This window comes from Ochotona princeps, chromosome 5 (genome assembly GCF_030435755.1).
Source record: "Ochotona princeps isolate mOchPri1 chromosome 5, mOchPri1.hap1, whole genome shotgun sequence".
Classification (NCBI taxonomy): Eukaryota; Metazoa; Chordata; class Mammalia; order Lagomorpha; family Ochotonidae; genus Ochotona; species Ochotona princeps.
The window spans coordinates 91840040-91905599 of record NC_080836.1 but is presented as its reverse complement, the minus strand read 5'-3'; the positions used below and the strand labels follow the sequence as shown (position 1 = coordinate 91905599).

The 65560-nt window shown below is 53.2% G+C and overlaps 7 protein-coding genes across 21 annotated transcripts; 4 read left to right on the top strand and 3 right to left on the bottom strand.

Annotated features, from left to right (window-relative positions):
- Positions 1-14121: 14121 nt before the first annotated feature.
- On the top strand, positions 14122-18447 carry TUBA4A (tubulin alpha 4a). 2 transcript variants are annotated; one of them, XM_058665041.1, is made up of 4 exons: positions 14122-14588; positions 16543-16765; positions 17062-17210; positions 17414-18447. In XM_058665041.1, exons 2-4 carry the CDS (start codon positions 16585-16587, stop codon positions 18383-18385), a joined length of 1302 nt encoding a protein of 433 aa, XP_058521024.1. In that variant the 5' UTR covers positions 14122-14588; positions 16543-16584; the 3' UTR covers positions 18386-18447. The 2 variants fall into 2 exon arrangements, with proteins under 2 accessions (XP_058521024.1, XP_004576865.1); XM_004576808.3 differs by lacking the exon at positions 14122-14588 and adding an exon at positions 14658-14806.
- A 1349-nt stretch (positions 18448-19796) lies between these two features.
- On the bottom strand, positions 19797-23033 carry STK16 (serine/threonine kinase 16). Of its 2 annotated transcripts, XM_004576810.4 has the most exons (7): positions 22474-23032; positions 21763-21982; positions 21367-21500; positions 21083-21203; positions 20865-20960; positions 20421-20542; positions 19797-20303 (listed from the first exon to the last, which is right to left on the bottom strand). In XM_004576810.4, the coding sequence occupies exons 1-7, from the start codon at positions 22557-22559 to the stop codon at positions 20165-20167; spliced, it is 918 nt and encodes a 305-aa protein (XP_004576867.2). In that variant the 5' UTR covers positions 22560-23032; the 3' UTR covers positions 19797-20164. The 2 variants fall into 2 exon arrangements, with proteins under 2 accessions (XP_004576867.2, XP_036348973.2); XM_036493080.2 differs by lacking the exon at positions 20865-20960 and having other exon boundaries at positions 22474-23033.
- Positions 23034-23162: 129 nt separating this feature from the next.
- GLB1L (galactosidase beta 1 like) lies at positions 23163-33328 on the top strand. Of its 4 annotated transcripts, XM_004576811.3 has the most exons (17): positions 23163-23204; positions 25474-25599; positions 25750-25916; positions 26162-26312; positions 26466-26526; positions 29735-29829; positions 29929-30103; positions 30190-30248; positions 30344-30465; positions 30578-30618; positions 30755-30873; positions 31120-31194; positions 31297-31386; positions 31535-31648; positions 32175-32306; positions 32532-32747; positions 32898-33328. In XM_004576811.3, the coding sequence occupies exons 2-17, from the start codon at positions 25531-25533 to the stop codon at positions 33165-33167; spliced, it is 1956 nt and encodes a 651-aa protein (XP_004576868.2). In that variant the 5' UTR covers positions 23163-23204; positions 25474-25530; the 3' UTR covers positions 33168-33328. The 4 variants fall into 4 exon arrangements, with proteins under 4 accessions (XP_004576868.2, XP_058521021.1, XP_058521020.1 ...); XM_058665038.1 differs by lacking the exon at positions 25474-25599 and having other exon boundaries at positions 23169-23309; positions 31126-31194; XM_058665037.1 differs by lacking the exon at positions 25474-25599 and having other exon boundaries at positions 23169-23309.
- ANKZF1 (ankyrin repeat and zinc finger peptidyl tRNA hydrolase 1) lies at positions 33281-38899 on the bottom strand. Of its 4 annotated transcripts, none has more exons than XM_058665034.1 (14): positions 38798-38895; positions 38397-38560; positions 37539-37654; positions 37264-37366; positions 36935-37128; positions 36504-36616; positions 36260-36407; positions 35855-36083; positions 35564-35677; positions 34624-35092; positions 34352-34463; positions 34053-34220; positions 33833-33918; positions 33281-33612 (listed from the first exon to the last, which is right to left on the bottom strand). In XM_058665034.1, the coding sequence occupies exons 1-14, from the start codon at positions 38830-38832 to the stop codon at positions 33489-33491; spliced, it is 2175 nt and encodes a 724-aa protein (XP_058521017.1). In that variant the 5' UTR covers positions 38833-38895; the 3' UTR covers positions 33281-33488. The 4 variants fall into 4 exon arrangements, 3 of the variants coding, with proteins under 3 accessions (XP_058521017.1, XP_058521018.1, XP_058521019.1); XR_009245502.1 differs by having other exon boundaries at positions 33561-33612; positions 34363-34463; positions 38798-38899; XM_058665035.1 differs by lacking the exon at positions 33833-33918 and having other exon boundaries at positions 33477-33612; positions 34363-34463; positions 38798-38899.
- Positions 38900-39136: 237 nt separating this feature from the next.
- On the top strand, positions 39137-48014 carry ATG9A (autophagy related 9A). 6 transcript variants are annotated; one of them, XM_058665031.1, is made up of 16 exons: positions 39137-39287; positions 40226-40281; positions 40650-40781; positions 40891-40934; positions 41493-41557; positions 42439-42600; positions 42702-42843; positions 42993-43741; positions 43829-43982; positions 44132-44311; positions 44649-44897; positions 45043-45221; positions 45350-45467; positions 46255-46477; positions 46595-46740; positions 47022-48014. In XM_058665031.1, exons 3-16 carry the CDS (start codon positions 40679-40681, stop codon positions 47025-47027), a joined length of 2520 nt encoding a protein of 839 aa, XP_058521014.1. In that variant the 5' UTR covers positions 39137-39287; positions 40226-40281; positions 40650-40678; the 3' UTR covers positions 47028-48014. The 6 variants fall into 6 exon arrangements, with proteins under 6 accessions (XP_058521014.1, XP_058521013.1, XP_004576870.1 ...); XM_058665030.1 differs by having other exon boundaries at positions 40223-40281; XM_004576813.2 differs by lacking the exon at positions 39137-39287 and adding an exon at positions 39391-39624.
- A 397-nt stretch (positions 48015-48411) lies between these two features.
- ABCB6 (ATP binding cassette subfamily B member 6 (Langereis blood group)) lies at positions 48412-55447 on the top strand. Its single transcript, XM_004577223.3, has 19 exons — positions 48412-49242; positions 49598-49735; positions 50003-50183; positions 50315-50416; positions 50552-50735; positions 51291-51412; positions 51832-51941; positions 52126-52191; positions 52307-52432; positions 52578-52654; positions 52742-52805; positions 52910-52995; positions 53154-53211; positions 53418-53522; positions 54176-54350; positions 54444-54556; positions 54791-54885; positions 54968-55036; positions 55169-55447. The coding sequence occupies exons 1-19, from the start codon at positions 48688-48690 to the stop codon at positions 55278-55280; spliced, it is 2538 nt and encodes an 845-aa protein (XP_004577280.2). The 5' UTR covers positions 48412-48687; the 3' UTR covers positions 55281-55447.
- A 102-nt stretch (positions 55448-55549) lies between these two features.
- ZFAND2B (zinc finger AN1-type containing 2B) lies at positions 55550-58273 on the bottom strand. 2 transcript variants are annotated; one of them, XM_012925910.2, is made up of 9 exons: positions 58035-58273; positions 57689-57783; positions 57308-57439; positions 57037-57188; positions 56679-56774; positions 56531-56597; positions 56376-56443; positions 56167-56239; positions 55550-55965 (listed from the first exon to the last, which is right to left on the bottom strand). In XM_012925910.2, the coding sequence occupies exons 1-9, from the start codon at positions 58087-58089 to the stop codon at positions 55921-55923; spliced, it is 783 nt and encodes a 260-aa protein (XP_012781364.1). In that variant the 5' UTR covers positions 58090-58273; the 3' UTR covers positions 55550-55920. The 2 variants fall into 2 exon arrangements, with proteins under 2 accessions (XP_012781364.1, XP_058521010.1); XM_058665027.1 differs by having other exon boundaries at positions 55550-55861.
- Positions 58274-65560: the final 7287 nt, after the last annotated feature.

Here is a 65560-nt window from a genome sequence, read left to right as displayed (position 1 = left end):
GTGAGCCTGCCCATGTCCATTGGTAAGGGGAGCAAAGAAAAGATTGCAAAGATAAAGCAAACCTGAGAAATGGACGCAAAAACAGAACGCTGTTCTAGGACATCATGAGGATTGGATGGAATGAAGCATGCGCAGCACCCATTGCCTGACTTGTATACTACATTGGGTCTCCTGCCAATTCCTTATTGCCCAATCCCTGGTGTCAGGCGAAGGGAGGTACTGAGTGGGTCCGGGAGGGATTTAGAGATTCAAGAACACCCCCACAGCCAGGGTAGGGAAGTGTGGAGTGGGGCACAGTGGGCAGGCTGACTGAGCCCACCAATCACTTGACAGGGCCAGCAACAGCTGTGACACCTGAGAGCCAGCCCAGCTCCTGGCCAGGAGAGCAGCCCCCGCCCCCTCCCCCATCCCTGGAACTGCTGACCCCTACAGGTGCTTCTGATCTTGCAGGGACTGTTGCCTCTTTCCTGTGGGGCAGCGGCTTTGGAGCAAAGACGTAGGCCTCTAGAGACATGGCACCTGGCCCTCTGTTCCTGTATAACCTCAGACAAGTCCTTAACTCCTCTGGATCCTCTTACTATAACCTCACACCCTGAGGCTGTTGTGTTGTTCAGTTCCCATTGAGTAACAAGTACTAATTAAGGACCTGACGTGGGTCACCACCACAACACTCTCCTTAGGGAGGAACTTCTGATTCCCATTTTACAGATGAACAAACCGACCCTCAGAAAGGTTAAGCAACTTGTTCAGGGTCAGGAGTGAAAGCAGACATACCCAGAGCATGGACAGCACTGTTCCAACCAGACCCTTCACTACCCTCCTCCCCTGCCTGCAGAGGAGACGATTAAAGATATCAAGTGCACCCCCCACATACAGCTGGCTGTCACAGATGACAGCACTTCCCTCCCCACAGCTCTGTAACGGAAATGAAGGGTTATTCACAGGTGTACTAGGAAGCCAGGCCTAGCGGAGAAACCCAAGGGCAGCCTCTCATGTTCCCACAGCTGCTGCTGCAAGGTGGGCACAGGCCCCAGGCCTGGAGCTTCTATCTGGGGAGCCAAGTGCTCACATGTTTTGCTCAAATCCTGGTTATCTCTCACTTACCACCCCTAAATTCAGAGCCCCTTGACAGCCGTGCTCCTGAGTCTAGGCTCAAACCCAGCCTGGGCCACTGAGCCCTTTCCTTCCCCAATCCTTTGGCCTGTCACCTGCTCCCCAATACAAGCACACTTGGGGTCACTCACATCTGAAAGTCTCTATTCGCTTCCTCACCTCACCATACACTATAAGCCCCTAACATCTGGACACCTGCCATCTGGCCGCGTCCCCATCGCTCCCCGACACACACACTTGGGAGCACAGGCCCCTTGCCCTGCTCACCATGCTGCCTGGCTGGGGCCCTCTGTCTGTCTGCAGCTTGAAGGAAGTGGGGACGAGTCCGTGAGAGACCATCTCTGCTGGCTTCCTCCCTGTGTGCTCTGGCCAACTCTCAGGGGAGAGGTTATTAGTGACAGCCCCAGGAGGAGGACAGGCCTGTTGACTTGGTTACAGGGTAGCAGGTAAGCATCACCTGGCCCCAACAGGTAAGCCAGGTTGGGGAATGGGGCTGGTGACCCACACAGGTGTGTAGGCACCTGGGGACACGGTGTCTGCTGCTCACATGGTCCCCTTTCTTGGTGACACTGCTGGGCTAGAAATCAAACCTCTGGGCTCCAACACGACTCTCACTCGTGAGGGCTACAGTGGAAGGATGGGAGCGTGGGGTCTTCAGTAAGCCAGAAATAATGAGTCCTTGGGCAGATGAACATGCTTCAGGGCATTCTGGGTGGAAACCAGAATATCACAGCATACAGGAAGCTGGAATCTGAGTTTAACCCCTCCTCTAATAGGTACCTTAGCACTACTGCTTCCATTTTCTCATCTGTAGAATGGGGAGAGATAGCACAGTGAGGCTCAAACAAGATAAGCTTGCTTTCTTTTCTTAAGATTATTTCTGGGGCAAGCACAATGGCAGACTAACCCCCTGTCTGTGGTGCTGGCATCCTATATGGGCACTGGTTCATGTCCCAGCTTCTCTACTTCCAATTCAGCTCCCTGCTTATGACCTGGGAAAGTATGATGGCTCAAAGCCTTGGGACACTGCACCCATGTGGGAGACTCAGAAGAAGCTCTTGGTTCCAAGCTTCAGATCAATTCAGCTCCAGCTGTTGTGGCCATTTGGGGAGTAATACAGTGGTTGGAAGATCTTTTCTCTCTATTGATCCTGTCTCTGTAAAATATGCCTTACAAATAAAAATAAACTTTTTTTAAAAGATAATTTATTTCTATTTGGTTGAGAAGCAGAGAGACATACACATATAGACATTGGGAGGATGAGAGAGAGCGAGGGGATGAGAGAGAGAGAGAGCAAGAGAAGGATTCATTTCCCAAGTGCCTGTAACAGCCGGGGTTGCATCAGGCAGAACTCGGAGCTGGACCCTCTCTTAGGATCGTCCACGTGGGTGGCAGCCTCTTGATCCATCCCTGCTCCCTCCCTGGGTATGCATTAGCAGAAAGTTGGAACTGAAAGTGGAGCCAAGACTTGAACCTAGGCCCCTTGATAGGGGATGCAGGCATCTCAAGAGGAATCTTGATCACTGTACCAAATGGCCACCCCTGAGATGAACTTTTGGTAGTTAGGCAAGATTGCGGTCAATCTGTCTGGGCTACCAAGATGGTGAGCAAGGGCTCTGGGCTATTCTTCAATGGCTCCCCTTTGTCCACTGCAAGTCCTGGTCCCCTGTGATCTTGGCCAAAATTCCAAATTCAGAACGTGCATTTCTAGCACTTGTACCCTGTTTTGCAGTGGTGTCATTACTATTTATTTTTGTTTTGTGGTTATTTCTTTGTGCTTTTATTCTCTTTTGACTTCTTATTATTTATTTGTTTGTTTATTTTTTTACTTTTATTGCAAAGTCAGATTTACAGAGAGAAGGAGAGACAGAGTTTTGTATCTTCCATCTGCTGCTTCACTCCTAAGTGACCACAATGGCCAGAATTAAGCTGATCTGAAGTAAGGAGCCAGGAGCTTCTTCTAGGTCTCCCACACATGGGTACAGGGTCCCAAGGATTTGGACCATCCTCTGGTGCTTTCCCAGGCCACAAGCAGGCAGCTGGATGGGAAGTGAAGCAGCCAGGACACAAACCAGCTCCTGGCTTGTGCAAGGCAAGGACTTTAGCCACTAGGCTACTGCATCAGGCCCTCTTTAAACTTGCTTTGACAGCTTGTGTTTACTTGTGCATTACAGTTCTTAAGGCAGCTTTACCTCTTATCTTTGAGTCCCTCAGCAATGTGGCAAGGTAGACAAGATGGTCCTCCCTCTCCCATGACGAAAACATGGAAATTGAGGTCTCTAGTGTTTTGTTCAGGATCACATGGGGGATCATTAGTGGTGGAATTAAGATTCGTCAGGGATCGGGCTCTGCTTCATGACTTCCCTCGTGGCAGAGTGCTCACAGCCCACAACCTCTTCCTTTGTCTTCACCTGCACCTTCCAGTGTCATGACCAGCTAACAACACTCCTTGCAGACCCCTCATCTACCCTGCCTCCTCCTAGTTTCATTCTCTTGTTTAACTAATACATTCCTAGTCACACCAGGCTCCTCACCAATTCTGAAATAGTGGCTGTAGAAATACCTGGGTGGGGCTCAGCACCATGGCTCAATTGGCTAATCTTCCCCCTTGAAAGGACCAGCACGATATGGGCACCAGTTCATGTCCCCAGCTACTCTACTTCCTATCCAACTCCCTGCCTGTGGCCTGGGAAAACAGCAGAGAATGGCCCAAAGCCTGGGGACCTTGCACCCATGTGGAAGGCCCAGAAGAGGATCCTGGCTTCAGAATGGCTCAGCTCTGGCCACTGCAGCCCTTTGGGTTGTGACATCTTTCTCTGTCTCTTCTTCTCCCTGTAAATTTTTCTTTTACAAAAAGAAATACCCAGAGGGCCTGTGTTGTTGCATACTGTTTGGAGCAATTGGCTGCAACACCAGCATCCCATCTGGGTACCGGGATTCAAGTCCTGGCTGTTCCACTTCCATTCCAGCTCCCTGATAACGTACCTGGGAAAGTGCTTGAGCCTCTGCACATAAGCGGGAGACCCAGAAGAAGCTCCAGGCTCCTGATTTTGGCCTGGACCAGCCGCAGCCTTTTTAGCCATTGGGAAGTGCATCAAGGAATAGAAGATCTCTCTGTCTTCTCTCATCATATAACTTTACCTTTATAATCTTAGAAAGAAAGAAAGGAAAGAGAGGGGGAGAGAGAGAGAGAAAGAAAGAAAAGAAAAGAAATCAAAGCTCCATCAGGAAACTGTATTTCTGCTACTCCTGCTAATAGCAATTTGAGCCTTAAAGTGTTGCCAGAATTGGCACACAGACCTGTCTTATCTAGTAACCACATCCAGGAAGTAGTTGCTAATTTAGAATCTCAGTCACTTTGGCAAATGATGGAAGTACTATTTGGAGGGTTTTTCTGGGGCCCATCTCATCCTGGTATGCTCAAGAACACCCTAGAATCTCGAGTTGGCTAACTCTCACTTTGGCTGTGAATTGGGATTAGCAAAGCCAGAACACTTTTTCTCTACCACATGGAACCAACCAGAAAACCCAGGGAAGACTCAGTTCACCAGCCACGTGCTGGCTTGGCCGAATTGCCTAAAGTTCAGCAAATATCATTCACATGGAGGAATTTGGGGCGCACTGGGAAGCACTTAAATATTTGCTAGCACTTAAATATGGCCTGGTCATCAGCAATGCTGGGAATTCTTCTCATGGCAGGTGAGTATCTTGTGTTAACGGTAAAAAAAAAAAAAAAAAGGTATTTTAAATGCATTTTAGTACATGAAAAAAATCAGTTGACGTATAGAGGAACAATAATGGGACTCACAGCTGACCTCTCAGAGGAAACGACAGGCCAGAAGATAATGAAGCAATATATTCCAGATTATAAAAGGAGAAAAACTATCAACCCAGAATAATGTACCTAGCAAAGCTTTCCTTTGTCTTTGGAAATGAAATAAATTTTTTTTTATTATTATTATTGGAAAGCCGGATATACAGAGAGGAAGAAAGACAGAGAGGAAGATCTTCCATCCGATGATTCACTTCCCAAGTGAGCCGCAATGGGCCGGTGCGCGCCAATCCAAAGCCGGGAACCTGGAACCTCTTCCGGGTCTCCCACGCGGGTGCAGAGTCCCAATGCATTGGGCCGTCCTCGACTGCTTTCCCAGGCCACAAGCAGGGAGCTGGATGAGAAGTGGAGCTGCCGGGATCAGAACCGGCGCCCATATGGGAACTTGGGGCATTCAAGGCGAGGACTTTAGCTGCTAGGCCACGCCGCCGGGCCCTAAAATTCTTTTTTTAAAAGATTTATTTATTTTTATTATGAAGTCAGATATATAGAGAGGAGGAGAGACAGAGAGAAAGATCTTCCATCCGATGATTCACTCCCCAAGTGATCGCAACGGCCGGTGCTGTGCTGATTCGAAGCCCGGGAACCAGAAACCTCTTTTGGGTCTCCCACGCTGGTGCAGGGTCCCAAAGCTTTGGGCCGTCCTCAACTGCCTTCCCAGGCCACAAGCAGGGAGCTGGATAGGAAGTGGAGTTGCCAGGATTAGAACTGGTGCCCATATGGGATCCCGGGGCATTCAAGACGAGGACCTTAGCTGCTAGGCCATGCCGCCAGGCCCTGACTGTACTTTCAATCCCAGCTTCTAGTTGGTGCACACCTGAGTGGCAGCAGGGATGGCTAATGCAATTTGATTCCCGCACCTGTGTGAGAAAGTTCTGGGTAGAATTCTAGGGTCCTGACTTTGGCCTGGTGTAGCCCCGGAAATTGCAACTTTTGGGGAGTGAACCGTGGATGAAGGATCTATTTTTGCTTCTGTCTCCCTCTTTCAAATGATTAAAAACAATTTCTAAAGTATGTGTAGCAATATAAGAAGCATTCAACACTCTCTATTTTAAAAGATTTATTTATTTACTTCTTTGAAAGGCAGAGTTTAGACAGAGGGGAAGAAACAGAGAAAGATCTTCCATCTGTGAAATTACTCCCCAAATGGCTGTATCAGCTGGAGTTGAGTTGATTCAAAGCCAGGAGCCAGGAGCTTATTCTGGGTCTCCCACATGAGTTGCAGGGGTCCAAGGACTTAAACCATCCTCTGCTCAGGCACATTTTTTTCCCAGGCACATTAGTGGGGAGCCAATTGGAAGTGGGACAGCCAAGCAGCACCTATATGGGATGCCAGTCCTGCAGGCAGCTGCTTTCTCTGCCATGCCACAGTGCTGTCCCCCAGTCCACGCTCTTAGCTCCTTCAGTACTAGTGAGGGCCTGCTCTGTGCCCAGCACCATTGCAAATTTCAGGGGTGCCATGGTGGACTGAAAACCTATGATCCTGCGGAGCACACGCTTTTGTGGGGTAGACAGCCTGCCAACAGCCAAGAACGTTTGAGAGGGCAACTAGCATGAGAAGAAAACAAAGCAGGATATTAGGGTAGAGAGAGCTGGGAGGGCTGCCCTTTCATGCTGAACATGGAGTGTGCCAAGAAGGTGACATTTTCATGGGCTAATGATGTGTCAGCCCAGCCATGATGTGGAAAGCAGTGCTCTGGGCAGAGGGAAGGGCAAGTGTAAAAATTCACAGGGAGGGGCAAATCCTGCTCATTCAAGTAAAGAGATGTATCAGAGCCAATGGTCCTTGGAAGGGCAATGGTGTGATTAGGTGCAGTGGAGGCACTTCAACAAGTGTTGTTGCTCAGTTTGTGTGTTAGAGCAACTACTGCAGCTGCTGTCTGGAGGACGCGCTGTAGAGGTTCCAAGCTAGAAACAGTAAGCTGGCTGAGAGGCTGTAACTGGGGGCCGGCATTGTGGGACAGCAGCTTAAGCCACCACTTAAGACCCTGGCATTCTAGACCTGAGTGCCTGCTTCAAGTCCTGGTTGCTCCACATGCAATTGAGTTTCCTGCTAATATGCATAGGAAGGCAGCAGAAGCTATACTCGGTACTTGCAACCCTGCCACTCATGTGGGAGACCAGGATAAAGTTGCTGGCTCCTGGGCTTTGGCCTGGCCCATCTGAGAAGGGAACCAGTAGCTAGAAGATTCATCTTTCTCTCCACAACCCAGTCTTTTGCCTTTCATGTAAATAAATAGATACATCTTTTAAAAAGAATAACTGGATGGGGCAGTCTGTGTCATTTTAACTTGTGTGTGGTGGGTGCCAGGTCTGTGAGCACCAAGGGCTAGGAGTCTGGTGGGGACAGGTCAGACAGCTCTGGGCAGTAATGGCTCAGTGGCATGCTTGTGGGGGCTCAGTAGGTGGACTTGCAGGAGGGTCTGAGGTATGGCAAGGTGAGAGCATGTGGGGAATGAGGGCTCACATGCAGGATTGGTGGTCTGACTGTATAGTGCAAGTGTCAGAACTGGGCTTTCTCAGTGGAAAGGACAGAACAGTGGATGGCAGTCCCAGATGCCCGTGGAGGATATTGAAGCCCATTGGGGTCTACAGAGGACATCTGGTACCATAGGAGAGGAAGAAGGGCAGAAAAATTGGACAACTACCCCAATCAAGAGATGATAGCAAATATCTGGGCAAACGGAGACTCTAAGATCTACAGTGTCAGCCAATGGATGTTAGAAGGATTTCTTCATCATTGGATCAACAAGACTGACAGCATTTCAGTGGTCAGAAGCAGCCAGGGTGAGAGATAGAAGCAAAGAAGGGAAAATTGTAAGGAAGAAGGGATCAGCTGTGTTAAAACATGCCATGAGAGGGCGAGGAAGATGAAAACAGAGATTTGGCCTTGAGTTGCAAGATGGACCTCAACACTGGCATCCCATATGGGCTCTAGTTTGAGTTCCACCTGATCCATTTCTATTTTTTTACACCTTTTTTTTAAAAAAAAGGATTTATTTATTTTTATTGGAAAGTCAAATATACAGAGAGAAGGAGAGAGAGAGGAAGATCTTCCGTCTGGTAGTTTACTTCCCAAGTGGTCACAATCAGTAGAGCTGTACCGATCCGAAGCCAGGAGCCTGGAGCCTCTTCCAGGTCTCCCATGCAGGTGCAGGGTTCCAAGGCTTTGGGCCATCCTCCACTGCTTTTCCAGGCCACAAGCAGGGAACTGGATGGGAAGTGGGGTGGCCATGATTAGGACTGATGCACATATGGGATCCCAGTGCATGTAAGGTGAGGACTTCAGCCGCTAGGCTGCTGTGCCGGGCTTAGTGCTCCATTTCTGATTCAGCTCCCTGCTAATGCACCTGGGCAAGTTGCAAAAGATGGTCCAATGGTCAGTGTGATGGCTCAACTGCCTAATCCTTCACCTACAAGCACCAGCATCCCATATGGGTGCCCCTTTGTATCCTGGCTGCTCCACTTCTCATCCAGCTCCCTCCTTGCAGCCTGGGAAAGCAGTAGAGGATGGCTCAAATCCTTGGTCACTTGCACTACATGGATACCTGGAAGAAGCTCCTGGCTTCTGGCTTCAAATCAGCTCGACTTTGGCCACTGTGGCCACTTGGGAGGTGAACCAGCAGACGGAAGATCTTTTTCTTTGTCTCTCTGTAAATCTGCCTTTCTAAGAAATAAATAAATCTTAAAAAAAAGAAAAAAGAAGGATGACTTAAGTGCTTAGCCCGCCATTGCATTTGTGGAGTGAATCATTTATGGAGTGAATTAGAGCACAGATGAAAGCTCTCTTTCTCTAACTCTGCATTTCAAAAGACACATATATCCCTTTTTTTTTTTTTTTAAAGAACATCTCAATGAGCATGCTCCATCTCAACAGAACCCAGCTTGCCAAATGGCATGGAGTGCAGACCCAGAGACAATGACAACAGGGCCAGCCCTGTGTAAAGGCTGTGCTCTGAGGACAGCTGCCCCGTGCTCTAGTCTAGGAAAGCTAGACTGGACCACAGCTCTGCTTTACCCATATGGGGACATTTTTTAAAAGATTTATTCATTTTTATTGGAAAGGCAGATATACAGAGAGGAGGAGAGACAGAGAGGAAGATCTTCTGTCCATTGATTCACTCCTCAAGTGGCCACAATGGCTGGAGCTGCGCCGATCTGAAGCCAGAAGCCAGGAGCTTGTTCCAGGTCTCCCACGCGGGTGCAGGGTCCCAAGGCTTTGGGCCGTCCTCAATTGCTTTCCCAGGCCACAGCAAGGAGCTGGATGGGAAAGAAAGCTGCCGGGATTAAAACTGGCACCCATAGAGGATTCCAGCATGATCAAGGTGAGGACTCTAGCCACTAGGCTATTGTACCAGGCCATCACACCAGGTCCACATGGGGACTCTAAATCTTGAGGACTTTGCTTTCCTGCCCCAAAAGGAAGGTGAGTCTCTGAAACAGGCTGGGAAAGATGGGATAACAATGAATAAAGAGGGTCAGAGAATAATCCAAACAGAGGGCAGCCCAGCAGACAGCCACATACTACAGGGTGGGCAGCCCGGAGGGCGATGCTGTCGGCTGGAGTAAGGAAGGCTGACATCATTTTTTTAAGTCTACAGTTAGATGAATGTCTAAGAGCTTTTGATCTGAAATTGTAGATCATTATTGATACACTCATCCAGAACTTATGGCTGTAATTTGTAGGATCTCTGTATATTCTGAAGTGCTGCCTAAACACACACACACACACACACACACACACACAGGCAGATGCACAAACTCTATTTCACTAAAAACATACCTGGCACATCTCTCCCAGCACGCTTGTCTTCTCCACTCTCTTTCTCATTCATTCTTTTTTTTTTTAAGATTTATTTATTTTATTGGAAAGTCAGATATACAGAGAAGAGGAGAGACAGAGAGGAAGATCTTCCGTCTGATGATTCACTTTCCAAGTGACCACATCAGCCAGTGTTGTGCCGATCCAAAGCCAGGAGCCAGGAATTTCTTCCAGGTCTCCCATGTGTGTGTAAGTTCCCAAGGCTTTGGGCTGTCCTTGACTGCTTTCCCAGGCCACAAGCAGGGAGCTGGTTGGGAAGTGGAGCTGCCGGGATTAGAACCGGCACCCATATGGGATCCCAGCATGTTCAAGGCGAGGACTTTTAGCCATTAAGCCACTGTGCCAGGCTTGCTTTCTTTCTTTTCCTTCCTTCCTTCCTTCCTTCCTTCCTTCCTTCCTTCCTTCCTTCCATCCTTCCACATTTTATTCATTTTACTTGACACAGTTACACAGCCAGGGAGAGATAGAGAAAAGCAATCTTCCGTCTTCTGGTTCCACTGGTTTATTCCCCAGATGGCTGCAAGGACCAGAGCTAGGCCAGCCTAAAGCTGGGAGCCAGGAGCTTTTCCCAAATCTCTCACATGGGTAGAAGAACCCAAGTACTTGGGCCATCTTCTGCTGCTTATCCATGCACACAGGAGGCTGGATCAGAAGTGAAACAGCCAGAACACGAGCCAGTGCCCATATGTGATGCCAACACCACAGACTGAAGCTTAACTTGCTATGCCACCTCACTATCCCCTGTCTTCTCCAGTCTTCCCAGCAAGGGAGCCTTCCCAGGGTTAACAACCTCTGAGCACCCAGGGTACCACGAATGGGTGACAAGGGCTGAGCATAGGAGGTCAAAGGGTCATGAGCAGGACTGTGATGAATCAGAGGAAGCCAGTTGCCCATCTGAAGGAGGAGCTTCCTGCCAGCTCCATCTGAAGCTGCTGTGTGAGTTTCCTGTTATTGCCCTAACAACCTGCTGCAACCTAAGCCCAAACAGGGGGCATTCTCTTGTTAGGAGCTGAATGTTGCAGGCAGGCTACCAACTTCCTGGAGAACCTGGGGCAGCATGCGTTCCTTACAGTCTTCCTCTTCCTCCTCCTTTTTCTTCTAAGATTTATTTGTATTTTAAAGGTAGATTTACAAGGAGAAAGGTCTTCTATCCACTGGTTCACTCCCCAAATGGCCACAATAGCTAGAGCTGAGCCGATCTAAAGACAGGAACCAAGAGGTTCCTCTAGGCCTCCCATGCAGGTGCAGGGCCCCAAGGCTTTGAGCCATCCTCCACTGCTTTCAAAACCACAAGCAGGGAGCTGGATGGGAAGCTGAGCATCCAGACAATGAACCATATGTTCATACGGGATGCTGGCTATTGGAGGTGGAAAATTAGCCCATTGAGCCATTGCACTGGCCCAGTCTGTTCTGATCAGACCCTCTTGCCCATATGTACACTTGTTACATGGAAATGTGAGTCTGATAGGGCCAGTTTTTCAAGGTAGGTAGGTAAGAAACCTGGAATGACACCTGACTATGTGGAAGAGGATTAAATGCCACAGGCCAACCAGAGCGTGCCATCGCCGTGAAAGCGGCTCCCAAGGCTGGCTCTGGGCTGCAATCCAGGAATTTGATGTTCAATCACCAGCTGGAAAGGATGCCTCATTTTGCCTAGACTGTGTAAACCAGATGGCTTATGTGCAACACCTGCTTCTCTCCCAGGCAGTTAACCTTTAGCTTTGTGCTCAGCAGGGTTGCCCACAGGTCAGCCCCAGTAAAAGTCCAGAGGAGTTGCTAAGGGGCCTCTTCTGGCAGCAGCTTCCTTGCAAGAACTTGTTGTCTCATCTGAGAATGCTGGAGAAGCAACACCCTCAGGGGGAGCCCTATGGGAAGGTGAGGGCATGGGCACCTCCAGATGCCTCATGGGGTGACCCACTGTGCCTCGTTACTACCTCTGGGTAACCAGTTGAAGCTGTGAGTGCATGGCATGCCAGGTCCCAGGAATCCTCCTGGTCAATCTTCCAACGTGGGCGTGGTTTCGGGAATACTCTGATATGAAGACAAATCCTGACATTTTCACAGTCGATATATTATGAGGATCAAAACGAAACAGGGGGCTTCTGAAGAGGACATGTGGCCTCCAGTCTGCCAAGTTGCAACTTTACTCTTCTTACTATTCTCCCCTAAACGCAGGCAGTGAAACCATCCCTCTGACATGCACCTGCATGCCATGCGTGCCAAGCACCATGCGACCAATTAGATGGATAAGGTTCAGTCCTTACTGTCAACAGCTTGCCATGTAGGCAGATGGCCATACAAAAAAATCTAACTGCAGAGCCTAGCGCAATGGCTCAATGGCTAATTCCTCACTTTGCAAATGCTGGTATCCCATATGGGTGTCAGCTCATGTTGTGGCTGCTCCACTTTCCTTCCAGTTCCCTGCCTATGGCCTGGGAAAGCAAACAGAAGATGACCCAAAAGCCTTGGGACCCTGCACCCATGTGGGAAGCCTGGAATAAGTTCCTGGCTCCTGTTTTTAGATTGGCTCAGTTCTGGTCGTTGCAGCCCCTTAGGGAGTGAACCAGTGGATGGAAGCTCTTTATCTCTGTACAATCTTTTTTTTTTTTTTAAAGATTTATTTATTTTATTACAGTCAGATATACAGAGAGAAGGAGAGACAGAGAGGAAGATCTTCCATCCGATAATTCACTCCCCAAGTGAGCCGCAACGGGCCGGTGCTGTGCCGATCCGAAGCCGGAAACCAGGAACCTCTTCCAGGTCTCCCACACGGGTGCAGGGTCCCAAAGCATTGGGCCGTCCTCGACTGCTTTCCCAGGCCACAAGCAGGGAGCTGGATGGGAAGTGGAGCAGCCGGGATTAGAACCGGCGCCCATCTGGGATCCCGGGGCTTTCAAGGCGATGACTTTAGCCGCTAGGCCACGCTGTCGGGCCCGATCTCTGTACAATCTTACCTTGATCTGCCTTTCCAATAAAAATAAATAAATCACTTTTTTAAAATCTAACTTTAGCACAGAGTGAACCAAGTGCTCTAAGGACCCAGACAGCCACTTACACAGGGCTATTCAGGGCACACACATGTCCTTAAATTCCTGAGGTCTTCACACCAGAAGTTGTTATAGCAGTTTTACAACAAAGGGCCAAGAGGGATGGGCATTTACCTAAGCTAGCTCAGGCCTCTAACTATATCCATTCTACTCAGGGTTGGGGGAGCCCAAGAGAGAAATCAATGGGAAAGAAGGTGTGCCAGCCACCATGTGTCCTGAAATGACCATGGCTTCTGCCTACAGGTAGGCCCCAACCTCCTTTCCCCTCAAGAAGCCTCACTGGATGCCCCTGTCAGTTTTGATTTTATGAATGAATCATGTTTTCCCAACCAAATGGCAAGTTTCCCCCTGGGGGTGGAGAGACCTTATCAGATTTCACTGCATTCATCTCTTATGCCTTTCCTTTCTTAAATGCCAACTAGCTACTTTGTTGGTAGAAAACTGCCATGCACCAGTGCTGATATGGAATGGTGCCAAGTTGTCAGGTAGCCCTGGCCTGGGGCGGGCAGAGAGGCAGGCAAAGCCTTTCCAAGTGATGACTAGCCTGGGAGACAGGTTTCTCAAACACTCAGGGCACCGCCTGGTGGATTTCCCCAGCAGAGGGAGGTGGTTAGAAAGTGTTAAACAAGTTGGACTACACAGAAGCAGCCAGACTTGTAAAAAATAGGAATGAAAGCAGATAAAAAGAGTCGATGTGTGGCTTAGCAAGTTAAACCTCAGTATGCAGTGCCAGCACCTGATATGGGCATGAGCTGGGTCCTGGCTGTTCCACTTCCAATCCAGCTCCGTGCAAATGCACCTGGGAAAGCAGCAGAGGAAGACTCAAGCTCTTGGGCCCCTGCTCCAGCTGTTGCTGCCATTGGGAGAGTGAATCAGCAGCTGGAAGATCTCTCTCTGTGCCTCTCCTCTTCCTGAAACTCCACGTTTCAAAGAAAAACATTTTTTAATGAAAAGCAGAAAGGAGTTGCGATGTGGCTTGCACCTTCATACATCTCAGATAGAAAGAGAAAGGCCACGTTAGCCGTGATACTAACACATTTGACTTTCTTTTGAGTCAATAAACATCGTGTCAACTCACCAGTCTACTCCTAGGATTGAAAAACTCTCCTCTTAGTGGGTGAAAACGCCAAGGACTCAGTTACTAGTTACTTTCTCAAGGTCAAACAGGGCAGTCTGGATGAGAAGCCCGGTCCTGAGGGCTCTGGGGGCAGCGCGCCTCGCGGGCCAGGCGGCCGGAGGAGATGGCTGGTGGCCGGGCGAGGCTAATAGTGACGCCGGCGGTGACGGGCCCCCTGGCCGGTGGGCCGGCAAGGAGCAGCAGCTTCCCGGCCTCGGCCCTCGCAGACGGGTTGCGGAGCTTAGTCTGTGGGAAAATCCAAGAGGGACGGGCACCCTGGGGCTCAGGCTGTGCAGCGCCCGGTCCTCGGTCGCCCTCAGGTGGGGGCGAAGGCCTGTTGAGTCGACCGGGGACCCGCAGGCAGCGTGTGGCGGGCAGGGGCTCCCCGGAGGCCGGCCGGAGCCTCCAGGGAGCGAGGGCGGACAGAGCCCCGGCGAAAGCCAGCTGCCGCCGTCTCGAAAAGTCGACCTCAACCGCAGTCGGCCTAGATCAGAACACCTGGAAGATCGGCGTCCCCATGGATCAGGTGCCGGCGAGGTGCGCCCCTTCACCGCACCCTACGTGCCAGCTGCGGACCTCTGGGACCCGGAGTGTCGACCCAAAACGGGCAACAAAGGGTTAAAGTCCGGGTCGCAGCTCGGAACCCCAACACGACAGGTGAGGCCCCCCTACCCGGCGCGGCGGGGAGGAGGAGCCCCGGCCCAGCTTATTTAGGGAGAAGGCGCGGTTAACAGGATGCCAAGCCCCGGCAGGGGAGTGGCGCACATGGGCCCGCCCCTTGAGTATAAGAGCGGTGCGGCACTGCAGCTAGCGCAGTTCTCACCGAGATCCGTCACCCCGACTCTACGTGAGACACAAAGCTCGGACTCACCATGGTGAGTGCGGCCCAGTCGGCTTCCTGTCCGACCCCGGATTGCTCCAGTCCTTCGGGGGACTCTCTTCTGTGGGGATGCTCGGGGCCTGTACCTGGCGCTCCCGATCTGGAGGGGGTGCAAGGGTGTCTCACCTTGCCCCAACCCCCGCTCCTGGCGACTTTGGCTGCGCTAGGATGGTCGCCTTCACGGGGTAGGGGGCCGGGATGGTCACTAGCAAAGAGGGGTCCTCCTAGCCACCCCCTCCGGCTTCACCCAGCATGTGTGCCCCAATCGGGGTCACGCGGCCCCGTGCCCTGTCCTCTCTGTGGGCCATGATCTGCTTGGCTGCCCACCCCCGCTCCCTGGGACTGCCCGAACCTGTGCTTGGCGCCAGAAGACAGAAAGGGGTCAGGGTCCTTAGAGGCGGGGCGCATCCCCTTTTCCTCTGACTGTGGGAGCATCCCTCCTCCCCAGAGCGGGGCCCCCATACCCCTCGCGCGCTTGGTGACTCAGCACCCCGCTTCTGGGCCGGGAGGGATGGCGGGAATGGGGTTCGCCCTCGTGAGGCGCGCGGGCCCCTCTCCAGTGCTCCAGCCGGAGCGCAGAGTGCGCGGACAGACGGGCAGGGACAGTTGGCGCAGGAGCGACAGCCAGGTTGGGGGAAGGGAGGAGAGGTGTGTGTAGTGGGGGAGGGAGGTATTTATAGCTCGAGAGCGGGGGCTGAAACCCAATCCCTACTTTTGGCTGGGATTTAACTGGAATGGCTCCGGAGGGAGAGCGGATGTAGGGGCCCCCAGAGTGCAGGATGGCGCTCACTCTGCCCCGGGGCCAAGGCAGGTTACCTCTGGGGCCTTTCCGCAGGTTCCGCTTCCTTTTCTGGGCATTTAGAAACCGTCATCGGGGCCATTTCGTTGTGGGTTGGAGGAGCGAGGGAGGCTGGCGGGTCCTGCAGACTTGGTGCTTCGCGAGTGAACTGGGACACTAAGCAGGAGAGCCTAAGGCAGGAGCAGTGGCTCTGGGTGCCCACGCAACCCGCTGCTGCCCAACCCCTGCTTAACAGTAGGATGGTTGCTATTTCCGTGGGCGCTGCCTGTGCAGTGGATGAAGAGGGTGAAGCCACCCCGGGGGCGGAGGCGGAGGTGAGGAGAGCAGCCAGATGGGACTGATTCCTCCCATGAACCAGATGGGTTTTAAGGGGGGGAGCACCCTGGTGGCCAGTGTTGGGGGAGAGCAGTGCTGATGCCAGATGGAAAGACTGACACTTCAGCAGCCTGTGGGTAGAAAGGGTTGTAGGGAAACCTAGTTATTCACCTACAGAAGGATCCAGGAGAAGGGAGGCCATGAACTCCAAGCTCTGGAAGAGCTCCTGCCCCTCGCCAGGCTCCAGAGAAGCCCCGTGTCTTTGGACAGCTGTGTCATGCCTGCAGCGCCTGCTTGTCGTTGCACGTGCCCTCTCCGTCGTCCTCCCCTGTGTCCTGTGAATGCAGCAGGGGTCATGTGGAGCCATGGCTCTTACTTGATAAGGAGGCTAACGAAAGGATTGGCCAGGCCTACTGGCTGCCTGCCATTGGGGTGTTCTGTGTGTAGGCGATCATGGGTAGGTTGCCAACCTCTGGAAGGGCGTCAGCCAGCCTACCCTAAGATTCCATTCTTGCCAGCAGTCATTTTGGCTGGTAGGTAACCGGGTGAGAGAGGGGCCTGTGAGCTGAGAGCTTGTGAAAGTGGGAACTTATTACTGTCTCCTCTCTCTCCTTCAGCGCGAATGCATCTCAGTGCATGTGGGGCAGGCAGGTGTCCAGATGGGCAATGCCTGCTGGGAGCTCTACTGTCTGGAGCATGGGATTCAGCCTGATGGGCAGATGCCCAGTGACAAGACCATTGGTGGAGGGGATGACTCCTTTACCACCTTCTTCTGTGAAACCGGCGCTGGCAAGCATGTGCCCCGGGCAGTCTTTGTGGACCTGGAGCCCACTGTCATTGGTGAGAAGCAGCGGAGTAGAGGGGAGGGAATAGAACCAAGCTGGGGGTGAGGAGTCACTCAAAGCTTCTCTGGAAAGAATGTCTAGAGTCTCCTAGCCTCCCCCCAAACCCCTGTAAATTCCTAACCCTGTTGGAAGCTGACCTCCGGGTTACTCCCTCCCCCGCCCCACCCCCACTCTACTACCTCAGACTGGCAGGAGGATGAACCTTCCCATTCATCTGACCACAGCTGCCAGCCAGGGAAGGGAGGTCCTTGTGGGTTTTGACCCAACAGTGTGTGGTTTGTGCCCTGCCAGATGAGATCCGCAATGGCCCATACCGCCAGCTCTTCCACCCAGAGCAGCTCATCACTGGCAAAGAGGACGCAGCGAACAACTATGCCCGTGGGCACTACACCATCGGCAAGGAGATCATCGACCCTGTGCTGGATCGTATTCGCAAGCTGGTAAGAATTTGGCATGGGAGGGAGGGAGACAACACTAGAGGTCAAGAACATTTTCAGATCAACGACAGGGTATGATGCCCCTACAAGAGACTCCTCAGCTTTTGCTCTAATGTCTGAGATATCTTAGGCTTTATGGAGCCAGAGGGAGAGCTCAACAGCTACCCCACCCACAATCTCACATTGTTTTCCTTCTTGCCTTTCAGTCCGACCAGTGCACGGGACTTCAGGGCTTCCTGGTGTTCCACAGCTTTGGAGGCGGCACTGGCTCTGGCTTCACCTCACTGCTCATGGAGAGGCTTTCCGTTGACTACGGCAAGAAATCCAAGCTGGAGTTCTCCATCTATCCAGCCCCACAGGTGTCCACCGCAGTGGTTGAGCCCTACAACTCCATTCTGACCACGCATACCACCCTGGAACACTCAGACTGCGCCTTCATGGTGGACAACGAGGCCATCTATGACATCTGTCGCCGCAACCTGGACATAGAACGCCCTACATACACCAACCTCAACCGGCTCATCAGCCAAATCGTCTCCTCCATCACAGCTTCCCTGCGCTTCGACGGGGCCCTCAATGTGGACCTGACGGAGTTCCAGACCAACCTGGTGCCCTACCCCCGCATCCACTTCCCCTTGGCCACCTATGCGCCAGTCATCTCTGCTGAGAAGGCCTATCATGAGCAGCTGTCTGTGGCAGAGATCACCAACGCCTGCTTCGAGCCGGCCAATCAGATGGTGAAGTGTGACCCCCGGCACGGAAAGTACATGGCCTGCTGCCTACTGTACCGTGGAGATGTCGTGCCCAAGGATGTCAACGCCGCCATCGCCGCCATCAAGACCAAGCGCAGCATTCAGTTTGTAGACTGGTGCCCCACAGGCTTCAAGGTTGGCATCAATTACCAACCACCCACTGTGGTGCCTGGGGGTGACCTAGCTAAGGTGCAGCGTGCCGTGTGCATGCTGAGCAACACAACTGCCATCGCGGAGGCCTGGGCCCGCCTGGACCACAAGTTCGACCTGATGTATGCCAAGAGGGCATTTGTGCACTGGTATGTGGGTGAGGGCATGGAGGAGGGTGAGTTCTCTGAGGCCCGGGAGGATATGGCTGCCCTGGAGAAGGATTACGAGGAGGTGGGCATCGACTCCTATGAGGACGAGGATGAGGGTGAAGAATAGACAGCTGCCCGAAGCCTGTTCATTTATTACAAAATACTTTCAAAATAAAGTCTCCTTGCACGGTTTGGTGTCCGTGTGTGTGTGTTTAGCTTCTGCTGCTACTTTCTCCTGTTGTCCTTATCATTTGCTTCTCGTGACCCTTTTCCATCATACGGCTGAAGGTGAGACCTGCGGATGGGCCCTCACAGGGCCCTGTAAGTATGACCCTACGGACCTTGAGGTAAGGTCTTATGAGCACTCAAGACAGGGAAAAAAATTAGGCCCAAATCCTGCACCTGCCAGTGTTGCCAATCACTGAAAGACACCATCTTCACCCTAAGCAGGAGTTCTGTCTGAAAGTTGTATTGCTACTGTTTCCTGAGGCTTCTGCATTCACCAGCTCTGGAGGCAAAGGTTGGCTCAAGCTCCTCTGCCCATTAGAGGGATTTGGGATTGGGGCTGGGCAGGCCAGTGTTCCTGGGCATACCGCCAGTCATAAGCTTTGGGGGAAGGGGATGAGAAGGAACAAGGGCCACCTCCTGGAGTTGTTTGTGCAACTACAATTCACAGCAGCTCTGCAGAGCTCACTGGCTGGCCGGCTGCTTTGCTCAGGCTGTGCCATTAAGTCAGGCTGTGTGCCTCTGTGCTTTCCTTCAGGCTTCAGATTCCAGGCTAGCTGGTGGAAGCCTTCTGCCAGGGCCCCCCAGGGAAAATTTCAACCTAGCTAATAGGCACCCCAGGACCCACCTGACGTCAGTGTGTGGAGGGGGCTGGGAGGCATGGCTTAGGGGAGGAAGTCTCCCTCACTAGAATTAGATATATCAACCCTACCCTTGGCTCTCCCTCCCTGGTGACTTGGGGACAGGGACGCAGTGCCCTTCCCGGAGGAACAAGTTCCAAGCTCAGCTAAGACCAGGCCCCTGTTTACTTATCAGAGAAGGCAGGAAGTGGCTGCTGGATTCTGCCATGCCACACTGGCCTCATTAATCATTAACCATGTGTGAGCCAGAACCTGGGGGAGGGGGAGTGGAATGGGGCAACCGCTCCACACACACCCCTGCCCCCAGGCTGAGGATGGGAGACCTGTTGTGTAGCTCCAGAGCTTCCTCAGGTGTCCCCACCCAAATGCTCTTACCTGGCAAACCGGCTGGGCTGCTTTGACTAAGCTACCCATCCCGGGAGTAAAGGAAAGAAGGAACTGGCTGAGAACTTTCATGGCGCCCTGGCCCCAATTCTTGGCATAGATGACAGACAGCAAAAGCCACAGCAGCTTTCAGCTTTTGACTATGATGAGATAGAAAAAATGCCCATAGCCAACTAGTCAGATCTAAGGTAAGAACACCTGCCCCCTTACTAGGAATGTAAAGTCACACCAACTGCTGACTCTAAGGCTTCTCTTGGAACCTTCTCTCCAGGAACACAGAGACTAACAGCCACTCCGACCTGCTTCACTTTATTCTTCTGTTGATACATTCTCCTGCTCCCAGACTTGGAGGCAGAACATGATGTGAATTAAGCAGTCATGCTTAGACCCAAGTAGCACATTCTCTCGGCTTCCCTTCTCCTTCCTCCATGCCCACCCCTGAAGAAGTCAGGCCCCTTGATTGGGCTGGGGAATTAGGAACCCTGGGTGTTAAGAGAGCAGAGGAAAAGATGTGAGATTGAGATGACTGTCCCCACCCCAGCTCCTAACTATAGAAGAGTGATCCTGAATAGAACAGATGGAGATTCCATTGCAGGATAGGAGCCTCTTCCCAAGGCACGAGAGGGGCCACCTTCTCAATGCAGACACTGGGCTGTTCAGATCTGGGTAGTGTGCTGGCCAAGCGCTGTGGGCTGCAATGCCTCCAACTGACTGAGGAGGAGAGGGACATGAGGGCGCTGCTGTGGGTCCACAGTCATCATGGAAGCCAGCAGCTGCCGCAATGCTGATGAATGCCTGTGGGGGAAGAGGCTCAGGGTGAGTAGAAGACACCTATAATGTGGCTAAGGGTAGCTGAGTAGGCGAATGCCATGGAGGCCTCTGAAAGGCTCAGGCCCCTCTTCTTGTTTTCACCTGGGGCTCTGTGGAATGCTGAGTTGGTTCTGCACAGCAAGGGCCACGCTGTCACCCTTCTGGAACACCATGTCATACGGACCTTCCCCAAACATCATGGCATAAAGCACACAGCCTAGGGACTAAACATGAACTTGATTAGTCCCTGAGAGAGGATCAATGGAAATGATTTTCCCTTTTGTGGTGAGAGGAGCCTACACAAGCTAAAAAGAACACATGGCACTCCCAGGACTCGGGGAAGCTAGAGGCTTCTGCAGCCCTTACCGGATGGGAGTTGGACCACTTCCTGAATTGAGTACAGTGTCAGTAACAGTTCCCAGGAAGGAAGTTGAAAGGGATGGCAACACACTGGTTCCTGAGGCTTCTTGCAACAGAAACCAAAGACCTACTTACAGAGTCACACCCCTCCCCATGCAGATCACCCCACCCCCCCATGCTCCTCACCCAGACATCAGTGCGCTCATCAATAACACAGTGACTCTGCACGGAGAAGAGCTCTGGGGCCCGGTAGGAGATGGTGCACCGCTGGGCTGCCCAGTCCTACAATAGGAACCGAGCTCAAAAAATAGGGCACAGGCCACAATCAAGGGGCCAAATGTGGCTGTGTGACATTAGAGGCAGGGATGCAGAACAGGTGGGTACAGGGACTCAAAGGCTCTTACTTGCAGGGTCAGCGCCTGGCGGGATCCCTCCACATGGATGCACGCTTGGTTCATGGAACCCAAGTCCATTAAAACTGGCTGCCCTTCATCTCCAAGCAAGATGTTGGTGGGTTTCAGGTCTCTTGCAGGGAAGTAGAAAGGACACATAAGCCAGAATCCCAGGGAACCAAAGAATAAAACAAAAATTCCAGGGGCTGTCTCTTGGAAGAAACACAGAGACGCACCCTGTTTCTCGTGAGGCTCTTGCTCTTGGCCCCACAAGAACATGGGGCCCTGCCACTGACCTGTGGGCATAACCCTTGGCATGAATGGCCTCGAGGCCTCTGCAGATGCCCAGCAGTAGCTGAAGAATTTGATCCTCAGTCAGGAAGTTGCCTTTGTCCTTGAGCCTTTCAATCTCAGTCCACAGTGTACCCCTCTGCAATACAAGTTTTCCCACAGCAAGGGTGGGATGAGGTGGATGTTTCTGGAACTTCTCGTCTCTGGGTTCTGCTCCTTTCCCTCTGACCCTCCCCCTCCAAACACACACACTGACCCCAAACCCCAGTCACATGGACTTCCTCTAAAGCTCAAAGCCCAAGTGGCCAAATCAGGGCATGGCCCCTGCTTCCCAACTTGCTGGAGTGTTCACACAGGCCCCCTGGTAGGCAGCTCTCTCCATAGCCAGGAATATTTCTGACCTTAAAGAAGGGCAGCAGCAGCCAGGCCTCATGCTTGGCATCCCGCTCCCTCAGACAGTAGGCCACAAGGCGCAGGATGTTGGGGTGATGGAAGAGGCGATGCATGTCTGCTTCTCGCTGGGCGTCCTCTCGGTCTTGCTGCTCATGACACAGGATTCGCTTCAGGGCGTAGAAGTGTCCATCATGTAACCCCTCCACTAGGTCCACATAGCTGAACCCGCTGTGGGCCAAAGGGTCAGGGAAGGGCCATGGTCATCCCCCACCTGTCTCTGATGTGGGGGGTAGACGGCAAGGAGGTGGCTCTTCCATTCAGTCAAAACCCTCCCAAAGACGTGGCTGTAAAAGAAGCTTGAAGCTCCTCAAGAGGGGGCATAGGAATCCCTGAGGTCCCGTGGCCCTAAGGTAGGGCTGTGGACATGCACGCAGTGCTTAGGAACCAGGCACCACACAGGACATTCAAAATTCATTATCTCATCCACTCCTCCCAACTCCATCAGCTGGGTGTGATAAGCATCTCCATCAAGCAGACAGTTGAGGGCTCATCAAGATCACATCGCATGGTTCTAGGAGGTTCCAGAACCTGCTTTCTAAACTACCAAGCAGCTAGGAAGGGTCAGGTGAGCTAAATGACTGGGTGAAAAAAAAATCCTGAGCCCCCGAGTCTGTGCTGGACGTTGCTGTCTGGGGCTTCGGTGATTTCCAAAAACTCACCCTTCCCCCAGCTTCTGGATGAAGAGGTAGCGCTTATTGTCAATGAGGACAGTTCCCCGGGAGCAGATACAAAGCGCGTGGCCCATGATGTCTCCAACATCCTCCTCAAGGACGAGCTGAAGCTGCTAAGGGACGTGTCCAGGGTGAGAGAGCTCTTCTTCCAGGCCAGGCGCGGCGGGCCCAGAGGTTCATGCTGGAAGGAAAACAACGGCAGGGTCGCGGCTCCAGCTCGATCCTTCCAACCGCTGAAGGATCAAGGCGGAGCGTTCAGACCCAGGTCTCAGACCCTAGATTTCCGTCTAAAGAAAAAGGGTCCTGGCCACGCCAGCTCCGAAAAGCCTGGAGTCAGGTGCCTCAAAGCCTCACGCAGCTTCCTCCAATCCCAGCCCGCCTTTGGGCGGCCCCTTTTCCCGAGCCCGTGGGGCCGCGCACAGGAGGGAGGGAACAGGGTAGTTCCCGAGGACGCGCGGGCTTCCGGCCCACCGCTTGTAGAACCCAGTCCCAGCCTCGGAACACAGAGTCAGCAGTCCACTAGCCGGACCTCCTCACACTGACCTGGCTAGGGAAGGAACGCAGCCAGAAACCGGAAACAGTGATTACATCATCAATCCGCGCCAATGTAACGGCCCGTGGTATCCTAGCAACTGCTGGGCTTCGAGAGGATGTCGGGGTGTGGAACTAAGAGGCCGGAGGCGGGCTAGACCTGCCGGTGGACGGGTCGCAAGACCTGGGTGAGGGTTTCCTCTACCTGGGCTTCAGTGGGGGTCAAAACGCAGGCTCTTACAAATCCGGGCTCGGCCCGAGGCCCCCAGGATCTCCATCTCCCAATGTCGGAGGTAGGAGGACTCTCACTGCCCGTGCCCTGGAGCCAGAAAGTGCCTAACCACAGTCCAGCCCCTAACGGGGGATCCAGGGAGGCGGCAGGCTGGGGACAACCTAGTCCAATATCCCACCACCCTTGTCTCAATGGTTAAAAGCTCAGGAACCTGACAGTTTCTAAATGGGGTCTGTGTGTGCTGGGGCAGGCTGTTTAACTTCTTGGATCCTAGCTTTTTGTGGCTGCAAAGTACATGAAATAAATAGTACCTCAGACTAAGGGCATCCATCGTGAGGCCAGACTACTTACTGACTCTACTAAGCTAGTAGTGTGAGCTCAGATGGGCAGCTTAATATTTATGTCCTTCATGGTTGTTGCTTCGTGGCATCGCTTGAAGATTGGGATGTCATGTGTTTAGCACAGTGTCTGGTGCATAACCCTCAGTGTCACCACCGCCCTGATCCTCACAGTCCAGGTCTTGGACTCTGAGGGCGGCCTCATTGGGAATCCCCGGATTCTCCAGCCTTGGCATCAAGGAATTGCCTCAGACATCTCTTGCCTAAATGGGGGGCAGGGACGTAAGTGTAAAAGGGGTGCACTTCCAGAGAGGAGGGAGTGGTCAGGATTGGCTTTTGAAGCAGGGTTTTCTAGGGAAAGGGCTCATCTTGTGACTTTTGCTGCTAAGGTCCTGATCACCATGAGGGTTTGCTTTGGATTTTCCTGGACTGTGAACCCATATGTTCGTTTGTTCATCCTTCCTTCTTCCTTTTTCTTTTGTCATTGTTGTTAAGATTTATTTATTTTCACTGGAAAGGCTGATTTACAGAGAGGAGAGACATAGAAAGCTCTTCCATCTACTGGTTCACTCCCCAAATGGACACAATGGCCAGAGCTGAACCAATCTTAAGTCAGGAACTTCTGGGTTTCCCATATGGGTATAGGATCCCAAGGCTTTGGACCATCCTGTGCTGCTTTCCCAGGCCACAAACAGGGAGCTAGATGGGAAATGTTGCAGCCGGGACATGAATCAGTGCCCATGTAATATGCCAGTACTTGGAGGTGGAAGATTATCCAGTTGAGCCACTGTACCAGCCCTCCCCTGCCCCAACCATTTTCTTACAGATTTAACCTGCTATGTGGAGGGCCCTGTGCTTGATGCTGAGGGTCCCAGGTAGACAAGGCATTCCTGATCTTCAAGGAGTCTAGTTTAGTTAAGACCCTGCTTCTTTGTCTCCAGTGTCCCTGGGAAATCTTAAAAACACACATTCTGGGTCCAGTGAGGGTTCGATTGGCTAATCTTCCCCCTTCAAGCACCAGAACTCCATATATGTGCTGACTCTTGTCCTGGCTACTCTACTTCCCATCCAGCCTCCTGCTTGTAGCCTGGGAAAGCAGTAGAGGATGACTCAAAGCCTTGGGACCCTGCACCCATGTGGGAGACCTGGAAAAAGCCCCTAGCTCCTGGCTCCTGGCTTTGGATCGGCTCAGCACCAGCTGCTGTGGCCACTAGGGAGCGAACCAGTGGATAGAAGATCTTTCTCTCTGTGTCTCCTTCTCTATACGTCTGCCTTACCAATAAAAATAAATCTTTAAACACACACATACATACATTCTGCTTCTGTAAAGTGTGAGGTAGGACCTGAGAGTGCATTTCTTTTTTTTTAAGATTTATTTATTTTATTACAAAGTCAGATATACAGAAAGGAGGAGAGACAGAGAGAGAGGAAGATCTTCCGTCCGATGATTCACTCCCCAAGTGAGCCGCAACGGCCGGTGCGCGCCGATCCGAAGTCAGGAACCTGGAACCTCTTCCAGGTCTCCCACGCGGGTGCAGGGTCCCAAATCTTTGGGCCATCCTCTACTGCTTTCCCAGGCTACAAGCAGGAGGCTGGATGGGAAGTGGAGCTGCCGGGATTAGAACCGGCGCCCATATGGGATCCCGGGGCTTTCAAGGCGAGGACTTTAGCCGCTAGGCCACGCCGCTGGGCCCCTAAGAGTGCATTTCTAACCAGCTCCCAGTTAATGTTAAGGAAGCTGGCTCCAGGCTGCACTCAGAATGGCAAGATGTAGAGGATTTTTACAAGTTAGTGGGGTCTTGGGCGGGCTGCAGGCTGCAGTCCTGGCAGACTGCCTGGCAGCCAGAGGTGGTCTCCGCCCCCTTGCTCGCTGAGGTTCCCTCCCAGGAATCTGACACGTGACCGTCAGACCTCTGACTAGGAGAGAGGAGCCTTGAAAGCGCCATGGCTCGGAAGAAGGCTCCCTGTTTTCCCTCTCTGCTCCTGTCGCTCCTGTCGCTGCTGTTGTCCCAGGTAAGAAGAAAGGGTGGAACCAGCTGGCCCGGGTGCGGTGAGGCGGGGTCAGTTCCGGCAGATGAGAGAAAGTCAAAGCCACTGCAAAGCAACTCAGGGCTGGTTCCTCCTCCCAGACCTCTGCTGAGCCCCGTCTCTTGGCCTTGGCAGGCAGACGCTCGGTCGTTTGTGGTGGATCGGGAACACGACAGATTCCTCTTGGACGGGGCCCCATTCCGCTACGTGTCCGGCAGCCTGCACTACTTTCGGGTCCCTCGCGTGCTTTGGGCAGACCGGCTGTACAAGATGCGACTGAGCGGTCTCAATGCTGTCCAGTTGTAAGAGGGGCTCTCTAGAGCCACGGAGGGACAGGGCAAACCATCACCACCTCCTGGTTAGAATGGGGCTCTGCAGCGCAAGCATGGCTGGGTTTGAAAAGGACCCGTTTTAGAGTTCCGGGGCTCCATGGCCAAGGGGTGGGAAAGAGAGGGCCAGGAACTCATTCCAGCTGCTTCCTGAAGTTTCCTTTGGTCCTCCCCAGCTTCTCCATACCCCGGGCCTCCTTAACCTCTTCTTTTCTCAGTTACGTGCCCTGGAACTACCATGAGCCAGAGCCAGGGGTCTATAACTTTAATGGCAGCCGGGACCTCGTTGCCTTTCTGAATGAGGCATCTAAAGCGAAACTGCTGGTCATCCTGAGACCAGGACCTTACATCTGTGCGGAGTGGGAGATGGTGAGTTAGCTGGAAAAGGCCCTGTGGAGTTTCTAGACTACTCTCATTTGCCCACACTCCAGAGCTATTTCCTGCACTGTACTCTACTCCTTCCCTTTCAACATCCCCCACCCACCCCAAAATAACATGATCTGCATGCTTCTTTGTTGTCAGGGAGGTCTCCCATCATGGTTGCTTCGAAAACCTAAAATTCATCTGAGAACCTCAGATCCAGGTGAGTTGAAACAAAAGATGCAACAAGGAAAACGAGCCAACAATAACAAAAATCGGGTCCTTTGGGTGCCAGAACCAGGACAGAGCATCCCCAAATCGGGGGCCATTCCTTAAAACTATTGATTGTTTCCTGTATCATCAGTAGGTTACTAAAAGCTGGGACTTCACAGATCCAGTCCCTATGCCACGCAGTTTGTAACATAGTGAAAGAAATAATTTAAAGAGAAAAACCTTACATGTGAAAGTATGGCAAACTGTAATAATACTATGCAAAAATTAGTAATATAATGAGTTGAGATAGTGACAGATAGGACCTCTTCTAGGTGTAGCATAAGGGTAAACTCTGAGGTGAACCTTCAGGTGACTGCTAGATCTTGTTAAGAGTGAAGCAAGAACCTTCTTGGTAGAAGGAACAATACATTTTAAGGTTCAGAGATGAGAAATAAACTGGCATGATTGAGGAGTTCACAGAAGAGGGAGGTAACTGGAGTAAAGCAGGTAAGGGAGATAGGAAAATCAAAGATGACATGAGACAGTTGGTTCTGGGTCTTATAGACCATTGTAAGATGTTTATGTTATATTGCTAGTAAAAGTCATAACAAAATCTAACCAGAGGTATGACATGATCTGACTTGGTATTGATATCACTTTAGCTGAGGGATAGAAACTAGATTCAGGGAGTATAGGTGGAAAGGAAGAAATCAATTGGGAGACCATCACTGTAGTTAAGGATAGAGATGATGGTGCCTGCAAAGGGCCACCCCCATCCTGTATGCTGATGTAGTTTAACAGCAAGAAATAGTCCTCTAACCTTCCTGCCCTGCCAGCACAGGAGAGGAGAAGAGAGGAGAGGAGAGGAGAGGGGAGGACAGGACAGGAGAGGAGAGGGGAGGGGAGGGGAGGAGAGGGGATGGGAGGAGAGGAGAGGGGAGGGGAGGGGAGGGGAGGAGAGGGGAGGGAAGGGGAGAGGGAAAAGAAACATAAGTTCTACCCACCTTTCTCTATACCTGACCTTCCCCACCCTAATCAGAGGCCTACATGGCTGTATATCCCTCTCAACTATGAAACAATATTAAAAGTAAAATTAATTTTTAAAAAGAAGAGATGATGGTGCTTGGACTAAGGCAATGGTGATGGAAAGAGGGAAGAACTGAGATATGGTTCAGGAGTTAAAGCCAGCAGGATTTTTTTTTTTTTTAAATGGAAGAGGAGGAATGGGGCTATGTGGGTAAGGTTGGGAAAGGAATAGTTTCTGGTGAGCCAAGAGGGTGATGATGGTATATAGATGTATGGAGAAGGTAGAGAAGAGTATGTGGCAGGTGAGCAGCTCTGGAGAGAAAAGTTTTATTCTGGTCATATTAAATTTCTAGCCTATCTCACTCAGGTAAAGATATTAAAGAGGCATTTGAATGTGTAGTGTGGAACTTCCCAGAGTGGTCTGAGCTAAATACCACAAATATGAAAGCCAAGAGTCTAAAGATGTTTTTCAGTCATTGACACTGAGACATGCATCACTTGGGGAACCAATGGGGAGAAAGAAAAGATGGTACCTCACAATAGCCTAGTGCCTAAATTCTTGCCTTGCATCTGCCAGGACCCCATATGGATGCCAGTTCGTATCCTGCTGTACCACTTCCCATACATCTCCCTGCTTGTGGCCTGGAAAGCAGCAGAGTATGGCCAAAGGCCTTAGGACCCTGCACCTGCATGGGAGACCCAGAGGAAGCTCCTGGCTCCTGATCAGCTCAGCTCTGGCTGTTGTGACCACTTGGGGAGTGAATCAGTGAACAGAAGATCTTTCTCTGTGTGTCTCCTTCTCTCTGTGTATCTCTTTCCAATGAATAAATTTTTTAAAGATTTATTTATTCTTTTTATTACAAAGTCAGATATACAGGGAGGAGAGACAGAGAGGAAGATCTTCTGTCCTATGATTCACTCCCCAAGTGAGCCGCAACGGCCGGTGCTGCACTGATCCAATGCCAGGAAGCAGGAACCTCTTCTAGGTCTCCCATGCGGGTGCAGGGTCCCAAAGCTTTGGGCCGTTCTTGACTGCTTTCCCAGGCTACAAGCAGGGAGCTGGGTGGGAAGTGGAGCTGCCAGGATTAGAACCGGCACCCACATGGGATCCCGGCGTGTTCAAGGCGAGGACTTTAGCCGCTAGGCCACGCCACTGGGCCCCCAATGAATAAATATGTAAAAAAAATTCATCTTGGAGAATGCCCCATATGTCAGTGTTTAGATTTCATCTCTGGTGCAAATAACAAGTCATTAGAGAAAGGGGATGATTTTATAAGATTTATTCCTCTTAAAATGATCATTCTGGGGCCCGGTGCAGTAGTCTAGTGGCTGGGGTCCTCGCCTTGCCCATGCTTGGAACCCATGTGGGTGCTGGTTCTGGTCCTGGTGGCCCTGCTTCCTGTCTGGCTCTCCTTTGAAATACACACACTTCTCCCAGCTTTCATGATAGCCTCACTTATCAGTCACTGCCCCTGAACCACCCCCACCCACCCACCCAGTCTTCCTGACCACTTCTCCTCAGTCTCTTAGCTGTTCTTTTCTTTCTGTTAAGTGCTGGGGTGGGAGGGTGGAGTTACCAGGGTTCAGTCCTTGGATGTTTGTGTTTATTCTCATGCCTTAGGTAATCGCATCCATTTCCATTAGGGAATTAAAGTCCATCTAACAGCTAATGATCCCAAAATATTTTATCATAAGCATGTAGCTTGATTACATAGGAGCTTTATATTCTGGGCCTTTTTGTTTGCTTTTAAAGAATTTGAAAAGCAGAGTAAGGAGAGTGGGAGAAAGACAGAAAATCTTCCATCTATATGGGTGCTAGGGGTGCAAGCACTTGGGCCTTCTGCTGCTTTCCAAGGCACATTTCCAGGGAGCTGGATTAGAAGTAGAACAGCCAGGACTCAGACAAGCACACATATGGAATGTGTCTCAATGAGTTAACTCCCTGCACCACTTCACTGGCCCTTACATACAAGGTCTTCTGTGTTCAAATTCCATTGATATGCAGATGTGCATGTGCTTAGGGTTCAAAGTTCCTCTGTGTCACTGCTTCCCAAGTTTAGATGTGGGCGGGTGGGTTGGAAATTACAGCCCAGGATCTAGGTAGCACTGAAATATCTAGTAAGGATGCTGGGGCAGAGGGTTGTGGAGGTGGTGCTGGCCACTAATGAGCAGAGTCATGCTTCTTCCTTTAGATTTCCTTGCTGCCGTGGATTCCTGGTTCAAGGTCTTGCTGCCCAAGATATATCCATTTCTCTACCACAATGGGGGCAACATCATTAGCATTCAGGTATAAATGGGAAGTTGATTGGGCAAGCAGAAGGAAATACAAGGGACCTTTGACCTTATACGTCTCCTGACTGGGCTCCACTTTCTTTTCCCTTGACAGGTGGAGAATGAATATGGTAGCTACAAGGCCTGTGACTTGCACTACATGAGGCACTTGGCTGGACTCTTCCGTGCATTGCTTGGAGACGATATCTTGCTCTTCACTACAGATGGACCAGAAGGACTCAAATGTGGCTCCCTCCAGGGACTCTATAGCACTGTAGATTTTGGCCCAGGTCCCCTGAACAAGGGTTAGGAGTGGAGTCTGGGGCAGGGCACCCCCTCTGTGCTACTTATCTTTTGCCTTTGCTCCTTTCTGCAGCTGACAACATGACCAGAATCTTTAATTTGCTTCGGAAGTATGAACCCCGTGGCCCATTGGTGAGGAACTAGAGAGGAAGGAAGTCTAACTGAGAACTGGGACTGGGAGTGGGTCAGTGGATCATCTTCCTCACAGTTCTCATTTCACACCCTAGGTCAACTCTGAGTACTACACAGGTTGGCTGGATTACTGGGGCCAGAATCATTCCACGCGGTCTATTCAAGCTGTAACCAAAGGACTGGAGAACATGCTCAAATTGGGAGCCAGTGTGAACATGTAACTTGTGCTGCTGGGGCCAGCATGAACCTGCAATGGAAGCTGGGGCTGAAAGTTAAGATTCAGGATTCAGTGTGTCAGTTTATACCTTTCCCCCTTACTCTCCCCTCAGGTACATGTTCCATGGAGGTACCAACTTTGGTTACTGGAATGGTGAGTCTAGAAGGTCTCTGGTGTCAAAGCAGGGCTGCACATGATCAGCACTGTCCATTCTGCTGGCACTTTCCCATATGATGCTCTTTGCTTAGTACCAGTTATCTGAAAGCTGTCTTAATTGGTTCAACTCCAGGTGCTGATGACAAGGGACGCTTCCTCCCAATTACTACCAGCTATGATTATGATGCACCCATATCTGAAGCAGGAGACCCCACACCTAAACTTCTTGCTATCCGAAATGTCATCAGCAAGGTGCCCTACTACTTCCTGAAATTCCAGTCTTATTAATTTGGGCGTTAGGGGAAGGGTGAGGCAGGGAGGAGTGCCCCAATTTGGTGGTGGTCAAACATTTCCCACTCCCCCGTGGGAGAGGCACACTTAAGCAAGTGCAAAATTGTAGGATCTTCATGCCCTCTAAAGCCCTTTCCGGGCCCTACTCTAGAGCCTTGGGGTTGTTCCTGTGGTGACCCCATTGCTCCTGAGAGAATGCGGGCTTAGTTCCAGGAAGTTCCCTTGGGACCGTTACCTCCTCCAAGCCCCAAGATGACACTGGGACCTTTGACTCTGTACCTGGTAAGTTGCATGTCTTTTCAGATTCTGTTCTTTGTAAATACCCCAGCCTGCCCTATCCAGAAACTTCCTTCCTTCTCTGATTCTTTACTCTTCTCCTAAAAGGATGGAGATTTGCTGGCTTTCCTAGATTTTCTCTGCCCTGAAGGACCCATCCATTCAGTCTTTCCACTGAGCTTCGAGGCTGTCAAGCAGGTAAGTTAGGTAAGCCTCTAACTGGCAGGGATGGCAACTGCCCTCCAGAGCTGTACCTGAACGCTGCTTCTGGCTACCCATTTGCATCATGATTTCCTTTCTTACCACCTCGAAGTTTATTTTAAAGTGCTCATTCTTCCATATCCAGGACCGCGGTTTCATGTTGTATCGGACCTATCTGACCCATTCCGTTTTTGAGCCAACACCACTGTGGGTACCAAATAATGGAATCCATGACCGTGCCTATGTTATGGTGGATGGGGTGAGAACCTAATTGTCGGCCCCAATTCCTTCCTCTCCCCAGCACCCTTTCCTACTTGCTTGTTCACATTTGCAGAGTTGAGCATAGGCTAGGGTTAATCTGGGATGACAAAGTTTAGGAATAAAGAAAACTGATAGGTGGCTACATTTTTTTCTGCCCTCCAAATTAAACTTCCTGTGCTATGACCAAAAATTGAATGCTGAGTCTATTCTAAAAAAGAAAGAAAGAAAAAGAATAACAGAGATCGTCTACCTGCTAGTTCATTTTCCAAATGGCCACAACAGCTAGGCCTGGGCCAGGCCAAAGACAGAAGCCAAGAATTCCATCCTGGCCTCCCAGGGTGGCAGAGGCCTAAGTACCCATACCATCCTCTGCTGCCTTCCCAAGCACATTAGCAGGGAGTTGGATCAAAAGCAGAGCAGCCAGGACTCAAACCAACACTTCAATGTGGGATGCTGTTGTTGTAACCTGTGGCTTACTGCCAATCTGAGCCCTTCCTTTCATAAAGTACATCTCTCACTCATAGGTGTTCCAAGGTGTTTTAGAACGAAATATAAAACACCAACTGTTTTTGATGGGGGGATTGGGAGCTAAATTGGACATCCTGTTGGAAAACATGGGGAGACTCAGTTTCGGATCTAATAGCAGCGACTTCAAGGTGAGCTTTGTCTTTCCCCTCCCTTTAGTAGTCTTATTGCATAACTCCCCTGGAAAACTAGAGGCCTAATGTAAGTTGAACAAGAGCCATGTCATTTAAGAGTTAAGCAGAAAACAGTGGCTTGCTGGGGATCTCAAGATGGCTACCAATCATATACAAGGTTGCTGCGGGATAGTAGGCCCAAGAGTCCAGTGAGTGATGACTCTTCATTTGCCTTCTCCACAGGGCCTATTACAGCCACCCATTCTGGGGCAAGTAATCCTTACTGAGTGGATGATGTTCCCTCTGAATGTCGATAAGCTTGTAAAGTGGTGGTTTCCCCTCCACTTACGGAAAGGGACAAAACCTCAAACTCCCTCTGGCCCCATCTTCTACTCTACAACATTCCCAGCTGCAGGTCCAATTGGGGACACATTTCTCTATCTACCTGGATGGACCAAGGTATTGCGGTATTGCTCATGGTTGTAGTGGTAGTGGGAGGTGTTATAAGAGAACTATCATGGAAGGAGCAGGAGAGAAGCAATGACTCCTCAGATTCGATTCCCTCCCCTGAAGAACTGACTTTTCTTCCTCTCTCTTCCCGCCTCTCAGGGCCAAGTCTGGATCAACGGGTTTAACTTGGGCCGGTACTGGACAAAGCAGGGGCCACAAGAGACCCTCTATGTGCCAAGACCCCTGCTTTTTCCTAGGGGAGGCATCAACAAAATCACAGTGCTGGAGTTAGAAAACGTGCCTCCCGAACCTCTGATCGAATTTCTGGATAAACCCATCCTCAATAGCACAACACATACAACATACATCTATTCTCTCTCTGTTGAGGCCCAAAGCGCCTCAGAACCAATGCAGTTAAGTGGGCACTGAAAGCAAAGGTGACCCTTGGACCTTGGACATGGAGTGAGCAGGACCCTTTCTTGGCCACAGTGACCCTAAGGAACCAAAGGCCAAAATGCCTCTGAATGTAAGTCTGAGTGCAGTCTCTTTGCCAGCCTTTATTGTGATTAAAGTTCCAGAGACAGTACCAGCTCCAGCACACTCTGTAGCTCTGTCTTTGCCCTGGTTCCTGAGTCCCTGCCCCTGATTTTCCATATACTCTCTGTCTTGGGGAGGAGATGACACCTTGGGCTGCTGTAGGTAGGCCCCTTTCAGGATGTAGAGTTGGCCCCACTTGGAAGTTGTAAGAACTCAGGAAGATGGCTTCCCAGCCTGACAGCGATGATGCTGGAGGCAACGAGTGGAGCAGAAAGAAAAGTCGAGGTAGTGAAAGGGAATGAGGCCTTGGAGGGATGCCCCACAATTCCAACAGCGTCTGCACAAGAGGAAGAAGAATGGTTGCACAGGTACTCTAGAACATTCCAGGGCAGTCCAGCTCTTTTCTCCATCCCCTGCCATCTCTGAACCCCACAGATTCCAGAACATCTCTAAGTCCTTCAACAACTCTTCTGCATACTGTATGGGCACTCATTTCACTTCCCCCAGATGGTCCCTGCATTCGAGTCCACCCCATCACTCAGTCCCTTGCCTCATACCGAACATTGCCAGCTGTAGAGTCAGGAGTCAGAGGGCTGGGGACTCCCAACTGGGCAGCGAGGCGGCGCTCTGCAGCTAGAGCTCTCTAGAGAAAGAGAAGTTAGGTTAAAGATAGGGCCGCAGCAGTGAACGGGGACTGCAAGAAGTGTCAGCTGCACATTGGGGCAGGGATCACACCTGCAATGTGGCCTTGCTGTGGAACTGTCCATGCAGCCTCACCTTCTCCCGGTCACTGAGGGCAGCAAATTGCATCCGCGCTTCCTGTTCCCGCTGCTCCTGCTCCCGCTGCTCCCGCCGCTGGTCCTCCCGTTGCCGCCGGGCTGCCTTCTGCTCCTTCTTTCGGGAAGCCCGGCGAGCCTCCATTTCCGCAGTCAGTGGCCCTGGCACCTAGAAGATCGCCAGAAGAGCTAGCTGAGACCCCCATGAGCCATCCTTTGTGAAACTGCAAGGAGCAGCAACTCTAGCTGGGCTCTGCAATGCCTTCCCACACAGCACTTCCCCCTATCTTCCCAGCTAACCTGAGCCTTACGGTAATCACAGGCTTCTGGATTCTTCTCCATGAACCTTCGGAACTCATTACGTGTCGATTTGTCAGCAGCTACAGTATAAGGTGGCCGGCCACATGAGTCTCTGTGTGCAAAAACCCAAAGCGACAGGTTCAGCTTGCCTTCTGCCTTTCCTGACATTGCCCAACCAGATCAAGGGAATACCGCCAAGTAGCCAATGCAACATTAGCCTTCAGCTTCTCTTCTCTAGTCCCAGATGGTTCAGGACGAGGACCCCCACTTACTGCACGGTGGGGTCAGCACCTGCCTCCAACAGCAGACGGACCACCAAGCCTCTTCCAGCTGCAGCTGCGGCGTGCAAAAGAGTAGAACCACCAGGGCCAGAGGGGACATTAAGTAGAGACCTAATTCCTGGGTCTGTAGGGCTGGCGGCTAAGTGCAGCGTCAGCACTCCAACATCTCCAGCTCGACAAGCAGCTAACAGCACTTCCCAGAGGCTTGGCTGACTGTGGGCTTCAGCTTCATCCTGCGAAGGCTCTGAGGGGGCTACCATGGTCTGTGCTGACTGCGAGGTGGGCTCATCTTGAGGGAGCTGCTGGAGAAGAGCCTCCTGGCCTCGACTTCCCTCCTTTTTCCTTTTTCGCCGCCTCTGCTTGGGCAATACCTCGAACTCACGAAGATCCAAGGTCCCCAGAGTCAACTCCACTAGCTCCAGCTCTACCTGGGAGCTGTCTTCTTCCTCTGACCCTGAACCTAGAAAAAGGCCTGACATGTCAGATCCATCTAACGAACAATAAGCAAACCATCTAGATCACTCTGAAATGAAGTTGTTTTTATTTTGTCCCTGAACTCTTCCGATGAGCATCCTTTGGATTCTGTATGATAGAGGAAAACATAAAAGCACCTGTCAGCCCACATCCACAGCATCCGCTAAGACAGATAAGTGATGGGGGATTCAGGCTACACACATAAGCATTTAGTGCAGGCTAAGACTTTTCACAGAACTGTGAACAGAAGAGGTAACAGACTTGGAAAGGTTATAAACCATGTCTCAGAAATTGCCATTTGAGGAGCAGGCCCTGAGGTGGGGGTGGGTATATGTGTTGTGTGATAGCCCATCTATAAACTGGGAGGTGGGTTAATTATGACCCATTCACCACTACGTTACAAGGACAATTGCCAAATGGTGCTCAAACCCTCATTCATTCTGCCCGAGGGCCTCACCTTCATCCCTGGGAGCCTCGCTTTCTTTCTCAGCAGCCTCCTTTCTCTCTGCTCTTGCCGTTTTCCAATGTGCTGGAGTTGAGGGCAGCCTGACTAGCTCCCGAGGGTCTTCTCCTATCATACAACAAAAGACCTTTCTAGAACATAACTGAAGAGCATCCTGCCCAGGCTTCTCAAGGAAGTGAATACAGAGCTACCGTCTGTGGGCTACAGAATCCCGTGAGAACACGGCTAAGGTTGAACAGTACAGCAAGGCCCAGGGGGACTGGGGATCTACATCAAAAGACTCACCATGGACATGCAAGGTGGTCAGCTTCTGGAATGTACGCTGTACCTCTCCAAAGGTGGGTCTGCGTGTGGCCAACGGGATAGCCCAAAGTCTGGGATCACCCTTTCGCAAGGGCGCCCCCTGGCCTCCAAAGAACAAGGAGCCACCAGAGGAAGGCGCACGGAGCAGTATGGTGTCAGTCTCCTCCAGGGCCTTCGCCCAGTCTGGCCCTGCCAGCAGCTCACGAACCTCCTGGAGAAGACAGCTTCTCAGCCCTGCATATCTTCACTAGATAATTTTAGACTGTAGCCAGACATAAGAGGAGCTGGGAAGGTACAGGAGTCAAAAACCTCTTGGACTGTAATATTGAGTGAACTGAAATGACAATCACAAAGGGAGGAACAGCAAGATCTGGGCACCTCACTCACCTGTCTCAATGTGGCTTCATTGTAGCGCCGCAGGCTGGCTCCTGCTGAGCGGGGGGCTGCACCACGGGCATCCCGGAGGCCCTGGGCTGTGCCACGCTTAGCCCGCACTGTGTAGCGATGAAAGGTTTTATGTGTCACCACTTCTCTTCTGTAAACAGTACAGACTCAGTGCTGGAGCCCAGGTACACTCCCAAACCAACAGGATCCTTTTTACCCTCACCCCAGGCAGGCAGCATCCCCTTACCCTCGGAAAATGGCACCAGCAAAATGCCCTGCTGCGGCCATGAGGACCACGCAATGTGGGGGACCTCCACCTTGCAGGTTTTTAAGCAGCAGTTCCTCCTCTGCTGGGGGCACCTGGATAACAAAGAAGCAGCAGAATATCTCTGTCACATTCTGTTACAGCAAGAAACCACCTGCAAGCACTAAGTGCTCCATATGTGCTCCTTTGTTTAACACAAGCACCCCAAGGCTTCTTTAAACTGTATGAATGGGAAATGTGAGGCTAGGAGAAGACATAGCCAGGACCACAGTTCAAACACAGACAGATTTTCCACACTTAACTGCATGACAGCTAGTCACTCCTAAGATTTAAACCAGTTTCACACCACGACTGCACTGTCAAGTGTGATATCCACACCCAATAGGAGAGAAGGCTGGGATTGAGTGACTTACCTGGCGAGGGCCTAGGACACAGCGGTAGGCAAGCAGAAACTGGCCCTGGGCATTTTGAAAAAGAACCCGGTGTGAAGGGAATCCTCGGGGTCGGTTCTGCTTCTTGGATTTAGCTCTCTCCTCCTCTGGTGCCTGGCAGTCCTCTTCGCTGGCAGAGTCCGATTCTTCAGATCCTGAGATGCTGGAAAGATCTCCTGAGAACAGTCAGCAGGACATACACACATTTGATGCCCTAACTCTGATCTTTCTTCAAACTCCTACATTTTCTTCCACCCTCCACTCACCCCCCATCAATCCTAATCCCACTCTGGTCTGCCATCAGTCATCACCTGTGGAACTCCACTTTTCAAAGTCCAAGGCAGACAGGACAGGTTTGTTCCTGAGACGCTGCTTTAGGTTAAACCGGTGCCAGTCAAGCTTATAATGTTCTCTCTGGGATAAAAAGAAGAGGGCAACAGACTACAGCCTGGCCTGTATATTAGCCACGACAGGTGACACCGACCACCTGAGCCAAAGCATAGAACTTCAGACCACTGTCTGCCTCCTCCCCACCACTGTTATACTTTTGCTTCTAACATTAATCCTGGCAACCTTGGCCTTTTACCTGTTCCTGCTGGTTCTGGAAGGTCTGGTTACAGGTTACACAAAATAACTTCTCCGAAACATCCTGGGGAGCATGGAGTGTTTTTTTTTGTTCAGGGCGTGTACTCTCCCCTAAACCTAAACAAGGATAACCGGAGGTAGAAAGCAAGGCTGTCCCACAGGCCTAGAGTTGCACTGCGTGTCCGATATACAGGGATGAGATAACATGCCCCCTGCCTTTCAGGGACTTACAATCTAGTAAAGCAATTGATGGCCTGATAGCTACTTCATACAAGAAACATGCTTATCTCCACATGATCATACATGCAAAGATGTTTGGAGGAGTATACATCAAATAGTGTACCTAAATTAGCCAAAGTAAAATCATTTCTGGTAAGGTCTATTTTTAAAACTTTTTAACTGTACAAAATTTACCTTTCGGCTTTTTAAGCTTACATTTCCAAGTATCCTGGGCAGTTTAAAAAGAGGTGCCACAGAACACATCTATATGTTGTAAAAAAAAATGATAAAGGTAGTAATATATAGTTATAGTCAGCAAAAAGGAATGATTTGGAGTCCAGTTCAATTTCAAATATTATCAAGGAATTTGAAAATGATGTCTTTTTCCCCAAGTGTAAAATAAAAAAGGTTAACGTGAAGAGACATAAGCAATGTCCAAAGAGCTCCAGCAGCATCTGAGGGGGCTGGAAACTCACCCAGAGAACACACTTCTGACAGTTTACTCAGTAGAGAAAAGTCAACGTGGATATCTAGGCTGGGGGTGGGGGAAAATGCCAGGAAGCACGTGTCCCCTCCCCCCCCCGTTGGAGGAGGAGCCCCATCACGTTCCCCAGGAGTCCACCCCAACCTTCCAAGATACCTGGGCAGGAGGTGCGCGGAGCTGTGTCCAGAGCATCCCCTGCCGCGCGGCTCAAAAGGTTCACTCCTCGCAGGACAGGAGCGTCGGCGCTGAGGTCAAACAGGGAGACCCATGCGGGAGCCGGGGCTGCAGCCAGAGCTGGCGACATGACTGAGCAGGGATCACTGAGAAGCGGAATATGGGACAGACAGAGGAAATGAAGCAAGAGTTCTCCAGGGTGCGAAGAACTTGATCCCTTCCGGTTCCCCTCCACCTGCTAACATAAGTTGGCTCGGCATTAATTACCGGACCCTCTTCCTCCCAAACTATTGGTATCCAATCCCAAAAGTGAAATATAGGAGTACCCGGCTCCCTCTTAAATCGAATCCAGCAAAGTTGCCTAGCCGATCGCGTTTCGTTACCCGTGCTCCAAAGCCCCGGCAAAAACTGACCACATAGACGTGTCCGCGCCCTCAGGAGCCGCACCAGATGTCCCGGGAACCGAGCGCGTGTGCTCCTGGAGTTCGAAACCTGGATTCTGTTAACACCACAAGGCCGGCACTACGGAACAGCGAAGAGGACAAAACGCCGCGCCCGCACCTGCGCCCCGCCCCACGTAGAGCACAGAATTGGTCCTCCCAAGGCCCAAGAACCGCCTCGAACCTTTTAGTCCCACCCCCGGAGCCGACAATTGGCCGTTGTGTCTCCACCCCTCATGCTCATTGGTCAGGCTGGCTGCGGGTGACAGTGAGTGGCAGAAGCCGGGGCCTAGCGCTCCGGATCAAGCCGAGCCCGGCTGAGCAGACCCCAGGAATCGCTCGAGTCGCGGTTCAGGAGGTGACACGCGAGACCGATTTTAGAAATTCCAAGGCCAGGGCTGAGTCTGGCCGGGAGTGCCTGAAGAATCCGTAGGTGAGCTCGTGGCGAGCAACGGGGAAAGGGGGTGCAGCGGGCCGGCGGGGGCGCGCAGCCGGAATGTTTTGATAGCGGGCGCGCGCGCTGGGGGGCGCGCGTGGGTGGCGGGGCCGCGCTCGAGGGTGGCCGCTGTTGAGAGCTGAGCCCTTGGCCCCGGGGCCGGGCGACCCTGGGGCGCGCTGGGCTCGGGTCTCGGCGGCTGGGTGTAGGGAGCCCAGCCCAGCCGGGGTACCTGGCTCGAACCCCCCACCACGACCAACAACATCTGCAGGAAGTCCCAAACCTAGACCCTGCCTAATCAATGGGCCTTGGGTCTACACTGACCCCGTGAATGGTGAGTTTCCAGAAGGGCTGGGTTCCTACCAACCCAGGGAATCCCACCGGGCCCAGGCTGAGCCAAGATCCCTAATCCCCAGGGCCCACGCTGCCTGGGTGAGTACCACAGAGACCCTGCCTGGCTCCAGGAACCCATGAACCCACGGATTCACGCATGATTTGGGGTGTACACGGACCCAGACAGGACTTTCCATCCCAGAGCTCTGCCTGCCTGCGTTGTCTAATGTTGCTGGGGAAAGAAATGCCCTCCAAGAGGTCCTCTTCATTAAAGACTCTGAAGGGGGCCTTATAGGGCCCCAAGAAGCAGGTCTTCATTGCTGAAGCCAAGGTCAGGCTCTGGACAAACAGTGGGCTGCTTGACCTCAGACCCATAATGGCTCAGTCCCTACAGAATCAGGAACTTAACTTGCTGTGATCATGGAACTGAGTTGAGTGCTCCCAGACCTGGGGGCAGGGAAGTTTACCTTTTCCCCTACTTGAGCCTTTGGGAGCATTGGCCTCCTTTTTGTGGGGCTGGGGTGGGTGGCACTGTTGGGTTCCTCCCCAGCCCCTCTTCCCCATTCCCCTACCCCGGTGCCTGACAACTTCTCCTCCAGCAGCTGCCGAGCCAGGGCACCGAGGGCTGGAGTGGAGCAGAACCCTGTCCATGGAACTGGTAGGGCCATGTGCTTATCTCAAACCTCTGTTGAGAGAATGCTTCCAAACTGCTGGTGTCTCAGGGAGACCAGGGCTCTCAGAAGGGAAGCCAAGGGGAAGGGACCCTGCTCTCCATGAACTGAAGATTAAACAAACAGCTCCTTTCCCCCCCACACTCACCCAACAGGGTCAGATTCTGAATTCAGGTCAGAAAGGCATTGGAGGCAGCCCTAAGCAAACCATTTCCTGGGGTTTCTCCTCTTTGAGCCAATGAGAGGGACAGGGACTCTGTGCTCAAGGATTCACTTCTTGCCTAGGAGGTGGGGCAGCAGGTGCATAGCAGCTGGGTCTAAATCAGGGGTTTTTTTCTTCCTTGTCCACTGGCAGGTGGACAAGGTGGACAGGGGGCTGTGGTGATGGCGCAGTTTGACACAGAATACCAGCGCCTGGAGGCCTCCTACAGCGACTCGCCCCCCGGGGAGGAGGACTTGCTAGTACACGTTGCGGAGGGGAGCAAGTGTGAGTCCTTAGTTGGGACCGCCAGAATTAGCAGTGGGAGGAAGCTGGGAGAGAGTTGGAGGTGCCCTGGGAGAATGAGGGTCTGACATTTCTGTTCCTGTGCCCACAGCCCCCTGGCACCACATAGAAAACCTTGACCTCTTCTTCTCTCGAATATCCTTTGTGTCTCTCTCTGGGAGGCCTGGGACCTTTAGCCTCTCCCTAAGTCAGGTCCCTGATGAGAAGCAGGTGCAAGAAGCATGGCGGGGGCCGGGAGGGGGGTCTGACTCTTATCTTGGAAGAAGGATCAGAGCTTGTCTTGAGGCTGAAAGAGTCTGCTGAAATTACGATTGTTAAAAATAATGATGCCCCACATTCGCCAAGAGAGCCACTGCCTGCACGTACTTGGCAGCATTCATTTATAAGGAAACTTTCTAAGGGTGACCCTCCTGTTTGATGAGATGTTAATAATCATGATAATTAATGCCTTTTGACTCATTCGCTGTTACTTCTGTGTTAAAGATTTTACACGCAGTATTTCAGACCTCATAATCTGGTGGTGAGGCAGGTATTATTATTTCTAACTTACTCCGATGGACAAAAGCTAAGGAACCAGGGCAAAGCCACACACCTGAGAGGTTGCCAGGTCAGGACTTGAGCTCTGATGTCTGATATAAAAGCCTGTACCCTTAACTACTGCGTTTGCTGACCGCTTTTTCTTAACAATGACACGTTTACAATCTACACCAGAAGAATGGCTTCACATGTATGCTCATCGGGGAAGTCTTCGAGCTTATGTAAGTAGCAGGCACATGGTGTGGACTATGACAGCACTCCTTTACTGTCACCTCTGACCCTACTCACCAACACAGCTCAATCCTAGGCCCAAAACTCTGGTGGTTTTAGAACTCCATGTGACACTAAAATTTTCATGTTAGAAAAGCCTTCCAGAATCATAACTGGTTATGAACTGTACTACTGTAACAATATGGAGGAATTCAATATGGGGGGAGAGCTTGGGAAGGGGCTGAGGGAATCCCAGAGCCTATGAAACTGTGTCATAAAATGATATAAAATAAAAAATAATAATAATTTAAAAAAAGAGAAAAGCCTTCCAAATATTCTCCCATGAAGAGAACTCGGTCTTTGACCCCTCCATCCAAGCTCCAGGAGAATGTCCCTGGTTCAGTCGGGTGGTCCCCAAGATGCTAGCCACTGACTGGACGGAGCGTGAGTGGTCCCCAAGATGCCAGCCACTGACTGGACGGAGTGTGCGCCTTGCCTTCCAAGGGGGAAGGAGTGATAGGGTCTTGCCAAGGGATTGTGGGGTTGGAGAAGCCTTCCCTCAATACAGATCACCAGAAGTTGGGGCAGGGGGACATTCTCAAAAGACAGTTGGAGGCTGTAGACTAGAGACCACACTCATAAGACCTTTGAAAGAGTACAGGTGGCAGAGATGACTATAAAGTGAGGAAAAGAGGTGCTGTGGCTAACCACAAAAAAAGTCAATTAGGGTCTGAGAAGGTCCCATGGGTTTCAGCGGTAGCAAGAGCCATGGAGAGAAATCTTTGGCCCCTTCTATTTCCCCACCCAGCTTCCAGACTCTTCTCTTGCCCTGCTTTATTGCACTAGTATGCTTCTGTGTCTCAGGCCATACCCTCTCTTCCCAAATCCCCAGGCAGTTCCTCTTTGTGGTTGCCTTCACTACCTTCCTGGTTAGCTGTGTGGACTATGACATCCTATTTGCCAACAAGATGGTGAACCACAGCCTTCACCCTACCGAGCCTATCAAAGTCACGCTGCCAGATGCTTTTTTACCTGCCCAAGTCTGTAGTGCCAGGTAAGGGCTCCAGGTAGGAGGACACCCACCCCTGTGATTCTCCTCACAGGTGGTGAAGCAAATGTGGCATGAGGCAGTAAATCCTTCTTTTCCCACACCAGGATCCAGGAAAATGGCTCCCTGATCACCATCCTCGTCATCGCTGGTGTCTTCTGGATCCACCGACTTATCAAGTTCATCTATAACATTTGCTGCTACTGGGAGATCCATTCCTTCTACCTGCATGCTCTACGTATCCCCATGGTAAGACATAAGTTGGTGCAGCCTCAGGTGTCTTGGGTGCATTCCTGGGCCTCAGATGTCCTTACTATCATCTGTTAAGCCAGGCAACATCTGCTTAATGACTCTATCTCCCACACTTTGTCTCTCTCCCCCTCCCCCCACCACTGCAGTCTGCCCTCCCATATTGCACATGGCAGGAAGTGCAGGCTCGGATTGTACAGACCCAGAAAGAGCACCAGATCTGCATCCACAAGCGGGAGCTCACCGAGCTGGACATCTACCACCGCATTCTCCGTTTCCAAAATTATATGGTGGCGTTGGTGAACAAATCTCTGCTGCCACTGCGCTTCCGCCTGCCAGGACTTGGAGAGGTTGTGTTCTTTACCCGTGGCCTCAAGTACAACTTCGAGCTGATCCTCTTCTGGGGACCCGGCTCCCTGTTTCTCAATGAATGGAGCCTCAAGGCTGAATACAAACGTGGAGGGCAAAGGCTGGAGCTGGCCCAGCGCCTCAGCAACCGCATCCTGTGGATCGGCATCGCCAACTTCCTGCTGTGCCCCCTCATCCTCATCTGGCAGATCCTCTATGCCTTCTTCAGCTATGCCGAGGTGCTGAAGCGGGAGCCTGGGGCCCTGGGTGCACGCTGCTGGTCCCTCTATGGCCGCTGCTACCTGCGCCACTTCAACGAGCTAGAACATGAGCTGCAGTCCCGCCTCAACCGTGGCTACAAGCCTGCCTCCAAGTACATGAACTGCTTCCTGTCACCACTGCTGACCCTGCTGGCCAAGAATGGCGCCTTCTTTGCTGGCTCCATCCTGGCTGTACTCATTGCCCTTACGATCTACGATGAAGACGTGCTGGCCGTGGAACACGTCCTCACCACCGTCACGCTCCTGGGGGTCACAGTGACCGTGTGCAGGTGGGCAGGGCAGGAGAGCAGGTAGATTCCCAGGGCCAGGAAGGAGGCCTACATGTCTCGTCACCATGGCCTTTCTCACTGCACCAGGTCCTTTATCCCGGACCAGCACATGGTGTTCTGCCCCGAACAGCTGCTTCGTGTGATCCTCGCTCACATCCACTATATGCCCGACCACTGGCAGGGTAATGCCCACCGCTCGCAGACCCGGGACGAGTTTGCCCAGCTCTTCCAGTACAAGGCAGTGAGTGGAGTTGGAGTTAGGGCCTGCTAGAGACCAGCTGGGAGCTCGCTTGGTGGTGAGGGATATACTCGCTGTGCTCTCTCATGACCTGGGTTTCTCCCTCCCCCTTATTCGCTCCTCTCCCGATCCCCACACCCCACTCCTTTTAGGTGTTCATCCTGGAGGAGCTGCTGAGCCCCATAGTCACCCCCCTCATCCTCATCTTCTGTCTGCGCCCGCGAGCCCTGGAGATCATAGATTTCTTCCGCAACTTCACTGTGGAGGTAGTCGGCGTGGGAGACACCTGCTCATTTGCTCAGATGGATGTTCGCCAGCACGGGCATCCCCAGGTACAGGCAGAGAAGGGAGACCAGCAACCAGGGCTGCTGCTGCCCTCCACGGCACCTCCAGGCAGAGTGCAAAAAGGGTACCTTCTTTTGAGCCAACAGGCTACAGTGAAGGTAGCCCTGTACTGGGGACACACTGCTGCTGAATTTCAGCCCCAAACTCCCTGGCATATGATTTATTCCTGGGGTGGGTGCCTGGGGACCCTAGACAACTAGGGTGATGCTGCATTGCAATCTGTGTCCTCCAGGACACACAGCTACACCCACACACTGCAGGAAAGGTACAGGGAGGGTCCCTGGAAGAGGACAGGTCCTGCAAACTGCCACCTCCCTTGTGCAGTGGCTGTCCGGCGGGCAGACAGAAGCCTCCGTGTACCAGCAAGCTGAGGATGGGAAGACAGAGTTGTCCCTCATGCACTTTGCTATCACCAACCCTGGCTGGCAGCCCCCGCGCGAGAGCACCGCCTTCCTCGGCTTCCTCAAGGAACAGGTGCAGCGGGATGGGGCAGCTGCCAGCCTGGCCCAAGGGGGTATGCTCCCCGAAAATGCCCTCTTCACATCCATCCAGTCCTTGCAGTCGGAATCCGAGGTATGTCACAGGGTGGGTCAGGGAGCTGATGGGAAGAGAGGACATGTGGAGTAGAAGGAATCTTCCTGTTTGTCCCATCTGTGCCATTGAGTCCGGCGGCCCCTCTCTTGCCTTGAACTTTCTATGCATCCCTTTGTTTACACAGCCCCTGAGCCTTATTGCCAATGTGGTGGCTGGCTCATCCTGCCGAGGGCCCCCGCTGGCCCGAGACCTGCAGGGCTCCAGGCACCGGGCTGAAGTTGCCTCTGCCCTGCGCTCCTTCTCCCCACTGCAACCTGGGCAGGGCCCCACAGGCCGAGCTGCCAGCACCATGACAGGCTCTGGGTGAGTCGAGGTGGACCAGGACGGGAGGGCACGGCAGGACTTCCCCTCCCCCTCCTGCCTGCCAGCTGCAGCTCACCTGGGTCTCAGAAGTGCTGACGCTGGCTGGCTATCTGTGCCGGGAGGGACAGGGTGGATGCCAGGACTGCTAGCTCCGGGAGCAGCGTGTGGGAAGGACAACTGCAGAGTCTGGTGCTGTCGGAGTACGCGTCCACTGAGATGAGCCTGCATGCCCTCTACATGCACCAGGTGAGCCAGCAGCTGGGGCTCCCACACTGAACAGAGAGGTTTTATGGGGGTTTTGATGCAAACCAGCAGAGCATGGTTTCCAGTCCCTTCTCTGCCGTGTGCCTGCCCTGTGCTCCCCATTTGTGTCAACACTCTCATCATGCCTGGATGTCCTCTCTCGCCAAGTGTACTCCTGACCAGGGCCTCCACGCCTGTGCCATCTTCCCTGCTGTGAGTCCCCTCTCCCTAAGCTAGCCAAATAACTCCATCATCTTCATCCTCAGCTCTCTACTGTGACCTTTGCCCAGAAACTTCACTCTCACCTCCCTTGGCAGTGGCCTCCCTCGCCCACCTGAATCATCTTATTCTGGTTCTCGCCAGCTGACATCATCTGAAGTGCTGCCATTGTTCCCTCATTGAATTGTTTTTGGCCTGCCCCTCCTGTCCCACCCTCAGCCACCAGCAACAGCCTATGAGCCCCACAGGGATCAGCCTGGTGGGCTCTCTTGGTCTCTGTAACATTCCCAGCCCCAGCAGTGCCTGGCACTTGGCCTTTGGCATGTTCCTGAGTCATGTGAGTAGATCAGATATGAGCCCCCCTGCCGCAGCCCTGCACACAAGTCTTTCTGGGGATCAGCTGAGCTTGTCACCCACAGTAAGTCACATCTGTGGCACACCAAGAACATCACAGGGATCTGGGTCAGAAGTTTCCAGGTGAGGCAGGATAGCAGTGGCAACTGGCTGACTCTAGCGCAGGGGGCATGAACAGGTGTCTCAGACAAAACTCCCATCTGCTTTTCTCCCCCAGCTCCACAAGCAGCAGACTCAGGCCGAGCCTGAGCGGCACGTGTGGCACCGCCGGGAGAGTGATGAGAGTGGGGAGAGTGCCCCTGAGGAAGGGGCAGAAGGGGCCCGGGCCCCCCAACCCCTCCCCCGCTCAGCCAGCTACCCCTGCGCCACCCCCCGACCTGGGCCCCCTGAGACCACTGCCCTGCACGGGGGCTTCCAGAGGCGCTATGGAGGCATCACAGGTAGGCAGCATGCCCGGAGGCAGGAACCTGCAGAGAAGGATGGAGGCCAGCCCCACCCCCGCAGCTCCTGCCACCCCTCACAAACCCTCCTCATGTCTGTTTTCCTTGTCTCTCAAGATCCTGGCACGGTGCCCCGGGCTCCTTCCCACTTCTCTCGTCTGCCCCTTGGTGGCTGGGCTGAAGATGGGCAGTCAGCATCAAGGCACCCAGAGCCCGTGCCTGAGGAGGGCTCTGAGGATGAGCTTCCACCTCAAGTACACAAGGTAAGGTTTCTTGTGGGCCTGGGAAGAACTGCAAAGAACCATCAGAGTGGTGGCTCGCAGGCTGAGCGGAGGCAGGTGTCCCCCCCCAACCCATCCTGGGTATGCACAGTGCTCTCCCCTGCAGTACACACACACCCCATTCTTGCCTCCACAACGCTCCTGTCCCCTCCTTCACTCACATCCGTAGGAATCACTCTCCGTCTCCTGGATCTCTAGACTTCCACGGGCACAAAGGTAGCCAAGGCCCAATCTCCATGACCAACTGTTCTTTCTCTCCCCAGGTCTAGACGAAGCTGAGAAGGGTACCCGTGCCCCAAGGATGGAGGCCACTGCCGCCCATCGCGTGCCATGGGAGGGCCTTTGAGCATTGCCTGGCTCCCGTGTGTGGTGTGTGTGTGTCCGTGCCTGGCCAAGGGAGGAGGTGCCAATGGTGGACTTGCCACAACCCCAACAGACGAATCTGGGGGCACGCAGGCCTCTCACCTCATCCCCAGAACCCCCTTGGCTCAGAGTGTGGTGCTAGAAAACCAGTCCCCAGCCCAGCCCCAGGACTGCCAGTTTGGCACTGAGAGAAGCTGCCACACTGGGAGAACCTGTGCCAACTGTGGAGTAGGTGGGGCCTGGGCCTGGACCCTTGACCCCTGTAGCCCACCATCTTCCCAGCCCCACCTTGAACAGATGAGCACCTGTGGCTGTGGCCCTTACCTCACCTAAGTTCTTGCCCACTGCTACAGCCAGCTCACCTCTCTTCCACCCTGTCCCCCTGCGCGCATCACTGGCATGTGTGTGCTGTTTGTTCCTGTTCTGTTTGCTCTTGGCCTCCTCTGTTGGGGTGGAGGCCCTAGCTCCCAGCTTCCCATACCCCAATGCCATCATTTGACACTAAGAAGGAAAGTTTCTGAATTGCCAGACCAGGATGGAAACTACTGGCCTCTCCAACTTTTGAGGTCCAGTCCTTGGGAGACCGTACCCCCACCCCTTCCATTGCTGCTTATTGGGCCCCCTCACCACCCACAGGTGGGACGGACAGGGCTAGAGCATGACTTCGGCTGTCTACAACCCAGCAAGAAAAGCTGCAGCCCACTTCTGGCTGCCACCTAGCAGGGTAGAAGGGCGTTGCCCTGGGCTTGGGCTACCGCATTGCATGCTGGGACTCAACTCCTACCCCGTGGAGCACCCTACGCCCAGCCCTGGTGCACTGAGGGGACAGGAAACTGCAAACCGGGTGGGAATCGTGTACAGCTTGATTACCCTTAATAAAGAAGGGACTTTGACCAGGTTGCTGCTTTTTCTGTGTCACTCAGCTAGGAACTGGGGAGGCAAGAGCGAGGGTGTATATGAGTTCCTCCAGGTGCCTGGGGATGGGGACAAGAATCTAGAAGAAAGCAGGAGCACACCAGCCCTCGGGCATAACCTGTGGCCAGCTAGTGAAGGACTTGACTTTGACCAGCTGCGACCTCGCCCCCCCCCCTGTGCCCCATTTCTGTGTAGGTGACTGTGTCCAGCCGCGCGGTTGGATTTCCCGCCCCAGCACGTGATCAGGCTGGTCCAGCCCCTCCAGCTTTCCTTCCTCACGTGCACGATTCTCCCGCCCCCTTTGGAGACATTTGGCCAATGGGGACCTTGAAGAGGGGCTGGGGGCGGGGCTGTTGCCGTAGAGGACAGTGAGAGACTGAAGCCCGGCATTCCTGCGGGGCCTGGATTCGGCAGGAGGGTCCCCAGGCTGAGAGCGAGCGGCGTACGCACCGTGCGTGAGTGCGTGAGGGCGGTGCGTGCGTGAAGCGAGTGGGCGGTGTGGCCCGGTCCACGTGCGTGCCTCCTCGCGACCCTCCCTCCGAGCGTCTTAGGGCCCTGCGGATCCATGCCCCGAGGCACGCTGGCATCCACACCCTTCTGTGAGCCGCTGGTGCTGGTGTCCCGTCCCGCAGTGCCCGCCGCCCGCCACGCATGACCATGGTGACTGTAGGCAACTACTGCGCTGCCGAAGGGCCCGCGGGGCCGGCCTGGGAGCAGGGTGGCTTGAGTCCCTGCTTTTTCTTCACGTTGGTCCCCTCTACGCTGATGGCACTTGCGACCCTCGCCTTGGTGCTAGCCCTTCCCTGCAAGCGCCAGGAGCGGCACGCAGGCACCGATGCGCTGTCCTGGGGCGCCGGCCCTCGAGTGGCTCCTTACGTCGTACAGCTGCTTCTCGCCACGCTGCAAGTGGTGCTGCCCCTGGCCAGTCTTTTCGGCCGCGTGGGTACTGCCAAGGGGGCCCCACTGCCGGGCTACGTGCTGCTAGCCTCCGTACTGCAGAGTCTGGCCAGCGCCTGTGGCCTGTGGCTGCTCGTGACGGAGCGGAGCCAAGCCCGGCACAGTCTGGCGATGGGCATCTGGATCAAGTTCAGGCACAGCCCGGGGCTCCTGCTCCTCTGGTCTGTGGCGTTTGCCTCTGAGAACTTGGCACTGGTGTCCTGGAACAGCCCACAGTGGTGGTGGGCAAGGGAGAACTTGAGCCAGCAGGTGAGGAGGTGTGGGGGGGGCGGTTGAGGGGAGGTCTTGAGGGCGGGGCTGGGGAAGCGTGCTGCTTGCTTGTCTGCCTGTGGTGGCTCCCGCTTGGCGACTTCTCTGGGAAGAGGAAGAAGGGTGGGGCTAGCACTGATAGCCACTTGGTGGGGCGGGTGTGTGCTGAGTCACAGTAGGAGATGGTTTGTTTGTTTGGTTTTTTTTTTTTTTTCCTCTTCTCTAAGCCTACTAGGAGCTGGGCCAGGAGGAGGACCTGGGTGTGTTGCCTCCTGGAGTCCTTGAGTCTGTGCAACAGGAAATCCTATCTTAGGCCCACCTATGATAGCCTGCCCACATTGTGTTCCCATCCTAGGTTCAGTTTGGCCTGTGGGTACTGCGATATGTGGTGTCCGGAGGGCTGTTTGTCCTGGGGCTCTGGGCCCCCGGACTTCGTCCCCTGTCCTACACCTTGCAAGTTCAGGATGAGGACCACGACGTGGAAAGGAGCCAGGTACTGCTCAGTTTCTGAATCCTGGACTCTGAATTGCATGGCCCATCATTCTGCCATCCCTCCACTGTGATGCCTTCCTGCACCAAGCACCATGTGTATGACCTGTTAGTTTGGCTGCCCCCCGCCAGGGGCTCTCGTGGGGGAGGGCTCAGAGTGTCACAGAGGAGCCACAGCACCTCCACGATCTTCCCTAGAGGTGGGTCCTGGCTGCTTACTGCACTTCTTTTGCATGCCTGAGCTCCCTTCTGTTCTGTTTTACCATCCCAGACTCGGTCAGCAAGCCAGCAATCCACCTGGCGGGACCTCGGCAGGAAGCTCCACCTGTTGAGTGGCTACTTGTGGCCTCGAGGGAATCTGGCCCTGCAGCTGGTGGTGTTCATCTGCCTGGGACTCATGGGGCTGGACCGGGCACTCAATGTGTTGGTCCCCATCTTCTATAGGGATATTGGTGAGGGGCATCCTGCAATGGCCCAGAGGTTGCAGCCGCCTTTCCCTAGGGGGAGGTGGGATGGAAATGAGAGCGGGGGGGGGGGGGGGCGGTGGCAGGGCTGCCACTGTGGGCTCTTGTGTTCTCTGCAGTGAACTTGCTGACCAGCAAGGCCCCTTGGAGCTCCCTGACCTGGACTGTTACCACCTATGTTTTTCTCAAGTTCCTCCAGGGGGGTGGCACTGGCAGTACAGGTAGGCAGGCCCCAGCAGTCTCCCTGACTGGCCTTAGCCCCATCACAGGCATCGTCTTGACTGAGGGCTGGGCTCCTGGTGCCCAAGCCCTGCTTACTGAGGTCTCCCCCAACTCCCCACCCCTGCCACCCCCAGGCTTCGTGAGCAACCTGCGCACCTTCCTGTGGATCCGTGTGCAGCAGTTCACGTCGCGGCGAGTGGAGCTGCGCCTGTTCTCCCACCTGCATGAGCTCTCGCTACGCTGGCACCTGGGGCGCCGCACGGGGGAGGTGCTGCGCATTGTGGACCGCGGCACATCCAGTGTCACGGGGCTGCTCAGGTGCCATGCCAAGGGCATGTGAGGGACACTGTCAGAGCAGCAGACAGACCTGGCTTGGGCAGCTGCCCCCAGTCCTCTGTGGCATTGCTTTAATTATGGGATTACTGCCCATCTGCTGCCATTGTAACTCAGATGTCACAGGCGCTGAATCTTTCTTGAATTCATCTCACCTGAGCTGCCCACTCTACTTTGTGTATAGTGTGGTGCTTTTTTTGTTTTTTGTTTTTCTGTGGAATCTTTGTGATATCGGGACCAAATGATCCCCTGTCTTAGGAGTCAGCCCCAGAGTTGCCTGAGGAGTCAGCCATGGTGGGGAGAGGTTTTTACCCAGGGGTGGGGAGTCCCTTCCTTTGTTACACTGGCTGCGAAAGCGAAGAAGTCTGTGGTTTATTTAGCCCTCTATTTTTGAGTAGCATTTGGATTGATTCCAACTTGCTGCTTGTTCTTTACCAAAGACCAAACACCACACTGAAGTTTCCAAAGGGTGGGATAGTTGGGAGCTAAACCACACCCTCCCACCCTTATAAAAACCTTCTTGGTCCCTTACCCCCTTAGCTACCTGGTGTTCAACATCCTGCCCACGCTGGCTGACATCATTATTGGCATCATCTACTTCAGCATGTTCTTCAATGCCTGGTTTGGCCTCATTGTGTTCCTGTGCATGAGCCTATACCTCTGTGAGTGCTGGGGCCCTGGGGGCAGGTTCCACCCCACCTTGGGTGACCCACCTTTCAGAGGCTGCTGAGGGAGCTGATGTCAGGTTGGACCTTAGCTTAACCTGGATGGAAGACCAGGGTCGAGCATTCTGGTCCTGTGACATTCCTGCTACAGATGAAGGTTAAGAGGAAACCGCATTTGTCTAGCCAGATGTTGTTCCCCTGCAGCCAGGAGTGTTCTGTACATCGCAGGCTACCAAGGTTGTCTTTGCCACAGCCTGTTCTCTCAAGAGAGCTTAATAAAGCTCTGCCCCCAGGAATCTGGCTCCCTGGGCTCCAGATGGGACAGGCAGTGGCAGGTAGTGGGACATTGCCCCGATCTCTGTTGGGAATGCTGTCTTACCCTGCACCCCACCTCCTCCTTTCATTATTTTTTTCAGTCCTGACCATTCTTGTCACTGAGTGGAGAGCCAAGTTTCGCCGTAGCATGAACACACAGGAAAATGCGACCCGCGCACGAGCGGTGGACTCACTACTCAACTTTGAGACGGTAATGGAGGCCATGGGGCCACCATGTGCAGCGCAGAGGCAGTAGGAGTGTGGCTTAGGCTGCCAGGCTAAGGGAACATAAGTGATGTTTGTGTGTATAGCTTAAAATCCAGGAGTGGTTAGGGCTTTCAGTGCTGTGTGCTCCTGCCCCACCCGTAGCCCAACATTGAGTTTGAATGCCTTAGGTGAAGTATTATAATGCTGAAAGCTACGAAGTGGGGCGCTACCAGGAAGCCATCATCAAGTACCAGGTAAGGGCACCAGTTAGAGGGAAAGGTAGGAGCTAGCAGGCCCGGGGGTGTTGCCTGCATCCGGGAACAGTGGGTATGTGTATGACATTCCTCCCTTTCTGTGTCCTGTCCCCAGGATTTAGAGTGGAAGTCCAATGCCTCACTGGTTTTACTGAATCAGACCCAGAACCTGGTGATTGGACTTGGGCTGCTGGCGGGCTCCTTGCTGTGTGCATACTTTGTCAGTGAGCAGAAGCTGCAGGTGAGGCAGAATTGTGGAGGGGGGGGCAGGTGGGTAAGCAGCAAAGAGGAGCCCAGTATCTCCAGGGCGGTAAGTGGGCAGGACTGTGGGAAGTACAGGTTGTAGGTCTCCCTGTAGAGCCATTGGCTTCCCTGGATCCCCACAGGTTGGAGACTTTGTGCTCTTCGGAACCTATATCATCCAGCTGTACATGCCCCTCAACTGGTTTGGCACCTATTACAGGTAACCTCCTCCCTCGGCCCTCACTTGTGTAGGTGCATGGGAATAGCCTGGCTGCTCACACCCGCCCACCTGCCCCGTTTCTTGCAGGATGATCCAGACCAACTTCATTGACATGGAAAACATGTTCGACCTGCTAAAAGAGGAGCCCGAAGTGAGTGAAGGGAAAGGGAGAGTATGGGGGAGTGTAGGAGATGTTTCTGGTGTCTGGAACATTCCAGGCCAGTAATTCCAGACCTCTGGGTGGCCCCCTTCCAGGTGAAGGACCTTCCTGGAGCGGGACCCCTTCGCTTCCACAAGGGCCGGATTGAGTTTGAAAACGTGCACTTCAGCTACGCTGACGGGTAAGCCCTCTCCTATTCTCAGCTCCAGCTGCCTGCTGCCTCGTCTGCTCCAGAATGCCTGCTGCTCCTATGCCCGCCCATGCCCAGCTGAGCACTTGGGCAGGAGAAGGGCAGAGTCCACCAATGGTTCTGCTGACCTCGCCCACCCTTCCTTGCAGGCGGGAGACCTTACAGGATGTGTCCTTCACCGTGATGCCTGGACAGACCCTGGCCCTGGTGAGAGGAAACCCAACCACTTGGCGCCAGACCCCACACACTTCCCTCATACAGTGTTTGTGGCTATGCTGGCTCATAGCCCAGGCCGGCTAGTAGAGCCACAGCCCCAGCTGACAAAAAGATTGAATGGACACTGGGCTGGGAGAAGCCTTTGAAGCCCATGGGCCTGAGAATGTCCTCCTCTGCTTCCCATGCTAATGCCACAGGTGGGCCCATCTGGTGCAGGCAAAAGCACCATTCTGCGCCTTTTGTTCCGTTTCTATGACATCACCTCTGGCTGCATCCGGATCGATGGGCAGGACATCTCGCAGGTAGGGTTGCTGGGGATAAGACTAATTCAGGGGATGTGGGTATGGCAGAATGGCAAAGGCAGGACATCTTGAAAGTAGCAGGAGTTGTCACCCCTACAAAAGTAGGGGGCATCTGCAGCTCTCTGGGACCCCCAACCATATGTGCAGCATAGCCTTGAGAAAGATTTGTGCGTTGCCACTCAAAGGGTGAGGATTTCCTGTAGCACTCAGCTAAAACACGTAGAGGAAGTATATTTTATTTGTCTCTCTTTTTTTTAAGATTTATTTATCTGTTTGAAACAGTGGCAAATAGACACAGAGAGATCTTCCATCCAGCTGTCCTACATGGGTGGAGGGACCCAAGGACCAGGGTCATCTCCCACTGCTTTCCCAGGTGCATTAGCAGGGAGCTGCCCTGGAAGCAGAGCAGCTGCGATGCCAACCAGCATGCCAATATAGGATGTCTGCATTGCAGGAGGTGGCTTAACTCGCTGCACCATGTGTGGCTGTGCCCCGCCAATTTTCTTTATGCAGATGCCAAAATAGAGCAGTTGATTGATTTGTGCCCGTGAGTTGGGATCCGCAGTAGTGTTGGCAGAGTCCTTCCCCCAGGGCCTGGCCTGCCATCCAGGCCTGAGGGGACCTTACAGACACACACGATCTTTGGGTCCCAGGTGACCCAGAACTCTCTACGGTCGCACATCGGAGTTGTGCCCCAGGACACTGTCCTCTTTAACGACACTATTGCCAATAACATCCGCTACGGCCGCGTCACTGCCGACAACGACGAGGTGGAAGCCGCTGCCCAGGCTGCAGGTATCCATGATGCCATCCTGGGATTCCCAGAAGGTGAGCTCCGCTGCAGATGCTACTTCCTTGTCTGTCTGGTCCCAGAAGCCCAGTTTGTCCCTCGTGACTGAGGAAGGCGGGCACTATCTACAGGGTATGAGACACAGGTGGGCGAGCGGGGCCTGAAGCTGAGTGGGGGTGAGAAGCAGCGTGTTGCCATCGCCCGCACCATCCTCAAGGCTCCGGATATCATCCTGCTAGATGAGGTAAGGCCTCGACCTGCCTGTTTCCCACCCTCCCTCAGCCCATGGATGCACCAAGCAATTCCCGCTGGGCACCCATTGCCACTTAGACAATCCATATTAATCGCTCAGCTGCTGCCAGGCCCAGCAAGGTGCCTTTCTAGTCCCAAGGCTCAGCTGGCAGCCTGCATCCTCCTTCCCCTGGCCAGGGAGGTATCAAGGTGGGCACTGGTAGTTTCACCCAGGCCTTCTCTATAGGCAACATCAGCACTGGATACATCCAACGAGAGGGCCATCCAGGCTTCTCTGGCCAAGGTCTGCGCCAACCGCACCACCATCGTGGTGGCCCATAGGTATGCGACTACAGGAAGGGGGCGGCTGGCAGTGTGTACCCGTACCCATGGGGTAACGGGACACCAATATCCGACTCCACAGGCTCTCAACTGTCATCCATGCTGACCAAATCCTTGTCATCAAGGACGGCTGCATCGTGGAGAGAGGACGGTAAGGGCGCACAGGACAGGGTCTCTGAATAGCGGGCTGGGGGGTGGGAGCTCACCCTTGCCCCACTGCCAGCCGTCTGCAGGTTGGTTCTGGGCCTCCCGGGCCAGGCTGCACACCTCCCTCCTTGCACAGGCATGAGGCTCTGCTGACCCAAGGCGGGGTGTATGCCAACATGTGGCAGCTGCAGCAGCAGGGACAAGAGAATGCCTCGGAAGACAGCAAGCCCGAGACCACGGCACAATGACAGAAGGGAGCCCCCTCTCTCCCAAAGGCTACCTCAGAGGGCAGCGTGATGCGCCCCTTTTGCCCAGGGTTATTTCATCTTGGTTTCAAGGTTTGCTGTGAGCATCAGCAAGAGATTGGGACCTTTCAGAAAAGCACTTTTGGGGGAAATAAAAGGTGTGGACTGTGTGAGGATGACTGGCTTTGTGATGGGAGCTGCTGAGGTGGGATTCTACCTCGCAGCCAGGTGGACATTCTGCACGGATTGCAGGAGAGAAAGGTACATGACACTGGAATGCCACATTCTTTATTCATTGCGGACTCTTCCCTGCCCGCTACACATCGGGGAAGCCCCAGGGTTGGGGGGTTAACATTCAGTGGGGGGGCCCAGAGCAACACCTCTCAGCACCCACTGCCACCTCAACCAGGGAATGCTTCCTTGCACGCTGTCCATCCCCCCACACCTCCAGAGAGCTGGCAGGGCCCTCTACAGGCTCAGCTGGACCAGCTCCTCCTGGTGCCCCCCCGGTGGAGGCCTCCGCATCACTCTTGCTTCTCCGTGTGCTCCAGGCCGCTCTGGGCCTTGTCCTCTCCCTGTGGACCCTAGAGATGTGAGGGTCACAGTCCTCCTCAGCCGAGCCTCCCTCCCCAAGCCCAAGGCCCTAGCACAGGCTGCAGTTGGATGGCTTCAAGCTGCGGCTCTGCGCCTGGAGCAGGGAGAAGGGAAGACAGGGGGCGCCGTCAAGGAGATGAGGGCACAGCCCTAGGTTCAGAGCTTAGCACGGGCTAGAGTCATATGGCAGGTAACAGAGAACCCCCTCCCCACCACCATCCCCAGCCAGCACACTCATGCACACATAGTTCATACTCTCTCATCTCAGGACCCTGTCTTCACTCCATGCTCATACCTGCTGCTGCTGGTATTCAGCTTCGCTGGCTGACAGTGCTTGTGCTAGTGCCAAGTCTTCTTCCTCCTGAGAGCTGGGGGGAGGGGATGACACATGAAACCCAAGCTTCTGGTTCATGCTAAGCAATGGTGCTGTGGGCGTGAGTGGTCTAACCCCACAGGGGCAGCCCTGGCCCATGTCCCACCCCTTGCACCAGGGAGCACAGCTACCTGGGCACCTGGGGTTTGGCCTCTGCCAGGGACAAGGCCAAGGCCTGCTGCAGGGCTTCATCCTCGGTCTGCAAAGAGAAAAAGGAGACCAGTGAGCTCATGGCTCAGGCCCCATGGGGTTTTGCTTCCAGCGGTCCAATTTATGCTCCACTCACCAAGCCATTCTGCAAAGTGATCACTGGGGGAGGGGCCGCCCGGGATGGAGACTGAGTCGTTGTAGCTCTAGGGCAAAAACAGTCTAAGAGGTTGAGGTCAGAGATGAGAAGGGGGTGGGCGAGGAAAGAAGACAGTGGATAGGCCTACCTGCTGAGTGCAGAGGAAGACAAGGTCCTGCTGGGGCTGGAGATGGCACTGGTGGCAGAAGCAGCCAGGCTCTGCGCTCTGGAGATGGCAGCCAGTCTGTAAGGAAGGGACAATCTTGGCACATACTGCCCCCACCAACCCTGCTCCTACCAAGAACAGGCCTTCCCCAGGAAGGGAAGGAAAGAGAGTGGTGCAGTCTGGAAGCACTCAATCTGCAACTCCAGAACCCACCCCACCTCCTCAGGGCCCCAGGGGACAGACAGGGTGGAAAGCTCCCAGTTCATCAAGACCCAGGTCAAGTCTGCTTCCAAAGGACAGAGCAGTCACCAAGGCAAGCTGAGGGCTTGGTGGCCATTACCCCGCCCGGCTGGTCGGATGGCTCTGCCCTGAGCAGTCATGGTCCAGTGGGTGCCGGTGCTTGATGCAGAAGTTACGACCACAGCGTTCACAGGTGAGTTTCATCATCTCGCGCTGCCGGCAGCCAGGCCGCTCGCATTTATTGGTGAAAATCTGAGAGGGAAACAGGAAAGAGTGTGTCTGTTGAGACACCAGCCTAGCAAGCAAAGGAAGCACAGGAGGTGGGCCCCCCAGGAGGACACGGAGCCCCCTCCCTGCGACAACCTGCTTACCTTCCGTTTCTGCTGCGCTGGATCGGAGCGACAGTCCCTGTCAATGTGCTCCCCCACAGCGCGGTCTGGGGGCTCCCCTCTGGCCACAGGCACCGGGACATTACAGAGGGGGCACACGGGGACCTGGATATCCTACAAGCAAGGGGGAAGAATCAGTCTGTGAGGGACCTTCTCCAAGGCCAACGATTCGATTCTCTTGTCTTGCAAGAATCTGAGTTGCCCCAGCCCACCCCCCAACACACACCCCGAATGCACAAATGTTCCCCAGCACTGAGTGAGCCCCGGAAAGAAAGGTGTGGTAAGGACAAGCAAAGCAGACAGATGGGGTGGGATGGGACTTCTGGGTTCAGGCTCCCTCCGCCCCCCAACATACACACACACCTTCTGGTAAGCGGAGCCACAGTGGTGCTGGGCGTAGGCCACATGGTCTGCACAGAAGATGCCTGAGCAGGCATCACACTTGAGCGGCAGGAAATCTGCAGCGAATGGAGTCAGACTGCAGAGCTCGCAGGCACCTCAGCGTTCTTCCCTCTCAGGGGGCCGCCCGGTTGCCAACTCGCCGAACCCCGCACTACTCCCCAATCGATCTCCTTAGCCACGCCCCTCCGGCCGCGAGCCCCGCCCTTTTTCTGGTACTTCCAAACACTCCACTCGTCTCCCCTGGAGCCCACTGTCCAAGCCCCACCTGCAGTTCCGAGCCCTCTCCCCTCTCGGCCCTGCCCCTTACCCAAGCGCTGACAGCTTGGCTCGGAACAGTGAGCCCCGAGGTCCGGAAACTCCATTGCCGGGCCCGGCGAGGCCTGCAGGAAGAAGCAGCGAGCGCTAAGCGTGTCTAGGGATACCCCGTTCCGGTCCGACCGCGACTCGACGCTCCGAGGGGCTCCCGCCCCGCCCAGCCCGGGTTACCGGAGTCCTCAGCACCTGCCGGCCCCGCGGCTCCCACTCCTCCCTCGGCGCCGGCGCCGGCGCGTGACGTCACCACGCAGGGCGGGCGCATGCCGCGCAGTCTCCGGGCAGCGGGGGGCGCGGCTCTGTCTCCTCCCGGCTCGGCCCAGGAGCGGGCTTAGCCTGCCAAAAGGTCTCTAATACCTGAGTGTGGAGCGGAAAGGCTGCCAAGGCCGGGGGAGGTGATGTCTTGGGGTTGGGGCGCTGAGGCCGGCTGGAGTCTCCCAATTCGCGCTTTGGCCGGCTCCTCTCCCTGCATCCACTCCTGGCCGGATGTGTTTACTCTCCAGGAGTTGACAACTTCCTTGTTTCTCGGTAATACAGGTGTGTCTCCGGAGTTTCAGCTCCCCCGCAGGTTCCAGCTTTGATGCGCTTCCTGTAAGACTTCCTGAGTCTCCTAAGTCTAGGGTAGGTGCACTTGCTATGCGACCTCCCTACCACTGTTCCAGCAGCTCGCATTTTCACCTGGTTGTAGTCGCTGACACATGCACACACACATAAATACACTTGGCAGGCTGTGACCACATCTACCGCCTCTGTCGAATTCCAGCACCTGACGGTGCCTAGAGTAGTGTTGCTCTCAGACTCCAGTGTGAATGAAGGCACCTACAGGCTTTACTTAAAATGCAGATTCCTGAGCTCTAGGACTCCGGGGTCGGTGTGTGTGGAATTTTAACAAGTTGCCCATATAACATATTATGACCAAACAAACAAACAATAGACAACTAACCAAAATATTCTCAGTACATGTTGTTTCTCGGATTAGCCCTGAGAACCCAGCTTTGCCCAAGTAGCTCTGGGGGGAGGCCTTCCAGGCTCAGCACATTTTAGTGCTCCTGTGTCTCAGACCCCTCATGCCCAGCGTTGGTCACACTCCATCTTCATATGAGTCTGGTGATAGGGTCAGATAAACAGGTGAACTGTGTTTGGGGAGTTAAACAGTGTCCTCCAAAATGGAGAGGAAGCCAAGCCACAGTGGGCAAGCGGAGCCAGTCTCCCCCTGTCTTTCTGTCTCTTCCTCCATCTCCAACTTCTGACTCTTTGCCCCTATGCTAAGTTGACTTCTTCCCCCCTCACAATTCTGAAATCTGTTGCTCTTGGCTGCTCAAATGGGGGCCCCACCTCCAGCTTGTCCAGGGTCATGGCTAAGCCCTGCCTGGGTTTTCCTGGTGCCTGATGCACCTGGGTGCGAGGTGGCTGAGTGACAGAAACTTGAGGAGAAACCCTAAGACACACAGGCCAGCACCTGGTGTTGGAGATAAGATGCCTGCGGGGGTAGCTGAGGTCAGGGATGGTCCTGGCAGATGTGGTGTAGGGCACCAGGTGCAACCCGCTGCACTTGCCTGATCATATTCTTTCCTGGGAGTGAAAACAGCTGGGCTGATAATGTATGCACTGCAGAATGGCCACCAGCCTCCCTGCCCTCCTCTCTGTGGGGGCATTCGGGGGTTCTTTTCAGTATTCTCGCTGAGGGGACACAGTATGCTCCATAGAAAGAGACTGAGGGTAAGCACTTGGCAAAGAGCACCACTTGCGATGCTCTGTTTCCCATCCAGCTTCCTGCTAATGCAGATCCTGGCAGGCCTCAGGTGACAGCTCAAATGTTTATGTCTCTGCCACCCCTGTGGGAAGTGAACCAGCCAACAGAAGACCTCTCTCTTTCAAAAAAAAAAAAAAAAAGAGAGAGAGAGATGCTAGTCTTGTAGCATAGATTTAAAACCGTAAAAGTGTTTCATTTTCTCCCAAAGTCTATAATTCCAAGGAAAACTCTTATCCTTTTTTCATGTTTTATTATATTTTTGACAATTTTTACATAGTTAATTAGGGTAAAAAGGTTCAAGGGCTATAGGAAAGTGGGAAAGACTATTATGTCCATATTGTTTCCTTCATGTATCTGAGGCAAACGGGGATATTGAGGGAGAAGCCCCACCCAGTTTCCCACCCACCCCAGGTCCCAGATGTGGGGCATGCTCTGAGATACTTGCTCAAGTGGTTTAGATAGTTCACCAGTTATGAATCGCTGCCAGTCTCGCCACCCCAAGCACGATGAGGTCGTTGAAGAACCCACTGATTAACATAGTCCATCATAGAGTCTCCATTTGCCCAGTATTTCGCTGCCAACATATAACTGAGGTGGTTGATTGACTTGTTCTGTCTTCAATCTCTTCTTGGTTAGGGTTCTGAGTCCGGCATTTCGATTGGGGGGATCCCCAAAGAAATTTTGTCTGAGGTATTCCCAGACCAGATTCTTGTATGTTCTAGCAAGCACAGGGCCCAGCACAGTCCATCGCCCTGATCAGCTGGTGGTTGCAATTGCTGGGTTGGTTCTGTTTTCAGCCCCGACTTCCACTGGCACCAATGGGTGTTGCAGTCCAGCCTGGTTCTGCCCAGCACATGCTCAGCCCTCACATAAACCAGTGGGAGCTGCAGCCCAGTCAGAGCAACCCACAATAACCCCCACCAGGCCCGCCCCCTACCCTGGTTTGCCAGTATGTGTAGCAGACTAGTCCAGTCTGTCCCACATTCCATTTGGCTCTCGTACATGTCGATGGGTATTGAAGCTTAGTTCCATCTAACCAGCTCAACTATCCAGCCCTCATGGATGCTGTTGAGTGCCTTTCTGTCTAGCCACCCCAGCCCCTGTCCTAGTTTTTGTGCCCTCCCATGGTAGTGGTAACCCAAGAGGGAAGAGCCCACTATTTCCCTCCCAGGTCTCTCTCACTCCCAGATTATGCACTCTCCAGGTGGTTCTGTGGTTTAACTTGACAGAATTAGACCCTAGTGCCAGCTTCTGCCAGCTGAGGCTGTGGCCAAGCCCAAACAACCCTCACCCACTCTAATTTTGTTTGCACCAGTAGGAACAATCAGCCCAGCCTGGCTTTTCCCTGATCTAGTCCACATGAGGCACACAGGTGTTATAGCCATGTTTAGTCTGGTCTGCCACGCTTTCCGGTGGGAGTAGCTGACCAGCAAGGGAACCCCGCTTTATTCCCCCTGCTGGCTCTGCCCCCTCCCTTTCTGGTTCTCATGTGTGCTGCTTGAGCGCAGCAGTCACATCTGGTACAGTAACCTCACCTTGGCATTCCATATTGTGCACTGGTTTTTGTCGCGACCAAACCTGGCTCAACCCACACTCTGTTCTGGTGCTCGGATTTGCCAGTGGATGACATGAACTGATTCAGCCTGGTCTGCCCCCGACCCATGCCAACTGTATGCCAGTGGGAAACTTTTCATGGCCTATTCTGGGCTGTTTCCTATCATGCTTCTTGCGCTTACCTGCCGGGTCTGTGTCCTGCCAGAGGAGTTGCCCAGGCTCCTCCATCAGAACCCCTCCCAATGCCAGATTTTGCGCATACCAGTGGGTCAATGGGTCAGCCCTACTCAGTTCACCTCCTGTCCTAGCAGGGACAGTGGCTTTTCCTGACTGGCCTTCAACCCAAACTGGTTCTTGCTGTTGGATGTAGCAGCCCAGCCATGGCTCGTCCATACCCACATGCAGCTCACAGTAGGGGTTGAGACCTAGCCTAGTCTGTCCCACATCTACCCTGGTCCTCCAAGACACCAGATAGTGTTGGAGTCTGGCCTGGCTTGGTGCATCCAGTCCCAGTCCACACTTGTGCCAAGGGAGACTATAACTGTTTCCTGATCAGAACGCAGCCCCCATTCCAGCCCACGCGCCCCTTGGTGGGAACCTCAACCCAGCTAGGGTGTCCCCCTGCTCCCCAGCCAGGCCTGTTCCCAGCCATAGATTGCGCGCATACCAGTGGTTGCTCTGACTCAACTTGGCTTAGCCCCTCACCTGTCCCGGCCTCTGCCTTAGACACTGTGGCTTAGTGTCCCTGACTCACGCAGACCAGTAGGTGCAAGAGCCTAGCTCGGCATGACCTGTGCTCCATCCTGGTTTCTAGTTTCGCTTGTAGGCTAAGGTTTGCTCAGCCCTGCCCAGTACATCCCGTTCCATTACCAATTCACACATTAACCAGCTGTTGGAGCTGCTTTGCCCAGCTTGTCCAATCCCCAGGTCTGGACCACATGTTCACTAGCGGGAGCTATGACTCGCCAGGGGAGTTTCCCAAGTTTCTCCACTTGATCCACTCCCAGACCCAGTTCTCATACATTCTATTGGGTTTTAGGCCAGTGCCCGGCATAGTCTGGCCTTCCATTTGGCCTTGTATGAGCTGGTGAATGTTGCAGCCCAACCCACCCCACACCCTATTTAGGATGCATATTTGGGTGCTGCTGCCTTGATCAGTCCAGACTGTTGTGGGTTCCTTTACCTGTGATTGATGGCATGCTCCTTGGTCACACCTAGCTTAGTCCATCACCACCCCAAGCCTCGAGCTAACCAGTGGGGCTAGAATTTCTACAGGGTTTGGCCCACACATTCCCCACAGAATCTACCCCCGGATATGGTTCTCGAATGCTAGTTAATGTCATTGCCCTGCCTAAAGTGACCCCTCTGCTGATCCATCATCATGTCAGGTAATAGGATATCCTGCTGGACAAGCTGCGAGCCTTAGCTTTTGCATGAACTGGTGTTTGTTGCTCAGCATTGTTAAGTAATTACAAGTTCTTCAGAGGAAGAGTTACTGCCATTGGGAATCTTTAGGATTAATTCACATCCAGAAGCACTGTGGGTTCAACCTAGAGCTACCTAAGCAGCAATTCAAAGAACCAAAACCCTAGAGCTCCCTGGCCGGGCGGCCAGCAGGCAAAGCCTGGTGCCAAATGGTGTACTGGCCCGGGGACAGCTCACCACGTGCATGTGGTGGCTGGCGTCTGGGATCCGGGCATGAGCCGCCCCTTCCTGAGACCTACCCACACCCGAGAGGCTGCAGGAAGTTTAAACCCCCAGGCCCAAGGTTGCGCCCCTCCCCAGTCCCATCCACCACTCAATGAAAGCGGTGGATGGGCCGCAGGCCCCAGGGCCTGTCCAGCCCAGCCCCAGAGACTTCCCCCTCAGCTTACTTACCCCGAAGGGAGCAGCCCCCAGAGCCCAGGCAGACTCGGGGACAGCTCACCACGTGTACATTGTGGCTGGCATCTGGGATCCAGGCATGAGATGTCCCATCTTGAGACCCCAAAAACTCTTATCCTTTAAGGGAACTACAAATCGTTCCTTGGAATTCAGCACATTGTTGTAGGTTTGTCAAACTCTGTGGTCACCACCTAAGTCAGCTAGTAATATGCAGGTGGCTTTCTCTTGGCATGCCCTAAGGGTCTTTGTCAAGGGAATTCAGCTTTTGACACAGTCCCCTTTAGAGAGGTCAAGCATTGACGAGTTTATCCATCATGAACCCTGAGACACCGTTATCTATGAAACTCGCACTAGTTCTGTTCGCTTGGGACACTTGAAATTGCTACCAGTTGACTTTTTTTTTTAATAAAAGCATTTTCATACAGCTTAATCTAATCTGAACAGCACATGTCACTGGCAAGAATTATTTTTCTCTGACCTTTTCCTGCCTGTTTCCTGGCCTGTTGGGTTTGGGATCTCAGACACAAGACAAACACATCCTGTGTGGGAGTAGAGTTTAAAGTCCATACACCTAAAATCAGATTGCCAATGTCCACCTACATTAGTCCTTCAAGCACCTGCCATTTTCTTTTTAAAATATTTACTTATTTATTTATTTATGTCTATTGGAAAGTCATATACAGAGAGGAAGATCTTCCATCCAATGATTCATTCCCCAAGCGGCTGCAGTGGCTGGAACCCAGGAGCCAGGAACTTCTTCTGGGTCTCCAGTGCCAGTGCAAGGGCACAGTGCTTTGGGCCATCCTCGACTGCTTGCCCAGGCCACAGGCAGGGAGCTCTGCTGCTTTCTAGGCTGTAGGTGGGGAGCTAGATTGGAAGTGGAGCAGCTAGGATTGGAACCAGCATCCATATGAAATGATGGCATGGCAGTCACTGAACTAGCCTGCCATGCTACTGCACCAACCCTAATATCTACCATTTTCTACCAGTGAGGTAGAAGAGGGTATCAGATACATTATGGGTTAACTCAAAATAGCAGTGGCATATAAGCGTGAAATGATCGGATGCCTACATGCAATAACCCAGGGCTGATAGGACAGGGAACCTCTGCCATCCCTAAGGTGTTGCCTTTACCCATGTGGATCTAAATGACTCTATGTTTCAGACAGTGGAATATAGGAAAGGAAAAACAGGGCATGCTGTGTTAGAAGGCATGAACCTGAATGTATAGATAGGGCTACTGGACAAATTACAGCAGCTGACCCTTAGTCACATGATCATACTTAGTACCAGGAAAACTGGGAAATATAGTCTTTTTTTTTTTAAAGATTTTATTATTATTGGAAAGCCGGATATACAGAGAAGAGGAGAGACAGAGAGGAAGATCCTCCATCCGATGCCTCACTCCCCAAGTGAGCCGCAACGGGCCGGTGCTGCGCCAATCTGATGCCGGGAACCAGGAACCTCTCCCGGGTCTGCCACGCGGGTGCAGGATCCCAAAGCCTTGGGCCGTCCTCGACTGCCTTCCCGGGCCACAAGCAGGGAGCTGGATGGGAAGTGGAGCTGCCGGGATGAGAACCGGCGCCCATATGGGATCCCGGAGCTTTCAAGGCGAGGACTTTAGCCGCTAGGCCACGCTGCCGGGCCCCCAATCCTGGTTTTCATGCTCTCCAGTGTGAGTGGTAACCCAAAAGGGAGGCACCTACTATTTCTCTCCTTGGCCACTCCTACTCCCAGATTATGCACTATCCAGGTGGTTCCGTGGTTTGACTTGAGAGAATTAGCCTGAAGTGCCAGCTTCTGCCAGCTGATGCTGTGGCCAAGCCCAACCAACCCTCATCCAATCTATTTTATGCTTGCACCAGCAGGAATAATCAGCCCAGCCTGGCTTTTCCCTGATCTAGCTCACATGAGGCCCACAGGTGTTGCAGCCCTGCCTAGTCGGGTCTGCCTCTATCCCAACTCATACTCTCCAGTGGGAGTGACTGCCCCAGCAGGAGAGCCCTCCATATTTTCCCCTACAGACTTTGTCCCCTCCCTCCCTGGTTCTCACATGTGCTGGTTGGGCACTGCGGCCCAGTCTGGTACAGCCCACCTCACCCTGGCATTTGCTAGTGGGAGTTGTAGCCTGGCCTGGCCCAGTCCACCCCCAATTCCAGCTGACGCTGGTGAGGGTTATAACCTAGCCCAGCTCAGCAGGCATCCAATTCCAGCCATAATGTGCACTGGTATGTGTTGCGACCATACCTAACCTGACCCACACGCTGTTCTGGTGCTCGGATTCACCAGCAGGTGATGTGAACTGGTTCAACCTGGGCTGTCCTGACCTG

Bases quoted from the DNA above. Each gene is read 5' to 3' on its own strand.
- TUBA4A (XM_004576808.3), top strand. The intron at 16,766-17,061 runs GTGAGAAGCAGC...GTGCCCTGCCAG, and splicing joins CCTGGAGCCCACTGTCATTG to ATGAGATCCGCAATGGCCCA. The intron at 17,211-17,413 runs GTAAGAATTTGG...CTTGCCTTTCAG, and splicing joins TGGATCGTATTCGCAAGCTG to TCCGACCAGTGCACGGGACT.
- STK16 (XM_004576810.4), bottom strand. From the start codon at position 22,559: ATGGGCCACGCGCTTTGTATCTGCTCCCGGGGAACTGTCCTCATTGAC. The intron at 20,961-21,082 runs GTAAGAGCCTTT...TTCCTATTGTAG, and splicing joins GCCAGGCGCTGACCCTGCAA to GACTGGGCAGCCCAGCGGTG. The intron at 20,543-20,864 runs GTGAGGAGCATG...GTTCATGTTTAG, and splicing joins ATGAGCGCACTGATGTCTGG to TCCCTAGGCTGTGTGCTTTA.
- GLB1L (XM_004576811.3), top strand. From the start codon at position 25,531: ATGGCTCGGAAGAAGGCTCCCTGTTTTCCCTCTCTGCTCCTGTCGCTC. The intron at 30,619-30,754 runs GTGAGTCTAGAA...GTTCAACTCCAG, and splicing joins CAACTTTGGTTACTGGAATG to GTGCTGATGACAAGGGACGC. The intron at 32,307-32,531 runs GTGAGCTTTGTC...CCTTCTCCACAG, and splicing joins CTAATAGCAGCGACTTCAAG to GGCCTATTACAGCCACCCAT.
- ANKZF1 (XM_058665034.1), bottom strand. From the start codon at position 38,832: ATGTGGTCAGTTTTTGCCGGGGCTTTGGAGCACGG. The intron at 37,367-37,538 runs GTAAAAGGCCAA...TTTTTATCCCAG, and splicing joins TCCAGAACCAGCAGGAACAG to AGAGAACATTATAAGCTTGA. The intron at 34,221-34,351 runs GTTAGCTGGGAA...GCGATCTTCTAG, and splicing joins GTGATTACCGTAAGGCTCAG to GTGCCAGGGCCACTGACTGC.
- ATG9A (XM_058665031.1), top strand. From the start codon at position 40,679: ATGGCGCAGTTTGACACAGAATACCAGCGCCTGGAGGCCTCCTACAGC. The intron at 43,983-44,131 runs GTGAGTGGAGTT...CACTCCTTTTAG, and splicing joins AGCTCTTCCAGTACAAGGCA to GTGTTCATCCTGGAGGAGCT. The intron at 46,478-46,594 runs GTAGGCAGCATG...TTGTCTCTCAAG, and splicing joins GCGCTATGGAGGCATCACAG to ATCCTGGCACGGTGCCCCGG.
- ABCB6 (XM_004577223.3), top strand. From the start codon at position 48,688: ATGACCATGGTGACTGTAGGCAACTACTGCGCTGCCGAAGGGCCCGCG. The intron at 52,655-52,741 runs GTAACCTCCTCC...CGTTTCTTGCAG, and splicing joins TGGTTTGGCACCTATTACAG to GATGATCCAGACCAACTTCA. The intron at 53,523-54,175 runs GTAGGGTTGCTG...TTTGGGTCCCAG, and splicing joins ATGGGCAGGACATCTCGCAG to GTGACCCAGAACTCTCTACG.
- ZFAND2B (XM_058665027.1), bottom strand. From the start codon at position 58,089: ATGGAGTTTCCGGACCTCGGGGCTCACTGTTCCGAGCCAAGCTGTCAG. The intron at 57,440-57,688 runs GTGTGTGTGTAT...CCTTGCTTGTAG, and splicing joins GTGGCTCCGCTTACCAGAAG to GATATCCAGGTCCCCGTGTG. The intron at 56,240-56,375 runs GTAGCTGTGCTC...CCCTCCCCCCAG, and splicing joins GCCAAACCCCAGGTGCCCAG to CTCTCAGGAGGAAGAAGACT.